The 66337-nt window shown below is 35.3% G+C and overlaps 5 protein-coding genes across 14 annotated transcripts; 3 read left to right on the top strand and 2 right to left on the bottom strand.

Moving 5' to 3' along the window:
• The first annotated feature begins 10330 nt into the window (after positions 1-10330).
• Positions 10331-27942, top strand: LOC132034130 (uncharacterized). 4 transcript variants are annotated; one of them, XM_059424392.1, is made up of 19 exons: positions 10331-11964; positions 16600-16685; positions 16906-17286; positions 17804-17887; positions 18048-18428; positions 19759-19819; positions 21670-21808; positions 21913-21998; positions 22086-22331; positions 22493-22743; positions 22875-23093; positions 23167-23394; positions 23493-23546; positions 23668-23733; positions 23818-23958; positions 24047-24100; positions 26114-26173; positions 26844-27239; positions 27369-27473. In XM_059424392.1, exons 1-19 carry the CDS (start codon positions 10674-10676, stop codon positions 27378-27380), a joined length of 4236 nt encoding a protein of 1411 aa, XP_059280375.1. In that variant the 5' UTR covers positions 10331-10673; the 3' UTR covers positions 27381-27473. The 4 variants fall into 4 exon arrangements, with proteins under 4 accessions (XP_059280375.1, XP_059280372.1, XP_059280374.1 ...); XM_059424389.1 differs by having other exon boundaries at positions 10333-11964; positions 27385-27942; XM_059424391.1 differs by having other exon boundaries at positions 10334-11964; positions 21670-21775; positions 27385-27942.
• Positions 27943-37431: 9489 nt separating this feature from the next.
• On the top strand, positions 37432-42711 carry LOC132034129 (uncharacterized). The gene is made up of 4 exons (XM_059424388.1): positions 37432-37705; positions 38305-38392; positions 42109-42261; positions 42449-42711. Exons 1-4 carry the CDS (start codon positions 37573-37575, stop codon positions 42483-42485), a joined length of 411 nt encoding a protein of 136 aa, XP_059280371.1. The 5' UTR covers positions 37432-37572; the 3' UTR covers positions 42486-42711.
• A 9095-nt stretch (positions 42712-51806) lies between these two features.
• LOC132034128 (pentatricopeptide repeat-containing protein At1g79540) lies at positions 51807-57739 on the top strand. 7 transcript variants are annotated; one of them, XM_059424386.1, is made up of 6 exons: positions 51807-54265; positions 54343-54457; positions 55515-55763; positions 56200-56248; positions 56452-56569; positions 57284-57739. In XM_059424386.1, exon 1 carries the CDS (start codon positions 51898-51900, stop codon positions 54262-54264), a length of 2367 nt encoding a protein of 788 aa, XP_059280369.1. In that variant the 5' UTR covers positions 51807-51897; the 3' UTR covers position 54265; positions 54343-54457; positions 55515-55763; positions 56200-56248; positions 56452-56569; positions 57284-57739. The 7 variants fall into 7 exon arrangements, with proteins under 7 accessions (XP_059280369.1, XP_059280363.1, XP_059280368.1 ...); XM_059424380.1 differs by having other exon boundaries at positions 54343-54464; XM_059424385.1 differs by having other exon boundaries at positions 51807-54457.
• Positions 57740-59160: 1421 nt separating this feature from the next.
• On the bottom strand, positions 59161-59871 carry LOC132034973 (probable transcription factor At5g61620). Its single transcript, XM_059425296.1, has one exon. It carries the CDS (start codon positions 59869-59871, stop codon positions 59161-59163), a length of 711 nt encoding a protein of 236 aa, XP_059281279.1.
• Positions 59872-61234: 1363 nt separating this feature from the next.
• On the bottom strand, positions 61235-61945 carry LOC132034972 (probable transcription factor At5g61620). Its single transcript, XM_059425294.1, has one exon. The coding sequence runs from the start codon at positions 61943-61945 to the stop codon at positions 61235-61237; it is 711 nt and encodes a 236-aa protein (XP_059281277.1).
• Positions 61946-66337: the final 4392 nt, after the last annotated feature.

Below are 66337 nucleotides of genomic sequence, written 5' to 3'. Positions count from 1 at the left end.
GTACCCGTTTTCCAAAGGGAAAAAAACTGAAAATTGCTACTCAAATTTGTTCGGGAAGAAGCCCCCGGAATATAATGGGATTTAAGTTTTTTAAGATTTTTTATTTGTTTTTATATCCCAAAAGGGGGTATACGTACGTAAGGAACACATGAGGGTAGGGTGCTATAGTTATTATTTTTTTTCTTTATTTTTCGTCTTCTCCTTTTTTTCTAGCCTTGTTTTTATTACTTTTAATAATGAGTTATTAAAATATGTATTTCTTGATAGTAGTCATATAAGTATATAAGAACACAAGAACTTTTACTGTGGAAATCTCCTTGCTTAAGAGAGTGAAAATCACGACCTATCTCAGTAGAATTTGCCCCAAAAAACTTTACTAACTCATGCAGCTTAGGTTACAAACCAATAACCACATAGACTATAAACTTAATACCTCCTTAGTACCTCCCACCCCTACAATTCACCTAATTGTAGCTACCTGTTTCAAGACTAATCCCCTATTCTAGAAAGCTTTAAACAACTTTAGCAATGAACATATATTACTATGCTTCTAGTAAACCAAACATGTTACAACTTAAGAACACAAGACTCAAACCTAACGATTCAAGAACTAAGCACCAACTTCCTCTGGAGTAAGTTCTCTCATTGAATAGTTTGAATCACTCAGACCACTCCTCACAATGACTGCTATCTACCAAGAATATTTAATTGAGAATGACTTAATTAATTGAACAATATAATTAATAATATTAATTTCTCAACCACAATAAGCAGAATTGCATATTTGAGAATGACTTAATTAATTGAAATATACCAAAACAAAAAAAGATTAGAAAGGATATATGAAATAGGAAAATTAAACTTTATAAGAAGTTATATCTATATATTTGTACGAATAGAGTAAGTGACAATAGCATCAATGTGGTGCTTTATATATGAATAGTGATGGCCGGATTTTCCTCAACTTCGTTCTCCACTTCCCAAAGGAATTTGATTAAGGAATTCAACCCTACTAGGACTTGGCTTTCTTATTTGTTTCGACCTCCATATGGTTTACTCCTAATTCTAAAGCTTTTTCCGTACATGCAAGTGTATCAATATTTTCATGTTGAAAATTGTATTTATTGATCCACACGTTTAACTCATAAACCCAATTCCTCAAGGAATCGTTCTTGCACTTGAAATCTGCTTCGCAACTTCTGATCAGCAGTCGTCTCCCATCGTCTGCTAAGGACTTGATTCTTCAATGCATGCATAATGCTTCTATAACCCAATTGTCAGCATAACTCAGTTCGTGTAAGACACCTGCTAAGAACTTGATTCTTTTGTAATTGTTTGTTAATCATCAAAACTAATTTCATCTCTCGACTTAGCTTATCACTAATAAAAAAAATTAATAAGAAATTTGACATTTCATATACAATAATCATGATTTTGCTTGATTAAAAGTTATAAAGGTGATGAAGTTGCCAAGTGGGTGCAACATTTTTTTAATCAACTTTAGAGTAGTTCCTTTGTTAAATAAGAAAAATATCAGTTTACTCATTAAATGTTGTAAGATTTTTCAAATTACACAGAACACAAACATGACCATAAAGACCATATCTCTATTCACTTATTAAAAGATGAAAACATGCATTGTTCCAATCTATGGAATATATATTCAACTAGAACGGGATGGCACAGGCCCATCATAACATTGTGATGAATATTGTTTTTCAAATTTGTGAAGGAAATTCATTAAGCTATGCACATGATAGAATTACAGAGAATCAGATGATAATAATGTCACATAACTACTGGAACTAGGGGTGGGCATGGTACTGTATATACATATTACCATATCGAAATCAAAATTTTTGATACATTAGTTTCGATTATGGTATTTGGTATCTTTTTGAAAAGTTTGGTATTTGGTCTTGCTGTATTCAGTGATGATAAAAAAATATAAATATAGAAACCATACCGAAGTATTCCATATAGTTACATATACAATTCACACACACACACATATACATATATAATACTAACATATATATAATTAGTATTAGTACATACTAATTGTTTACACGTCGGAATTGCTTGTAGTTTCTTTTAAATATATCGCGTTAATGTAAGATGTTAGTACTTGATATAATTTTTCGTATGCCAAAGTATATATCTTGATTGGAATGCCCTTTTTGTGTAATTGATTAATTAAAAGTGTTTTGTAATTTCTTTTGAATATTTTGGCACGCGTAAGGTATTAGTATAATATAATTGAAGACGTTTCTTGAATAGTAGAAGTCTTAATTCTTTATTATATGTATATATGGTAAATGATCAAACGAACTATGATCACCAAATTGCCGCATAATCTAAATACCGAAACCGAACTTAAAAATACCGAACCATACCGAATTAATTTAATATGATAATGGTATAGTATTTTTAAATACCGAAAATCGAAAATACCGAATCGAAGTTTGAACATCTGTACTACGTGCAACTTTTTGGACATTTAACTGAGCTTTGTGGAATATAGACAATTTAATGTTTTGCAGAAAGATTTGTCTACTCAATCAAAAGCATATTCAAACTAAATACAATCTCTAACAACAAAAGGAAGGCATAAAATCTGGCAAATCTCAATAGTAATAGGAACCATTCCTGCAAAAAGAATTGCATCAAGGAGTAAAGAATCAACAGAATCTTTGTCATTAATTGTCAAAGGAAAGTCATATAATGAATTAATTTAAGGAGGGAAGAAGTTGTTAGAGTTTTCTTTTCGATTTTGCTTATCATATTTGAGTTTTATTTTTCTTGCGATTTTCTTATCATATTCGAGTTTTACTTTTGTTGAAGGATAATGCAAATATTATCATAATTCTTTTACTTTTTTCAAAAGAAATATAATTCTCATCATATTTGGTTATTCCTTGTCCGGGAGAAATTTTGCATCGAAATTGTAGGCGCCTTCCCACAACTAATACAAGAAAGATCCACAATGTAGGCCACGAGATTAAAGAAGTTTCGTAGAATTGATATTATTCTACTTAGTTTTATACTTTTTTTAATATCAGTTTTCTCATATGTAGGCCAATTAATCAAACCATATTAAGATATTATGCCTTTTTAGTATAGTTTTCTTTGTCATCTTACTTATCCTCGTTCAAGATTTGCAATTGTTGTACGATGTCTCGATTATTTCGATCCCAACAAGCCAGGTAACAAGATTGGCATCAATGATTAGGCGAGATTCAAGACAAAGTAGCGGGTCAAAATCAAGCAAAATAGCTTCATTAATGAAGATTTTATCCGGACTACTACGTGTGTAGATGAATTTTCAATCATATTTTCAACATTCTTGTTGCCGCGTCTTTAAAAATAAAGCAAAATGTTTATTTAAAACCAATTTTTAACCCATAATATATTTAATTTTATTTTTAACCATGACAAGCAGCAGTGATGAAGATTATGTGAAGAAGGAGGATCAAAATTATCTTGCCAGAAAATTCAGGCCAAGGAGAGACTTGTTAGGGGTTTTGCCCTGATTTTCTTACTATATTTGAGTTTTACTTTTCTGCTGAATGAAAGTCAAAATATTACCATAATTGCTTTTGCTTTTCCTAAAGAAAAATATAATTCTTTTTATATTTGGTTAAATCCAGAAAATCAATTGAATGTTGAGAAAAATTCACAAAATGAAACTCATGTTAAAAACTAGTGACACAAAACAAGGTGAAAAGGTGAAAATTCGTAATACTTGAAAAACAACGCGAAACCCATAAAAAGAAAGAAAAAGGTGGCAAACATACTGAAAACTCATATTACATGAAACGAGTATAAAAATATAACACACATATTTTGAAGAAGAACAGTAAGAGGAAAAAGAGAGAGAGTAAAACATGAACGTAGAATTCTGAAGTATAGAAAGCCTACTATCTTTCAAGAAGATCGAAACAAGTATATAATGACTTTAAAAGACAAACAAATATATAATGACTTCAATATCAAAAAATGAGCTTGCCTTTAAAAGTAGCCCATCTCCTTGTCATTGACGTCCATATTTGGTGGAAGAGACTTGACATTCTCCAATGCAGCAAGATTTTGAGAATGAATTTAGGTATTTTGCAGCAAAAGTTAGATTGACCTGATTTGTCTGAGAGAAGAGCAAGTAGCCTTTTAGAGATATGGTGTATGTGAGACGTGAAGAAGGTGTCAAATCCTTTTATAACAATTCACCTAGATAGCTATAGGCTATAAGGTATAGGTTAGTATAGGCTATAAGAGCATAGTCGCAGGCAAACCTCAATGGACAACGACTCATTAATTTTTATTAAATCAGTTTAATATTAACCAAATGTTGTTTGAAAAATAATTCATGGACACATGGCTCATTAATTTTTACTTAAAATTTGAATTCATTTCAAGTGCAAATTTAAGTTTTAAATATAAAATCCTTTTGGAACATCTATAGATCGAAGAAATCATTCCCACAACTAGAATTCCAAAGCATCCACAATATAGTCTGTTACGGTTAAAGAGTCTTATTTAGGAGGAGATTATTCTCCCATAGTTTATATACTTTTTTTATATTAGTTTTCTCATATGTAGGGCAATAGGCCAAACCATATTAAAATATTATGCCTTTTTAGTATAGTATTTTTTGTCGTCTTTTTTTATACTTGCATCATATTATTTGATCTACGTATCAGAAGTGAAAAAATTCGAAATTATGCGGGATTAGACATAACTTTTACTTCTTTATGCCTAAGATTTGATGAACTTTATCTAACTGCCATTATCCTAAACATGGGAAGATAAACATTTCCTAGTCATGTTTTGTTTCTCATTACATATTGAGCTACACATAGTGAAACAAGCAATACATATTTTGTTACGTTGAAGCCGCACACGCCTGAAAATAAGTTGAAATACACTTTCGTTTTCCTAACTATTATGTGCAAGCAGTTATTCAGGGTATTGTACATCTTGTTAAGAAAACCTTCACTCTCTTAACAACTAAATTTCACTATATAAACTGCTAATATACACTTGTACACATTATTCAAATCAGTAATCAAGCTTGATGATAATGCAAAATAGTATAGGGAGAGAATGACGTCAGACCATTAATGCTTCTATCATAAGGAAGTCATCTTGGATTGCTCATTAAACAAGGACTTCATAAAAGAATATTTGCATAAATTAGGAAAGCAAGGGAAGAACAAATCTCAATATACCATTATTCTTATGACCCTATATAAATAGTTTTGTGAAAGTCAAGTAGAAAAAGAGACACATGTATGTCAAGCCAGAATGAGTGGTCAATTGCATATCAGCTGTTGATACCCAGAAGTGAATAAACCTGTTGAAACCAACAAATTCCATCAAGATATAGAAAATTGGACCAAGAGCTTCAACAACCAATTAAAAAGTGATGATAGGCGCTAGAGTTCATTCCAAACCTCCCAATATGAGGTACCAACATATCAGTAGAGCAATCAGTTTCTTTGCATTCCCTGCTCGTTCATTCCACTAAGCTCCAAAAAGCCCAAAGTGCATTTGGAGATGAATCAAACTCCACCATTAATGGTAATCCTTGACATCATTATATAGTTTCTGTTTAAGCACAAATGAAGTTGAATAAAGAGGAAGAACATGCATATGAAGAAGCCATTACAAGGGCAGTAAAACAAAGCAACAAGAAATGAAAATCACTGGAACTAAATTATACCTCAAACTCACAATTATAACAAAAGACGGATACTTAAAACCAATCAAAACAAAATTAGCTAGCAATTATTAAAAAAAAAAAATTAACCTACCTGTCAAAAATGCTTGAAGGCATGTGCCAGGGGCAGTCCTTCTTTTAAGGAATTTGCAACTAATAGTCACGTTTGTTTCTCGAAACCCCTACCTTTTTCTTCCATAATTTTGGCTTCTACCAAATATTTCTTCCTCTAGGTCTCTAAGTGCATTATGACTCAACAATAATTATATACGTGTAAAATTAATCCTGCAAAAAAGAAGTACAAGAAGAAATCAAGATATAAAGATGATTGATTGGTTCAAAAACAATAAAAATAAGTTCAAATTTGTACCAAGGCTCTAAACCGACCTCTTTCAGAAGTAGCCCCAAATTCCATAAGAAAGAAAAAAAAAATAAACAACCAAAGAGAACAAGAACGCATAATAGGCATAGAAAAATTGACTGTTAATGACACAAATTCAAGAAGCAGGGGAAATGGAAGTGAAGCGGAAGCCATATGTTCTAGACAAATAAAGAGGAAAGGACGTGTCAGCTAAAAGAGGACAATTGAAAAATAACAATTGAAAGGAAAATATAGGCCCAAGTTTATGGTACAACTTATATTAATTTTGGTACAATTATTTATCGCGGTGTTCGTCCCACCCAACTCTCACTTCTCATATTGACATTTTAAGATAAAATTAAGAAGATATACAAAGTAGGTATTACAACTTTGATTAATTGAGTAAATTTGTCCATTAGGAACATTCAATAGAAACAATCGAGTTAATTCATTAGATTTTTTCAAATTTTCAAATTCATTTTTATTGATTTTTTCTATTTCTTTTACCTTGCCTTAGTTAGATCTCAAATTTAGTTAATGAGTTATACTAGAGATTTCATTAAATTGAACATTTAAAAATACGTTACACTATACATTTATTTAAGAATTAAGTAAGTTTTTAATTTACGTATGTGTAATGAGCTTTTGACTTTACTCAAGATGTCAGATGCTTGTAATAGTTGACTATTAAGCAGGCGTTTGAACGGCGAGTTAAAATACAAAGCGCATCCGAGGTATATTAGCAAATACCTAAACTTCTTCAATAAAGAGTAAAGAAAAAAGAAGGCCAAATACATATGTGAACCCTTAAACTTGTCTGATTTTTTCATTTAGACACTCAAACTTTGACTAACACAATTTGCTGAGACAAAAAATATAAAGCGTGTGTGTTTCACACACGACTGACATGGCAAAAAAAATCCAATGGGACTGTGACATGTGGATTCTGGAGTGGTTCTATTTATGGCAACAACCGACTCTCCAAACATCTTCCTTGCTTTTCATTGCTTAAAATTTTCAGTGTTTATAATCTGTATTACATGTGTAGTTTCTCGATTTTATGTTGTTTTGCATAATTATGATATAAATGTGATTGACTTTCTTGATCTTTTTCTTTTTTATCCTTTCAACACCAAGTTTTGGTAGAGTAGAAGATCAAGAATGTTGATGAGAAGTTTTCTCAAGGACATCACTAATTCAAAATAAGAGTTAATGGAGGTTGAACGCTGAATTCACAACGTATGTTTGGAACAAGAAAATTATTTGTCGCGAATGATTTGAATTATTCATAGTGTTGATAGTTTGTAAGTTTGGTGAATGCTTGATTTGGATACAAAAGTTTATACTTCCTCTATCACAATTTATGTATACTTTTCGCTTCCCAACATTCAAACTGCATGAATTTTGATCATCATCTTGAGATATATTTTTTTTTACCAAATTGATATGGTAAAAGTTATAGCTTATTTTTCATGTAGTTTTCAAATAAAATATTAATTTTCAAAAATTGAGTTAATTTATTTCAATTTAGTTTCAGAGTTTAATCAAATTGATTCTCGAAAAGTGAAAAGTATCTCATAAATCACATTTTAATATGATTGATATTCTTTAATTTTGTCCGCGCATCGCGCGGGTATGAATACTAGTATATATAAAAGGAGAGTAGTCTAGCTTAATATTAAGCCAAGTGGCGTAATATGAACAAGCCACTTGGCAACAAATTCTATTTGCATTAATTATAAAAGAAGGTATTAATTGTAGTTTAAAACATTACCTAATTTAATAGGTTCTATTTGTTTTAGAACAATTTAAATATTTCTCTGACAATTTTTATCTTTTTTTTTTCTTAATTTAGGTTACCTTTCGGATCCTATTTTTGGCTTGAATGGGAAAGTTACAACTCGTGTAACTAGGAAGGTTAATATATTTGTTCTTAACATGATGCTTTTATTTGTCTATAAAAATTGGTTCCCAGTTGTATTAAGGAAAAAAAAGTTGATTCAAAGTATGATGTGGTTCGTTGATTTTGCAGGTAGGCCAGGGGAAGTATTATACCTTGTAAATATAAAGAGTTACTTGAACACTAAATTGGCTACCACATAAATCACATTTTAATATGATTAATATTCTTTTAATTTTGTCCGCGCATCGCGCGGATACGTATACTAGTAAGAAAAAAAAGGAATAATATTTATTAGGAAAAAAATGGAAAGTTCTCTTCTCTATCTCTATATAATATCGATTTCAGATTTTCTTCCAATTCTCGCAATAACTTTTTCATTCACATTGTCCTTTTCTTCCTAAATCCTTGTTCTCCATTGAAATCAGATGTTAATCGGGCATGCAAATAATGAGGACTCTTGAGAAAAAATTGGGGAATAGAACTAATATGGAGAAGATATTGATACAATCACCGCAGACCCATATGAAAACTGTTGGGCTACAACTGTCAAAGATACTCTTAACATGATGTGATATTGTCCGCTTTGAGCCAAACCCGCTTGATTTTCTCCAAAAGACCTCATATCATTAAGAGTATCCAACTCCTTATAAATAATTTCTTTTCTTTTGACCAAATGCGATCTTTTGTTAAGACACTCAACAAAAACTCCATGAGCAGCGATGTGAAAGCTCCAAGGACCATCATGACTCTTCCATATTTTCATTCTTTGAAAAAATCACCTTTCTTCATCATTGAATCTGCCATTCTTCTGCCTGGTTCATTTAAAACATCTGACTGAGGGTTCTCGAGACTTTCGACCAACTACTTCGGTTCTCTGCTCAAGTTCGAATTTGGTTTGTCAGTTGCTAACGATCATTCTTGTATATCATATTCGAAAATAACCAGCTAAAACTTATCGTTGGGCGTAAAAATTTATGGCATGTTATTGAAGACTTCAAGTAAAACCAGAGAAAGTTAAAAGGGAATAATGAAAAAACCGAAAGAGAAAAAAAGTAAAAATCAAAATAACCAGTGAACCCGCTCCAAGGGAGTGGAAAGCACACACTTTGCCATATGAGCAAATTGTGCATAATTGATACATTCTTGGAGGAGTTTAGTCGTTAAGTAGGTTTCGTTAGTTTAGTCACCTTTTTATAAAAAAGATTGTATTAATTATGGTTTGACACTATTTGGAATGGCTATCTCATATTGAGAAATTCTTCTAGCGGCATTTGATCACAGAATCCATTGACAGCTGCATAATGACTAGAATTTATTTTTTAGTTGGCAGTGGTGCGATGATTTACTTCACGGGCGAGGTCTATGGTTCAAGTCCAGGATGGCCTAGCTACTTCGGGGAAAAGAATAGGAGAAGCATCTGACTACTTCCAAAATTTAAGCATCTAAATGAAAAAATCGAACAACTTTTTAGGACCACGTATGCATTTGGCCAAAAAAGAAAAGAAAGTAATACTAGTACTAGCATATTAGAAACAAGAAATATAAAAAATGAAATAGCAGGTCGTTTTAAGTAGGGGTGTTCGTGATTTTGTATTAGCCATTTGCTAAAACCATAACCAAACCAATTTAGTCGGTTTTTAAATATCTAAAACCATAACCAAACCAAGTAAAATAATAACCACCGGTTTGGTTATTGTCGGTTTGGGTCGGTTTGGTTCGGTTTTTCAATTTATGACTAGCCGTGATAATTCAAATATTCTCTCTCTACATTTTTCAAATTTCTTATGAAGCTTTTTTTTTTTCCTCACGGCAAAAAGGCGAACTTTATTAAGGAAAGACATCTAATGGCAATGTAAAATGAAAAGAGATAGTAGGGTTTTTACAACTTTTATTAGAGGACCACGGATTGTTGACATATTCTTTTACAGGCCAAAAAATAAGTAAAAAATTAAATTAATAATTAAAAGGTATAAAATATCTTTAATTATTTATGAAAAGTTAATATTATACATATAAATAATTATAAATTTTATGTATATAATTATCGGTTTGGTTCGGTTATTTATCTCGCTATTTTTTACTATAACCATAACCAAACCAAATATTATAAAAAAACCAAACCAAACTAAACCAAATGTCGGTTTTTTTATTCTTGGTTAAATTTTCCAGTTTGGTTTTAAGTCGAAGTCGGTAAAAACTACAGAATCCGATCCGAATTCTCATGCAAAAAGGTCAAAAAGGTATTCGTCTTCTTTATGCCATTTGCCACGTCTTTTTCTTTTTTTAATAAATAGCCTCCTTCTATAGTGCCCCAAGTGTATTACTCGTACATTATTTATTATCGTCACGTACTCACAAAATATATATATAGAAATAAAAGAAAATAAAAACATCATACTTCTCTCTCTCTAACGTTACCCGTTCCCTGTTCTTCCGAAAATCGCGACTCTTCCGAAAAAAGAAAAAAAGAAAAATAAACGGATCCAAAAAAAAACAAAATATTACCTTTACCCCAAAAAAATAAACAACAAACAAACCCTAACCCTAGCTTTCCTATTTCCCTACCACAACAACAACAACAACAACATCTTTCTCTTTATTTCTCCTATACCAAATAATAATACAAATCTCATATCGTTATTTATCTATCTTTTGTCGGTGTAGATTTGTAGGTTTCCGGTTGTCGGTGATGTATGGTGGCGGCGGCGGAGATGAGCGGTGGTAACGGCGGCGGTGGGAGATGTCTGCGGCGAAGGAAGATAATGGAAAAGGAATGCCCAATATCTGTTTCTAGGGTTTCGGAAAATAATGAAATTACAGAAAGGCCCTTGAAGTTTGATGAAATTACGGAATTGCCCCAACAAATAGATTTTTACACACAGGCAAGAAAAGCTTTGTGTTTACGTTGTCCTTTTGATTCTTCTGAGGATGCTGCTAATGCTACTACTACTACTACTTCTACTCAGCATACTGCGCACCTTACTTTACCTAATAATTTAGCTCAGTTGTTAAATAAACATTCTGATAGTAGAAAAAGGCATAAGAAGTCGAATGTAGGTACCGAAACGAAGAAGAAGTCGTCGTCGAGACAAAAGGGAGGTCGTAATACTGGATTTTGGGATCATGTTGAGGAATACTTTCGTCAATTAAATGTGGATGATATTGATAGATTGTATAAACTTGGGTCTTTCGAGTTTTCGGGTAATGATAATCGGAATTTATTGTATGTTCCTACACTTGACAATGTGGGTAGTGTGGTTAATGGTAGTGGGGTAAATGATAGTGGGGCGACGGTTAAAGAAGAGAAGGATAATGAGCAATTTATGGATGTGGATAGTGAAGGAGGAAAGGAAAAGGAAACCGAATTGCCTAAAGAAGAAAATGATGGAAACGTGAAGCCCTGTTCGTCGTCTCAGTCTTTGCCTTTTAGTGGGTTAGAATGGCTATTAGGTTCTAGGAATAAGATATATATTGCCTCTGAACGACCCTCGAAGAAAAGGAAGCTTTTGGGTGGAGATGCAGGGTTGGAGAAGCTTCTAGTTGCTCGTCCTGTAGAAGGGTCCGTTTCGTTTTGTCACTATTGTAGTTTAGGCGACCATGGTGATGTGTTGAACAGACTGATCGTTTGTAGTTCTTGTAATGTCGCTGTTCATCAGAGATGCTATGGTGTGCAGGATGATATTGAGGGTTCTTGGTTGTGTTCTTGGTGCAAGCAAAAGAACGAGATGGTAAGTAATGACAAGCCATGTGTGCTTTGCCCAAAAAGCGGCGGTGCTTTGAAACCATGTAGGGAAAGAGGTCAAGAATCTTCTGGACTGGAGTTTGCTCACTTGTTTTGTTCTCAGTGGATGCCTGAGGTATTTGTTGAGAATACTAGGATCATGGAGCCAATAATGAATGTCGATGGTATAAAGGATACACGGAAGAAGTTAATTTGTTATCTGTGCAAGGTGAAACATGGGGCGTGTGTTCGGTGCAGTAATGGTATGTGTTGTTGCTTCATTAATTTACCATTCCCGCATTTCTTCGTTAATGGCTTTCTCGAAGATGTTTGGTTTGGTTAATCGGGAGCTAATGATATATTTAGAAGTCTTTCTATTTTCTAGTCAGTGGCTCCATTGGCATGCACCAAGTCCGTGTCAATTCGTGCTGTAGTCTTTTACAGAAAAATTATTTGCGTGTTTGACATATCTCGTGTATACTTACTCAGTTTTTTGGGGCTTTCATCTTGTTTTATCAATCATCTGTAATTGAGCAAGAATTAAGAAGAAATAAATCTCATTTGGTTGCAGTGTTCATTCTTATTTGATTGTGTTCATTCTCCTCTCTTTTTACAACTCATGAAAAAGGGTGTAGATCTTTCCTTATACTTCTTGAAACACGGCTTTGGAATTTAATGTAGGATTGCTGGATACAGCGACATCGACTCGATTCAGTACAATAGGAACTTGATTTATCTGCTATTTTCTGATATGTACTTGGGGCTATTGACTTCAGTGGGTTAAGAGAACTTGGAAAGTTTCTGCAAACTCTTTCTTTTATGTTTCCCATTTTTTGTGGCTGGGGGGAGTTGGGGGTGCCTTTCTCTTGTATTTGTGCTTTCACTTCTCTGTCTCGTTATTGACTGGTGTTGACCTAGCGTTTTGCTCAAATATTTGGGTCAGTAGGATATGAGAAGGTCATTGGAGCAGAGAGTTTGACCAGTAAGTCTGAAGGTATGAGAAGGTCACTGGATCAGAGAGTTTGATCAGTAAGTCTACAGGTTACAGCTCAGAGTTGAAGCAAAAATTGCTGATAAACTTCAAAGCAGTCCCTCGAATAGCTTTACTGGTTACGTCTTTATATAAAGAGAACTTTCTTTTCAGTGATGATAATATGCTTGGTGTCAACCACAGAAAGGCTTTTTGCAATTTCAAGGGGATCTGCAGTAATTTTTTTTTTTTTTTGGAGAAGAAATGCTGAAACTTAGTGCCAAGTTGGCAGTACAAGAGTGAGTAATCATTCTGTACAATTAAAAAAGCCATATTATCTTCATCTTTTACATCCGATAAATTACACCAAAAAGCCAAAAGCCATTATCATTTGTATTTAAGCTGCTGTACACTGACTTTCTTCCCTTCTGAGCATCTCGCATTTCATTCCTTCCATATATTTCAGCATATATATGCAGGGATGGTGCACCAGGTCTTCTTTAATGGTTTACTAATACCCCTGGAGGTTTCCTAGCTCTTTGGCTGTGTATGTAATAAGCAGCGGTAATATTAAAAAAACAGAAAAATAATGTCCAAATCTGTCCAACCCCCAAGCTATGTAGAAACGGATGGCTGCCATTTTCCACTTCTCTGTTGCACGTGACACACCTAGAGTCCTTGTCCTCTGTAGATTATTGTGTCTAAGGCATGCATCATGCGCCACCAACCACATGAAACAATTATCAACTTTATAAGGAGCTTTAGATTTCCAGAGTTGCTTCCACGACAAACTGTTAAAGCTATAACTCCCCACCATTGAGAGTCTTGTATCATGCCTTTTTTAATTGTGAACTTCTTATTTTGCTGTCTATTCCATACAATACAATCCTCCACTTGATCATTGAGGGATACAATCTCTAAATATGTAAATAAGAGAGCAATTCTGGGGATTTCCCAGTCAAAACAATTTCTTCTAAGTGAAATGTACTTAGTTTTGCCCTTCCAAAACTCTGAGACAAGATCACCGAATGTGTCGGTGAAGGTATAAGTATGATAGTTCTTAGAGACTTTACGCCGTGAGAGGATAGTACATGACCTATGTGCCAATGGCGTTGGTCAGCATACCTTCTCCATAAATGTCCTTCTTTGTCATATCTCCACAACCACTTCAAAAGCAAGCTGTGTGATTTGAAGTTCCTAATGCCGAGTCCACCCCTACTTTTCTCCAGCATAACCTTGAGTTGTATGTTTGTTTTCTTTCACTTTTACAGTCATTGAATTGATGGTTTCTTACACATTCTCAACCTCTAGCGAGTCCCATAGAATACATATGGGAAACTTTCGTCATTTTTTCTCTGTTTTTAAAAAGTTGATTATGATTTGAAAGGGGAGCTAATGCTAATTGCTTTGGGTATTAAATTGGAGAAGCTTACATTAATTGGGCTGAAATTTCCAGCTTTGGGAAATGAGGATTTGAGTCTTTATTAGGAGTCTAAGATGCAATTCAGCATCATGAAGAGAACTGGAGATAACAGCTAGGTATTCTTCACAGCTTGGTCAAAACTAGGTGATTGTGTTTAAACTCGAAGCTTGCAGATGAACATATATTTGCAAACAAAGAACTCATTGGAATTTGTCTTTGTTCTTATTTATTCTTTTGTTGTAAAAGAAAATACACACAGGAATATAGACCATTGGGATAGTTTGGTTATGATTGTGGTTAACCTAACCTCACACCATGTATTTAGTTGTTTGACACCTAGTTAGTGTAATATATATAATTTATTTGGTCAAATAATGTAATTTATCTGATCTATTCCCTATAAAGGACAAAGGGCTCACCCCAGGGATTTGGTCTAGTGGTAAGAATGCAACTTGTGACCGCGGGGACAGACACACGCTACAGGTTCGAACCCAGCCACGAAAATAAATCTGGTATTTAAATGGATAACGGTAGAGGGGTGAGCCCATTATCTCCGAATTTTGAATTGTATGCCACTAGTCATCGAGGATACTCGGGAAACTCGATACTCGTTGTAATTGTGAATTTCAAGCTATTAACTTGAGAGAATTGTTTATTATCACAGTATATGAGTTGCGCTCGAGCTCTACTTTGATCTAGAATAGTAACGACCTGAGATTATATAACTTGAGCTTGGTTGGTTTATGGTCATGATCATATTAGTATTGGATACATCTACCCACTATCTTATTTCTAGGGAAAATGTCCTAATTTGCCTCTGAACTATGTGAAATGGTCTAAGCATGCCCTCCGTTAATAGTTAGGGTTAATGTGTTCTTGCCGTCACAAAAATGGCACACATATGCCATTTTTTCAAATGGAGTATTAGTTGGATCTAATTAGCATCTAATCACTTTGATTAGCAACTGGGGCTGCCACATGTCCCTCACTTCGTTAACTACTAACAGAGTATATCTAGACCATTTCGCAAAGATTAGGGGCACATTTGAGCCTTTTCCCTTTCACTTTATGTCTTTCATTCTTCCAAAAAGTGAAAACCACCTCATACAACTACAAACACCTTCTTAGTCAAGAACCCTTCTCCACCGCAAAACCAACACCTCAAAACAACATCCCCTTTTTTCACCCGTGTCTTAACTGGAGTTCTTTCTCGAGCCATCTCTTACTTATGTATTTGAAAGTGGTGCTTCTAGTATCGTTTTTGGTGGGTCTAGTTGATGAAGGTTATTTTGGTGGTGAAAGTTTCTTTTGGTGGGTTTTACGGTGGTGAGAACGCAGTTGGTGAATTTTGCCTTTTTGGAAAAGGCTACGTGGTGGGAAGGGTGGTGATATGTTGTGCTTGGTGGCTGAGAAGTGGTGGTTTTTTTGTGGGGTGAGGGACCGCAGAAAAAAATAATAAAAAAAGCTTCAGTTTATTAACTTTATCGATCCAAGCTCGAGATTTATTATTGTATATGAGTCACGCTGAAGGTTGTTTTTCTATGGATAAGGTAAATTATTTTTTAGCTGAAGTCTGTGTAGTGTTGGAATTGTGCTCAAGATTGGTTCCTACAATGCTTGAGTGAGCTCAGACAACCAGAGAATGGCTGGAATATGAATCCAAGTTCTTACAAAGACACTACTTATTTGAAAGCAATGATATAGGAATTAGGGGAATCGCTATGTATTCTTTTTGTTTTCCACCTTTTTTTGTTTGTTTTGTTGATATATTATTTAGATCTGTTTTGGTTGCTATCCATAATTGATTCTAACTAAGAATTGAATGTAGTGAAGACAGAATGGGAGAATAGCTTCTATTCATCAATATGGTCATCTTGTTTTGCTAATGTGCATCTTTTGCTTTCTGTCACAAGTACACCTGTATTCCCACTTTCCTTTTCCTTCTTTTTGGGGAGAGGAGCCTGATCTGCTCAATGGTCTAAGATTTGTGTCCATTTGAGTACCACATTTGCAGATGGAGTTTTACGCATCTTTTCTATAAAAATGCTCTCATGATTAGTTATTTTATAAGAGCTTTGATCAACGATGTTATGTAGTTTCTAACTGCTGGGCAAACTATTTATGCAGCAATGCAATTTCAACAAGTGAGGCAGTTATTAATTTCTATCAGTCCTAGTCGGATTTTGAATCTGTGTTCTGTCGGTGATTAAATTGATCCTGTTTGTAGGTGATCATCTGACATTGCTAAATGTTTTGTTAGTGAGTCTTGTAGAGGTGGAATATTTTTTTTCAGTAATTTGTTGCTATAAGTTTGCACCCCACCCCCACAATAACTTTTTTTTTTTTTTTTTTGCATGACGGGTATACATAGGCCTCTCTATTTAAACCACCTATTACGTACATTGAAAGAAACTGAAAGATCCTGTTTGATGAAATCATTATACATTTCTGTAGACTTTTGGGGCAGTTTTTTGTTTTGTTAATTTCTTCTCTTAATGATTGTAGGGGCTTGTAGGACTTCTTTCCATCCTATATGTGCCAGGGAAGCAAGGCACAAAATGGAGATATGGGGGAAACTTGGATGTGATGATGTGAGCATTCTTCTTGTCTTCTGCTTTCAAAATTGTTATTCTTCCTCTCATGCCTCTTTTTACATGTAATGTTGAACTGATAGTCTTTTTCTGATTTCGGGTTTTAACTGAAATCTTTTTGTACTACATGTGCTTTGATCCTTTTCATTTTGTAACATCATATTGATTAAAATGCCTTCCTTGTTACTTTTTACCTACTTGTTGTTTCCAATGCTTTTAGGTTGAATTACGCGCATTCTGCGTGAAGCATTCAGATCTCCAGATCAATAGTAGCAGTCAACAAGGTAGAGGAACTGCAGTAGACATTTCTTGTGTCACAGGTAACAGTCAGTTGGCAGCGTCAGTTACAGCCAAACCACACAAGCTAAAGCTTGGCTTAAGAAATGGAGACAAAACAGTGTTGCACACCGACAATTCTATCTCGGGTTTAGATAAGTTGAATGGTGATGCATTACATCAGGATGGACTGCTAGAGAAGGGCTTGAGTGTTAAACGTCAAACAGAATGCGGTGTTTCACAGCAGCCTGTTGATTGGGGGTTTTGTGAAAATAAAGATGGCGATGTGGCTGATCCTGTATATTTCACCTTGATATTAAAAAAGGTACTGTTAAGTAGCAACTGTACATTCAATTCTCCTAATCATGTTGGCAAATTTTGAAAACTGTGATGAGATGATACACAAAGTCCATCAGCAAACTCCTTCTCTTTCTTTCCATTTCTGGGCTTGATTGAAGGAAGGGACAAGATAATCAAGTAGTTAATTTTCCTTTTAATAAAAAAAGAAATCCTATTTATTCTTTCAAAAACTTTTGATTAGGCAACCAAGAAAAACCAGTGAGCAGCAGAAAACAGTGAAGCAGAATCCCGTTAATGCCCATTAGATTTGTAGAAGTGTCCAAGTAGATATTAGATTGCCTTAATACGAAAATTTAATAAGATATAATGGTCTGTCGACCTTGTGTCACTGATCGTGTTCTGGGAATTAAGTATGACTTGGATATACCACATAAGTTTTGGCATCTGTACTTTTGATCTGGAGAATCTTTTGATGTTCTCATTTCCAGTTTTATATGCCATTTAAATTTATAAAATACTTAATATATTCATTGCATTTGTAGTTAATAGAGCAGAAAAAAGTTGATGTGAAAGATGTTGCTGTGGAGATTGGCGTACCTTCAGACTTGTTGGCCTCAATGCTCAACGTAATACCTTTGTTTTACTATTTTCTCCTCTTAACTTTCATGTATTATGCACATGATAAGAAACTCAAGAATTTTGTCTCTCTTGGAGTTTCTGAATGAGCTGATTCCTTTTTGACAACACACTGATACTTTTCTTGATCTACAATTTTGCTAATTGCAGGATGATAAAATGGTTCCTGACATACAGTTCAAGGTAGCTAAGTGGTTGAAGAATCATGCTTATATTGGAAGTTTACAGAAAACTCTAAAAGTTAAAATTAAATCCACGATAGTGCCAAAAGTTGAGGCTGGTGTGGTGGATGATTTGGATTCCATTAGAGTTACAGAACCCGAGATTACAGACTTCGTACCCGTCAAGTCTGTACCACCTCGAAGAAGAACCAAAAACAATATCAGGGTTGTGAAAGATGGTGAATCACTTTATTCACCTAAGGAGACACTCAACATTGACGGAGTAGCTGCAGAAGAAGCTAAAACTAGTGTGAATGGAAGGGAAGATTCAAGTTGTCCAAGAGAGCTTCCTTCTGCTGGTGTGCGGAAGGTATGATAAATGTTTCATGAATTTTGTAGATTTTGATTATTTAATTATATTTCATTGAGGTCAGCCGAATCACATGTGATATCGGATCAGTTTTGCTGAGTTTGTTTATGAGCTATTTTTTATCTGGTTTTCCTTCTGCTGTCCTGCTAAGTAAAAAAAGATAGCTTGATCTCTATCTTCCGTGCGAGTCTTCACATGTGAGACCAATTTATCATAGCTCTCACCCTGTTCTGTAATTATCATCAGTAAGGAAGGCTTATTCTGCACATTTGAGACCAATTCACCTTAACTCTCACCCTGTTCCTATAATTATCATCAGTAAGGAAGGGATTTCTTGCTGCTCACCAGGAGAAGAAGCAATTTTTTGGCGCCTTGGTACTCCAAATTGCCTTCCACACTTCTCTCAAGTTGCTCCCTTTAGTTAATCCCACATAATAGGGCTTCATTGTGAAGCATCCTCCCCTTAATCGTCTCCAAACTGTCCCGGTCCTCTGTCCTAAATTGCAGCTGTTTTTTTTTTGAAGAAACTGTTGAAATTCCTCCAATTCCTAGTCCTATATGTTCTTCTTGAACCTTGTATCCCGCTAAATGCCTTGAAAGTTACTCCTCATATGGTTGAGTCCTATCATGTCACTATCAGTGGGAGCGGTACACACGTAGGGATGCCTCATTCAGTGTACTTCCGTTCACTATTAATCATACCAAAGATGTATTGTATTGCCATTGTCAACTATACAGTCCACAAACCTTGAAACTCTTTTCTTTCTTTCATAATTCCTTTCAATGGGTTCACACGTGCCTTCCCGAGAAACTTCTGTCCTCTGATCTTCCCTAGTTTCCATAATAAATGTGTTCTCGACATACCACAACCATTTTCTGTGTAGCACCCTCGTGATTCTTGCTTTGGACTAACATGATAAGATAACTTTTGAGATCATGTACCTCCACAGCAAATGCTCCTGATGGGTGTTCTTGTTTTTGCTATTGTAATCTTCTTTTTTGTCTTAAGGTATCTGTAATGTTGGTATTTGGCTTTTAAACTACTTGAGAAATTATTCCATTTGGACCTTACTAAAAAGAAATTACTCCATTTGGAAAAGATCTTGGTCAAGTCTTATATTCCTTTTCAAGAGTTGTTTGGTATTCTATCTTGCCGACCACTTCTTTGTTGCTCTTTTTGGTGATTTGAATCTTCGCCATGTAAGGGACACCTAGATATTGTGACCTTTTGAACTGATTTAGTCAGTGATTGATTATTTATTCTTGTTAAGCTGTGTAGCTTTTTAAGTAGTTAGAGGTAATGTTCTTTCCTATCTTGTCTCCTGCACAGGTTATGGTTGAGACTATTCCCTCAAAAGCAACTCTAGCGGGTGATCCCAACAGTGATGAAGGTATGCATTGTATATTTCTGATTTGCTTATGCATGTGAGGAGTGTGTACTTTCTTATTGTATATTATATCTTTTGTGTATGTTACGTGCATCTCCTTGATGCCTATCTAATATAACACCTTATTTCATCAAAAAGTATGTACTTTCATAGGAATATTATTGTTCTTTTCATTTATTATCTTGCTGAATTGTGATATCAGTTGTCAAGATTCTATGATGAATAAATGTCTCTTTATGTACTTGTATTTTTTGTGCAAATAGAGAATACCTGTTGTATAGATAGTCGACAAACTAGATACCTATGGATGATTATGGTGTCATAAGCAACTTGTATACACTTTTGACACTGGTTTGGTGTCTAGTAATGAAAGTTTTGAATTAAAAATAACGAAAATGATGTCTATAGTTTATTCCATTCTGGGTACGGCATTGTTTAATTTTCATTTATGGGTCTTTCAATTTATTTGATCAAGTGACAAATTTAGAGAGAAGCTGGAGACTGTAATAGCTGTATTAGTCGCAGATATGGTCAAGAAGAAAGAGGAAGCATCAAGGGAAAAAGTATGGAGGAAGAGTGATTTGGCAATAAGGGAGGTTTCCATGCTAATCCTGTAGCCCCAATTGTAGTACCTTGTTGACTTCTACCTAGAGTTCAAGAGAAAAAAGGGTGAACGAGTTATTATATTTGACTATTAATGATTAATTGGTGAACTTAGCTATCTTTTAAAACTTTTTTAGGTCAATATATATGGACATATCATTGTTGGAAGATGTGAAAAGCCTAAAAGAGGCAACATTAATTAAAATGATCTGAAGTATTACTTCCTTTTCATTAAACTTGATTTAGTTAAAATTTAAGAAAAAAGGAAACAGGCTATTGTTCTGGGACGAATTAAAGGGGACCTCCATAGATTTATTATTCTATGATTAGGATACTCGTATAAAAATCATAAAAATTTAAAGAGAAACACCAGAGAGATTAAGCTTATTGACACTTGGAACCCTGGTGATTAAAAATTGAAATGCCAAAGTAAGGTAAACCACCATCGGTTAAACCAGATGATAGTCAAATATGTTTGTTGCTAGCTGGTTGCTTTTGTCCAGAGGTTGCGATAACAAAAATATTTAACTGCATACTGAAAATTCTTTTGAGACCCCCATAGTGTGAAATAATATAAGCCTAGTAACAGCAATTGTCAAACCAAATGGATACAAATCACTCCAAGCAAGATAACTGAAGTTGCCTAGTTTATTCTCTAGTTCTAGCTGCTGTATTTGAAAGATTGGTCCACGCTCCTGTATTCTATCAGCTCATTACCACAACCATATAGATCATATTTTTGTCGTCTTCAGAGGACAATCTCCCTTTCTTCTGAAGCATTCAATCCATGTGATGGATGAGTTTTCTTGCTCCAAGTGGTGGATGAGTTTCCTTGCTCCAAACTCCTACTTGTCTGTCTTTCAATCTAAACATTTTGCTTGTCTGATGCTATTACATTTCATCCTTACCCCTGGGGTTGGTTTTCTTTTCCTCTGAGCCTATTTTTGTATTTTAATGCCGTTTCGGTTGCTTGTTTATAGTATATATGTTACCTTCTCAAAAAAAAAAAAAAAAAAAAAAAAAAATGGAAAGGTGAAACTGTCTTTGCGTTATGTTTTACAGTCTCGGTTAATATCTATGTCATTGGATAACTAGTTTTAAGCACTCTATGCTTCGTTCTTGTTTATGTCTGTGCTGTTTGCGATGTAAGAAAGATTTCTCTCGAGTGAAGCTAATATAGTAATGAGCTTGCATATTTACTTCTCTTTTTCCATTCTCAGAAAGTTAATCTGTGAATAATTTGGCTGCAGAGCCATCAAAGGTTTCAATCCATTGCCCTGGCAATGGTCAAGTGGAGCAGGGTGCTTTATCTGATCAGAATCTTGCGACTTTTGCTGATATGAGCAGCACGATTTCGTCGGTTTCTTTCGATCACTTACCAGATGTCCTGTGAGCATTCTATATTCTATATCTTTTAGCTGCGACTTGTGGCTACTTTTGGGCTCCGAGTGTGTTAACTAATGAACTTTACTCGCATTTATATTTTCATGCAGTAAACGGGAAGCATTCCATAACTCTTACATTCACCCTTTTATTCAGAATAGATTAAGGCAAATGGAGAGCGGGGTTCCTTTGGACGGTAATGTTTGTGATTTTTATGGTAAAAGTAAAACCTTAAGGACGTAACTTGTATATTAAAAATTCATGTTATTTGTTATGCTTACAGATTTGAGACAGGGTGAGGTTTCTCAGATTGAAGCATCTTCCAGTTCAGGAATCTGCTGCAGCCAACATTCGCAACAATCAGCTTCTGGCAACCTCCTCAAATTGAATGGTGCATGCCCTGAACAGTTGGTGAAAGCGAGTGCTATGGGCCTGCTGGAGCTTTCACCAGCAGATGAGGTGGAAGGAGAGCTAGTTTATTACCAACACAGACTGCTTTGTAATGCTGCTGGAAGAAAACGTTTTAGTGGTCTCTGCTATAATCCTCCTCTTCTTATCTCGTGCATGTTAGCATCACCGTGTCCTTATATTGTCTGAGGATCGCAGACAATAACATGCATCTATTGTTGTGCTTTTACCTGAGGATACTGTTGTTGAATTAACTGATGTTCATTTTTTTTTTTTTTGTAGATGATTTAATTGTTAAGGTTGTGAATAGTCTCCAACAGGAGACTGATGCTGCTAGACAACGAGAATGGGATACAGTGTTAGTTAGCCAATATCTTTATGAGCTTAGGGAAGCCAAAAAGCAAGGAAGGAAAGAAAAACGACATCAGGAGGCTCAGACTGTACTGGCTGCTGCAACTGCGGCAGCTGCCGCATCGTCTAGGATTTCATCATTGAGGAAAGACAATGTAGAAGAATCCACGCACCAGGAGGTTGTAAGTCTGTTTGAACTTTGTTTGAACTTAGGAGTCATTGAAGCAGTATTAATAACTATTTCAAAATTCAGTTTAGTTTTCATCGTACTAAATGTATTTGTTTTCCCCCCTCTGTGCTGGATGTTTTGAAGATGAATGCTACCAATGAAAGGCTTAGGCTTTCTTCCCAACAGCATCCTCGGGTCAAGGAGACGCTTTCAAGGCCAACCGGTGTGCGGATATTACCAGAAACTAACTCTGATCTTGTCCAGCTAGGTTCAGATATTTCAAAAGACCATGCCAGAACTTGTGATGTCTGTAGACGGTCCGAGACCATTTTGAATCCTATTCTAGTTTGTACGAGCTGCAAGGTTGGAAGCACTACACTCCTATTCTTTGTCCCCTTTAAATGTTTTCCTGTGTTCAAATTATCCTTGTTCATAGGTTGCTGTTCACTTGGATTGCTATCGAAGTGTAAGAAACTCAACAGGCCCTTGGTATTGTGAACTATGCGAGGAGTTATTGTCATCTGGGGGCTCTGGAGCTCAAGCTTCTTATCTTTGGGAGAAGGAGAAACCATGTTTTGTTGCTGAATGTGGGTTATGTGGCGGTACTGCTGGTGCTTTTAGAAAGTCAAATGATGGTCAATGGGTTCACGCCTTCTGTGCTGAAGTAAATTACAATCTTCATGTTTGCCTATTCATCATCCTGCACTAGCTTTATGTACTATGTTGCATTGATAATTGCACTAATATCTTTTTGTTCTGTAGTGGACCTTTGAATCAACATTCAGAAGAGGACAAGTACATCCAATTGAGGGACTGGTATGCGCTTAGCAGAATTAAGAATATGTCTTTTGCTCATTTCGATTGTGTTAAGGTCTGGAAAGCTGGACCAGCATAGTCTCTGTAATAGTTACTGTATCACTTATTGTGATAATGACAGGCAACTGTCCCCAAGGGCAATGATGTCTGCCTCGTTTGCCAGCGGAGAAAAGGTGTATGCGCTAAGGTAAAAGATGTGGAAGGGTTTTTTTTCCCTTTTGATGTGTTAAACTTAGTCTGTTTATTTAAATTCAACTTTTGTTATTTGCAGTGTAGTTATGGTCACTGTCAGAGTACATTCCATCCCTCGTGTGCCAGAAGTGCTGGCTTGTTTTTAAGCATGAGAACTAATGGTGGCAAGTTGCAGCACAAAGCTTATTGTGATAAACATAGTTTGGAACAGAGACTTAAGGTTGGTCTTGTCGTTGTTCATGCAATGGTTGCAAGTTTTTTTAATGACTACTTGTGTCATATACTCATTTTGTACAAAATGTGATCAGTCTGAGACTCAGAGACATGGGGTAGAAGAATTGAAGAGTCTGAAGCAAGTCAGGGTAAGTGATGATATTTCACCTGATTATTTATCATGTTTCAATTTGCAGCAGTTGTCTTGCTGTCAAGTTCGTTTTTTCTTTGGCTTTCATATGATATTTGTTCTTGTTCCTTTTTCCGGTTTCTCATCTCCATGGTTAATTGATTATGCCAACAATATAGAGTTTATTAATTTTATGGTTGAGATGGTACGTAGATATCCGCTGCATTTAAATAGGAGAATTGAGACTTAATTGCACCAGTTCAATATAATTTTTGTATGTTCACTTAACAAATAGGATACTCTTAAGAGGGTATCAAAACAGACTAGCTGATGGATCTAGAAAGTGGGGCTGCTTGGGTTGTAATAGATGCATTGACCCCAATCTTGACTTTTAGAATTGCAGTCCTCCTTAGTTAGTGCACTTGTTGTTTTGTCATTATAACCGTGACTACTCATTATTTTTGCTACTGCATTTGGTTTCTGCTAAAGCCTTATCAAATAGTGGTTTGAAAGTATCTTGTAACTTTGCATCTCCTTGATGCTTTTTTTAATGAAACAATTACTTCATAATATAAAAAAACGTGAAGACACTTTTGAAGTGTGTTCAATACACAGACATGCATGAGTAAATAAGCTACTGGAAAAAAACTAGTACTTTCGAAGTAGAGAATCTACAAAAGTTCTGCTGGACCAAAGAATATGAAACACACAGGCAATTAGGCACTCTTTAATGCCAAAGAAGAAATTGTGTTTCTTAAATTTTGTGAGCCATTTAGTTAATTCTGCAAAGCATTTCGAACAGCGTTCAGGGATCACTTGGCCTCTTCCTCTACATCTTAGTGACAAGAACTGGTCCTGCATAATCCGGTGCCTAAAAGGACAGTAGAACAAGTTACTATACTACCTAGGTTGCAGATGCTTCTTTTAGTTGCCTGAAAATCCCTATTTTCACCATCTGGTCTGCAAGATGTTGGAGCAAGAGAACTGGACCTGACAAAGAAAATGACTGTTTTTTCCTTGAATGATTTCTCTTTCTTGTTTTGGGAGTTGGGAGGACACCCTATGACCATGGGTACGGCCTAGCATCCTGTGGTGTTAAAGGGAAGCTTATGAAATTGTAGAAAAAATGGTCCGACTTGTCCGAATGATGGAGAAAATGCCCTCTATTGGGTCCTTTCTTAGAAATAAGTGAGGACTAAACGTAGTTGTTAAACTAGAGACTAAGATATTTTGTCATGTAGTTGCCGACTGACTCCTTATTTCTTTAGTCCCTATTAGTCTGGCCTGTACAGTTGATGATGTTCATAAATCCAATATATCAACAAACAACAGTGGTGGATTTGCTTTTAACAATTTAATGTTATTTGACCATCTGCTCCTTCCTTTTACCGGGGTCTCTGTGAACAAGTTACCTTTGTGTGATGTAAGGTTGGCTCAGTTGGCATGATGGAGTTTTGTATTCAGTATGATTTACTGAATTATATTTGAACCTGAAGCAGGTTGTAATTTTCCAATTGGTGTTTAAGTAGTTGATTAGGTCCTAGAAACCTTAATCTTAGTCTCTTTTGTGCTTTTGCTGAAACCGGGCCGTTCAACTAAATTCCTCTTTGAGACCTGGAAGGTGAATCAACTCTCATCTACTTCCTGCACCTGGGCTTGTTTTAGAACATGGTGGAAATCAAAGGAACATGTGTACTAATTGCTTTCCTGTTGTTTTTCCCCCTTTTTTCCCCTTAGGACAACTTGTAATAAGATTGTATTCAGGGTTAGACGCCGCTCTGAAATGGAAATTTTAAGCGTTGGTTTTGTAAATCTCTTGTCGTATGTTATCTGTCTCAAAAAAAAAAAAAAAAAAAAAAAAAAATTGTGACTGTTCCCATTCTAAGAAGTTCCTTTTCATTTTAAGCTGCAGTTATGTGCTACTGTCCACAATATGATATTGAAGCATTCTGTTTTTCTCTATTACCAGCATGAAATACTTGCTCATCCTAGAATGATGGAGATGCTAATACTGTCAAATCCTCTTGTGCAGGTTGAATTTGAGCGATTACGGCTATTATGCGAAAGGATCGTTAAGCGGGAGAAGCTGAAGGTAGCACTTCCTTTCTTTTCCATGCTCTTTGCAGATTAATGGCATACATAGCCGTGAATACTATTCCTGCTGTTTTATTTCTGTTTGATATCACTCTTAGCCGCTGCATTGTTGAGCTGATCACTTTTGTTACATTGCTGCTACAATCTATTTTACTTGTTCTGTTTATTAGACGTTGTTTGTATGGTTTCTTGCACTATTTCAATCTTATGATTGTGCACTTACTTCCGTTTGATGTGAATCAATTCTTTCCATGTTAAGAAGAAACATTTTAGTTGAGAAAAGGTAAGTATTATATATATTGCACGAAGTGTGCATGATGAGTATTCACAAACGTAATCCAGGCTTCACGTCTGTGTTTTGAATCACTAGCTAATTTCTCTTTACACCAAAAAGAACCACGGTAAGAAGAAGCATAGTGAGAAATGTCAATGTGAAATAGCTTCAAAGTGGATTTATATAGTCTATTACAGGATCCTTGTTATTCCATCCTTAAATTGGAGGGGACATTAGCAGGTAAATGTCTTATCTGCTATTCGGTTATGTGTTGCCTGGTAAATAAATGGTGATAGGTTATCAATGCTTGAGAAGGGGGAGGTGGTCGGCTTCTCTTTCTTTTATGCTGTGTTCTTCTGGTGTCATGACTGATGGACTGTTCTTTGATTTGCAGCGTGAAGTAATCCTTTGCTCACATGATATTCTGGCTTCAAGTAGAGACAACGCTGTTTTATCTGCTCTAACTCGACACCCTTACTTCCAACCTGATGTTAGTTCAGATTCAGCTACTACGACATCTATTAAAGGCTACACGGATGGCTGTAAATCAGGCAGTGAAACAATACAAAGATCAGATGACATAACGGTAGACAGTGCTATAGCAGGAAAACGGCATATTAAGTTTCCTGTGAATATGGATTGTGATCGGAAGACTGATGATAGTTCTACATCACCCAACCCTGTTACACAGAACCCGGCACAACGGGTGTCTTTTTCTGGGAAGCAAATCCCATATAGAGCTTCTTCCAATTCTACAGATCATGGTGACAAGCGATTGAGATACAGAAAGGTAAGAGTTATGTTCTCTCTGATTTATTAGGATGACGTACTTCGTAACAGGAAACAGCCATACGTTTAGTTGGATGTATTGGTAGATATTTGATATGCGTGTTTTTAGCTGGAATTTAAATCCTAACAGTTTGTTGCATAAACAGCATATGGAAACTTTTGAGAAAGAGCTGTTAATGACTTCAAATCAAGCCTCAGTGAAGAACCAGCGATTACCTAAAGGGTACGTCTATGTCCCAATCCGGTGCCTTCCTAAGGAGGAGGAAGCTGCTCCAGATGAGTGTTCTGGAGAACCACTGGATCCTGATGGATAGATGTTAGCTCAGTCATTGTAGGATTTTGGTTCCAACGAGCAACCCATATCTGGCATTTTGCTGCTCGTACACCATTTTTATCTGAACCTCCAGGGAGGATGGCTTAATTAAAGATAATATGTTGACAACAAGCGCGCTTCCAGGACCCATCGAGATTAGGTTGAGGACGGTATTTGATTGTTGTATATTCATTCAGAGCTTACTGTACAGTGGATCTTGGACTGGTTTGAATGGCTCCGTCACGATGGTTTTTTTTTTCTGAGCTGGGTGGTGACAATAGCTCTGCTTCTTGTAATTGTATACAGTAGTTAGAAGATATCACCTACTACGCAAGCCTTGTAAAGTTATTGTAAATACTCTTAAAATGTTAATTGAAAGCAATTAGCGCAATGGGTTTTTTAATTTATCATCATAGTTCCAGATTCTTTTGTGTTTTCTTATACCGGTTTTAGGTTCCAGGTTTCAGATAGCAGTTTCACTAGCTGTTGTGTATATCAACGACTTTCTTCATTGTCCTCATTTAATGAATTTTGGTATTGCCACACCTTCCTGCCCAGTCCGAGGTCGTAGTTCTTTGCTCAAGTTTGTGATGTTGCATCTTTGGGGCCTTTGCATCATATCCTTATTTCCTCAACAGCTATTATGGAAGCTACTCTGTTTGATGTCTATTCTTTTTCAACAGTGATATATATCGGTGTTTTCTTTTTCTGCTTCTCGTGTCGGTTGTGTCTATTAAAAAGAATGTGCGAGTGTATTCTATTCATTGTTTCAGTTTGGCTAGCAAGAATTTGCAGGTGAGATGATCTACCATTGTTTCGCGTGGATGGTGTTTAGACTCTTGACAAATATGTGCTTAGCTCTTTTCTGCTGTTGGAATATTTAGTTCTTTGTTTTATACTGATTAACGGAACTACTAACCGTTCTATTCTTTTGTTCCTTTTTCTGTCTTCGTGATCTAATGGCCTGGAACTATGATTGGTACAAGTTGATCTGTCTTATTGACACAGATAAAGGTCAGTTTTACTATTTATTTTCTCGTCTTTGATGGTACTTGTTACTTACTTGATGATGGTTATGTGTTTCTAGTTGACATCTCTGTCCCGGTAATTCTCATAATGCCTGTCTTTTTTATTTTATTTTTATTTTTTAACTCTTCTAAATGTTAGGTCTATTACTTGCATGTGCAAAATTAAGGATTATTTGCATGCACTTTTTCTACCGATTCAGCTCTTCCATGATTTCCTTCATGTGAGTAGCAGTAGAAGTTTGAATTATCAAAAGTTTTGATCCCACCTATTGCGATTTTCGTAAGTACGATGTTCATGTTTTACAGTTACAAGACAAGCGGGAATTTCTGTCTATGTAAAAAGCGCTTGTGACACATTTTTAAGTATGGAACATGCTGATTATCTTGTTGGGTAATTGTCTAATGCTATTGATTAGTCATAAGAATGAGAATTGTAAGGTTTTATCTTTCACTTTATTGGGTGATGCGGGTACGGGGGGAAGGAAAAGGACATGGATAAATGAACAGGGTTTGCATGTTTGTTCAAACATTTCTAATTGAGTAGAGTGAATGAGGAAGAAAAACATTGGAACCGCGAAGGATTTGAACGCTCGCAATTTTTAAAGTCCATTGATTTTTTTTTTTTTTTTTTTTTTGCCGATATTGATATGTACCTGGGGACTCTTTATCTTTATTCTCATCTGATTAATTGATTCTTCAAATTTATTGAGAGAGTGATCTTTAATTTGATAAATAACATCGCGATGAACCCAACATTTCCTGTGAAATTTCTACATCTGTTTATTATCATCGCTTCCATTTTATGTCTTTTGCATTCAATATGAAAATTATTTTATGAAATGAGATTATGCACCTAAAGAGTAACTATAAAAGGTTTGCTTTTTAACCAAAAAAATGATATTATCTCTCACAATCTTCTTTTTTCATCCAGGTACCTCTGTAATGTTAAGCAAAGGGTAGTTATCTGAGGGTCATTTACTAAAAGGTTCTCATGGTTTAGGTTTATGAACAAAAGAAGACATGAACAATTTCGAATGTTCATGAAATACGAATTCATAAACAGTCTTGAGATGGGATAAAAGAAGTCTGCCATGTTCAACCAAAGCATATATTGAGTAATCAGAAGGGTTGCAGCCTTGCGGGGTAGATGTTAAACTAAAACTGGATAGATAGTTTCATTTCATTAGAATAATTTTTATATTTGAATGTAAAAGACATAAAATGGAAGTGATGATAATATAGTTAAAATACTGATACTAATGATTGCCAAAAAGTTTGGGTGTTTGATATCTTTCTTCAAAAGTTGTCACCGTTTATAGATATTGAAATGCTGTCTTAATTTTAATTCATTAAAATGGTTAAAATGCTTGTTAAAAGAATGTCCAGTCTTTTTTATTTTTATTTTGTTAAATGCATCAACTTAATGAGGCGCAAAATCCTTTGCCTTTAAAAATTTGAAGTCCAATGCCAATGTCTTGTAGATAAATGTCAATCATCTAAATATGCATTTAGGGATAAATCAATGTTTGGTCCTACATGATGTTTGATATCTTTCTTCAAAAGTTGGGGTGCTGTCTTAATTTTAATTCATTAAAATGGTTAAAATGCTTGTTAAAAGAATTAAACTTAAGCCTTTAAAATTTGAAGCAGATAAATGTCAATCATCTAAATATGCATTTAGGGATAGTTTGACATGATCTAATAGACAAAATAGTCATGATTAGCTCTTTTCATTTCCGGCATAGCTAATAGATATATAATTAATAAAATAATTGTTTTATTATTTTATACTTAGTTTAGCATGAAATAACAATACATGGATTAGCTATATTTGTATCAATCAACTAAAGACTAAAAATATCCTTGATGTTTTATTGTTATCCTCCTTCAATTCTTCACAAAACTTGAGACAAATAACAAGGAGATCCACTCAATATATCTTCAACTGTTTACCGAAGCAAAAGTTATTAAATTTAATTAAAATTCCATAAGAACGAGCTAGCTATTCCCTTGGTGCTAGTATATAATGTATTATTTGCTCCTTTCAAATTTCGTTATGGCAAATGATTTGATCACAACTAGACAAAAGTAGCATTGACATGTATGATAAATATTAATCCAAATTTCTTGCAATATTAGTGCATGCCTCTATTGTAGGTCATCAATCATCGTATATCACAGTAATATAAATCGGGAAATTTTCATCCACTTAATTGTACAAGATTAATCCTTTGAGGGTTTAGATATAAAATTCATTCGCATATAGATTTTTAGAGGTTTCACTTCTGAATGTTACTTCGTTACCAGTAAAGGAACATCCACTAATATTATTTATAAAATACTTAATAAATATCACTACAAGTTTGGCTTAATTATTAAGGGACCATTTGGTTCATGTGTCTACTATGGAGGTACTATATTGCATACGTTGATTTATTTATGCAGTGAATAATAATATTAAAAAATAATAATACATAAGAATGTTATGCAAGGATTACTTATTTATAGGCATTTTTTTCTTTTAAGTTTATTATCTCCATCTTATTAATATAGATGATCTTATTCTAATTATTTATATAAAATACACATAATTTGTTTTGCATAAGGTATAAAATTGTTACTATTCAACCAAAAAAAAAAAAAAATGGTTACTAGGTTTTTTGGTTACAATGAATGAAATACCCTTAAACAATCAAATTTTGGTCAAATCAGGATCACTTTTCGTATTACCAAACTAGCAGAAAGTGTTTGCCGATGCCACCAATAAAACAAATTTCATTAAGCTTAGTACATAGCCACCCCTTTAAAGATGCCAAAATATTTTATTTAGAAACTCAAACTAAGCACTGTTTTAATTGAACACCTGATCTCCTTCATTTACACACACCATCGGTTCAAATTTTAAAATTTCATTTACATATGTTTTTATTTGTTTATTAGATAGTTACGTTAACAACAAAAAATATGTCATTTCTTTTTGCGAGAATTGTTCTTTTTTGGGAAAAACAAAATTATGCAAGTGTTATAAATACACCGTATTGTGGATGTCCATTCAAATATATGGTCAACTGGATAAGCTTACAATTAAGCGGATAGCTTGCAAGTAGCTCAAGTAGATAGCTTACAAGTAGCTCAAGTAGGCAGCTTGCCAGCAACTTCCTCAGGCTTGCAATCAAGCAGGCAGGTTACAAGTAGCTCAAGCGAGGCCGCTTTGCAACGAACTTTCTAAAAAGCCTCACAACATTTTCTTCCTAAAAGCCTCGCAAAGATCTTCTTTCCTCTATAAATAGGAAGTTAATTCAGTTCATTTGTATATCAATTAAAAGTTGAATACTATATCAGTCTCTCTCTATATACTTGTCACTGGTGTATTTACTTTATAGTCATTATTTTAAGAACACGTTATTAGCACGAAACTCTGCCACCTTGAGCAAATAATTTAAAAGCTTTGAAGGTATAGTTTTTCTCTTTCTTAATTAATGGAAAATCTTTCTAAACGTGAATTTGTTGCCATGGATATATTGGGCAAAAGCTACATGTCTTGGGTACTTGATGCTAAAATTCATCTTGATGCGATGGGTCTGGCAGACATAATCCAAAATAAAAATCAAGCATCAAACCAAGACCGTGCCAAGGCAATGATATTCCTCCGCCATCACCTTGATGAGGGCTTGAAATTGGAATATCTCACCATTAAAGATCCTCTTATGCTGTGAAATAATTTAAAAGATAGATATGACCACATGAAGATGGTCATTCTTCCACAAGCACGTTTTGATTGGATCCATTTGAGGCCACAAGATTTTAAATCTATCTGTGAGTATAATTCCTCAATGTTTAGACTTATATCTTAGTTGAAATTATGTGGTGAAAATATCACTGTTAATGATATGCTGGAGAAAACTTTCACCACTTTCCACGCCTCGAATATGTTCCTGCAGCAAAGAATATCAAGAGATGGGGTTCAAAAAGTATTCTGAACTAATTTCACATCTTCTTGTAGCCGAAAAAACTAAAGGGTACTAATGAAAAATTATGAAAGCCGACCTACTGGTTCTAGTCCATTCCCAGAAGTGAATGAGACTAAGTTTCACCAAGCTAAGCATGGAAAAGGTCGTGGCCCCAATCCTCGTCGTGGCCCTAGCAAAGGGTCATGACCGTGGTCGAGGAAAAAGCTATAATCATGATGATCGCCTTGCACCAAATAAATCCCTTCAAAAGAAGGATGAAAAGCGTGAAGCAGTGCAAAGGAGAAACCCAGAAGATAAAAACCACAGATGTGGTAGTAAAGGGCATTGAGCACATGCTTGCCGTACGCCAAGGCACTTGGTTGAGCTTTATCAAGCCTTCTTAAAAAGGACAGAAAAGAATGTTGAAGCAAATTTTGTTTCTGAAGATAATGATGACTTCATGCATTTGGATGTAGCTGATTACTTTGCACTCCCAGAAATAGATCTTGTAATAAGAGATGAATCTGTAGAAATTTAAATGTTTTAATTCATGTTGTTTGTATTATCTAGTATAATTATGTCAATACTTAAAGATAAGTGATGTTTTGTTTTAATAATCGGGTTTGTACGGTTATGAGATAAGTCATGTTTTGTTTTAGTAATCTGGTTTGTACGGGTTATGAGTCTTGTAAATAAATTGTAAATCATGTTTTGATAATAATATTTACTACAATGTTCACTTTATGTATATTTTCTCATTTTGAAGAAAATATGGACGTTCCTGAAATATTGTTTGGATCAATGATCGAAGATATTTGTGTGATTGATAGTGGAACAACTCATGCCATATTCAAAGATGAGAAATATTTTTGCTTACTTGCTTAGAAAAAGGCGAATGTTACTACAATTTCTGGTAATTCAAAATTGATTGAAGGCTCTGGAAGAGCATTATATTTCTGCCTAAGGGGACGAAACTTGTTATAGAAGATGCATTGTTCTCTTCTAAATCCCCAAGAAACTTGTTGCGTTTCAAAGAAATCCGTCGGAATGGGCATCATGTTGAGACATTAAATGAAATGAATGTTGAATATCTTGGTATTACCAAGAATGTCTCCGGCCAGAAATATGTTTTGGAGAAATTACCAACTTTGTCTTCGGGCCTGTATTATGCAGAAATTAGTACAGTTGAAACACACTCTATCGTAAACGAGAAGTTTATTGATTCAAGTACTTTTTTGCTTTGGCATGATCGAATGGGTCATCCTGGATCAATAATGATGAGGCGAATCATTGAAAATTCAAATGGGCATCCACTTAAGAACCTGAAGATTCTTGAAAGTGATGAATTTTCATGTGCGACTTGTTGTCAAGGCAAATTGATAACAAGACCATCACCAATGAAAGTTGGTATTGAATCTCCTGCCTTTCTAGAACACATACATGGAGATATATGTGGACCTATTCACCCACCTTTTGGGTCATTCAGATATTTTATGGTCCTAATAGACGTATCTTCAAGATGGTCTCATGTGTGCCTCTTATCATCTCGCAACCTGGCATTTATGAAATTATTGGCACAAATAATACTCTTAAGGGCACAGTTCCCAGATTATCCCATTAAGGCTATACGCCTCGGTAATGCTGGAGAATTTACATTCCAAGCTTTTGATGATTATTGTTTATCGGTTGGGATAAAATGGAAGATCCTGTGGCTCATGTTCATAATCAAAATGGCCTTGCTAAGTCATTTATTAAGCGCCTGCAATTAATAGCAAGACCACTACTTACGAAAACACGGTTGCCCACTACCGTTTGGGGTCATGCTATCTTACATGCAACATTGCTTATTCGTCTCAGACCGACTCATTATAATAAGTGCTCTGATTAGTATTTGCTCATCTCCGAATTTCTGATTGTGCTGTATATGTGCCGGTTGCACCACCACAACGCACTAAGACGGGCCCCCAAAGAAGGTAAGGAATATATATTGGGTTTGAATCACCCTCTATTATTCGCTACCTTGAACCTTTGATGGGAAATTTATTCACTGCTCGATTCGCAGATTGTCGGTTTGATGAAACGAATTTCCCAAAATTAGAGGGAGAGAAAGGGAAATCAAAAGAGAAATTGCGTGGAAAGTTTCATCGCTCTCTCATTTTGATCCACATTCCCCTGTTTGTGAAATGGAGGTCTAGAAGATCGTCCATTTGCAGAAAATAGCAAATCAGATGCCGGATGCATTTACTGATTTGAAAAGAATAACTAAGTCGCATATTCCTGCAGAGAATGCCCTATCCGAATTGATGTCCTAAAAGGACAGTCTTCTAGTGCTATAGCTTCTGAATCCCATACACGTCTGAAGCGTGGAAGACCATTGGGTTCCAAGGACAAAAATCCTAGAAAAAGAAGCATGAAAAATGATCAAAATGACACTAGAAAAGGATCTCACGGTGAGATTCAAGATCTGATTAATCCTGATATTCCTTAAGATATCAATGAAGCCGAGACTCAAGTGAATAAAGAACTATCATTAAGTTCTACTGGTGATGAGATAGACTTGAATTGATTAAAAATTATGTGGATAATGTTTTTGCATATAATGTTGCATTGAACATTAAGAAAGACAATGAGAATTAGGAACCTCAATCTTTTAAAGAATGTCAACGAAGATGTGACTTGACCAAAATGGTAAGAGGTAGTTCAATCAGAATTTAGGTAGTTCAATCAGAATTGAACTCACTTGCTAAATGAGAGGTTTTTGGACCGGCAGTCCAAACGCCCGGTGATGTAAAACTAGTTAACCACAAATGGATCTTTGTGCAAAAAAAGAAATGAAATTGTGAGATACAAGGCACGCCTTGTTGCACAAGGATTCTCTCAAAGACGCGGTGTCAATTATGAAGAAACATATTCACCCGTTATGGATGACATAACATTTCGATATCTCATCAGTTTAGTTGGACATGAAAATCTTGAAATACATCTAATGGATGTGGTTACAGCTTATCTTTATGGCTCACTTGATAATGAAATTTATATAAAAATTCCGAAAGGATTTAAAATGCCTAAAGCATTTAGTTCAAAGTCTCGGGACATGTATACAATCAGATTCCAAAGTTCATTATATGGTTTAAAACAATCAGGACGCATGTGGTACAATCGCCTTAGTGAGTACTTGATAAATGAAGGTTATATAAATGATGCCACTTGTCCATTTGTTTTTATTAAGAAAACAAAATCAGAGTTTGTTATACTTGCTATTTATGTTGATGACATAAATCTCATTGGAACTCCAAAAGGCAATTGAATAGTTAAAGAAAGAATTTGAGATGAAAGATCTTGGAAAGACAAAACTTTGTCTTGGTCTGCAAATTGAACATTGAGCAGACGGAGTCTGTATCCATCAGTCTGCCTATACTGAGAAAGTTTTAAAACGATTTTACATGGACAATGCGCATCCATTAAGTACTCCTATAGTTGTTCGCTCACTTGAAGTGAGTAAAGATCCATTTCGACCTCAAGAAGAGAATGAAAAGCTACTTGGTCCTAAAGTACCATATCTTAGTGGCATTGGTGCAATTATGTATCTTTCTAACTCTACAAGACTTGATATAGCGTTTTCTATTAATTTGCTAGCAAGATATATCTCTTCTCCTACACGGAGACATTGGAACAGAATTAAGCATATACAGCGATATCTAAAAGGTACTATTGGTCTAGGTGTGTTTTATGCTAACAAAGGTAGTACAGATCTTGTTGGTTATGCAGATGCAGGTTATTTATCTGATCCATATAAAGCTCGATCTCAAACAGGCTATTTGTTTACATGCGGAGGTACTGCTATTTCATGACGATCTACAAAGCAGTCCATTGTTGCTACTTCTTCAAATCATGCTGAGATAATAGCTATTCATGAAGCAAGTAGAGAATGTGTGTGGTTGAGATCGTGATACATTTCATCGAGAAGAAGATGTGGCTCGAAGTGTGACAAAAAATACCCACAGTCTTATATGAAGACAATGCTGCATGCATAGCCCAATTAAAGGAGGATTCATAAAAGGAGACAGAACGAAATATATTTCACCAAAGTTATTTTTCACACACGATCTCCAAAAGAATGGTGATATTGATGTACAAAAAATTCGTTCAGGTGATAATCCTGCAGATTTGTTCACTAAATCTTTGCCGACTTCAACTTTTGAGAAGATGGTAAACAAGATTGGAATACGAAGACTTAGACATCTGAATTGTGGTCTTCAGCGGGAGTAAACTATGCGCTGTACTCTTTCCCCTTAACCAAGATTTTGTCCCATTGGGTTTACCTGGTAAGATTTTTAAGGAGACAGCTTGTAATGCACATTACTAGATGTGTACTCTTTTTCCTTCACTTGGATTTTTTCCATTAGGTTTTTTCTATTAAGGTTTTAACGAGGCACAAATCTATTAATGACATCCAAGTATGAGTGTTATAAATAGACCGTATTATGGATGTTCATTCAAATATACAGTTAACTGGATAAGCTTACAATTACGCGAGACGACTTACAAGTAAGCAGCATAATTTGCAAGTAGCTCAGCGAGGCGACTTGCCGGCAACTTCTCGAAAAGCCCCGCAAAGAAGCTTCCCAGCACCGCAATCAAGCAGGCAGCTTGCAAGTAGGTCAAGCAGATAGCTTGCAAGTAGCTCAAGCAGGCTGCTTGCCAGAAGCTTCTGAAAAGCCTCGCAACAGCTTTCTGGAAAACCTTGCAACAACTTCTTTTCCTCTATAAATCGAAAGTTAATTTAGTTCATTTGTATATCAGTTAAAAGTTGAATAATATATCAGTCTCTTTATATACTTATCTGTGGTATATTTACTTTATAGTTTTTATTTTATAAAAGCAAGAATTAATTATTAATCTTAAAAAAAGAAAGAAAAGTGGAGTGGGAAGCATTAAGAAAAGAGAGAAAGAGAAGATACAACTACTGGAACAGTGACAGCACATAATCACACGAATCTGAAGAAACGTCTTCTCAATCAATTTACAATCAGTTAATCAAAAATGGATATATCAGAGCTGTGGGCAATATTTGGACCTGGTGTTGCCGGAGCAGTGTTCGGTGCCGGTTGGTGGTTCTGGGTTGACGCCGTTGTTTGTAGCTCCGTCAAGATCTCTTTCCTTCATTATCTCCCTGGTATCAACCTCTTTTCTTCATTTTCTTGTGGTTTTAATATATGGGGTTTTCCTAAGATTGTTGAGTGTTTGTTGGTTCCTGAACCTATGGGTTTTGCATAATATTGTTGAATTTTACTTGGTTCTTGATATATGGGGTTTTCCTAAAATTGCTGATTTTTCTTGGTTCTTTAAGTATGGTTTTTATGTAAAATTGTTGAATTTTACTTGGTTATTGACATCTAGGTTTTTTGCATATGATTCTTGATAGGCGTAATACATAGATAGACATCCTAATTTGGCCTCAATTGGCAAATAAACACTTCCAACTTTGAGAATGCACATCTAGACACCTCTACTGGTCTCCATTGTGTCTCCTGGACACCTGATGCTGATGTGGCACATGAATTTTTGGAGGTGTGAAGATAATTATTTTGTAAGTTGGAGTGTTTGACTGCCACAGTGGAGACGAATTGAGGTGTCTAGATGTGCATTCTCAAAGCTGGAGTGTTTAGTTGTCAGTTGAGGCCAAGTTAACGTGTCTATCGATCGATGTATTATTATGGGTTTTGCTTAAGGTTCTTGTCTTCTTCACCTTCTTTATTATGTGGATAATTGTAGGTATATTTGCATCTTTGGCTGCTTTGATGTTTAATTGCGTCAGGAAAGAGGACATTGACTACTCCCCTTATGATGAAGGCGAGTGGAGGTATGTATAATGCACTCTATGATCTTTTTATGTGAATAAACTCGTTTGTTTGCTGCGAATTAGCCTAAATTTTGTTCAAAGTTCGACCCTCTTTATCTGGGAGTTGATGTTTCATTGGCTTGAACATCAACCCTTCTAGCTTCTTGAGTAGCAATTTGTATGTCTTGTTCTGATTGTTTCGCCTGAGATAGAGATTGCAGAAAGTAATTTGCTATTCAGGATTACCAATTGTGTCCCTGTAGTTTAATTACACAACAGTTATGTAATTAACTCAATCAAGTGCAACTAAAAGATGAAAAAGATTGTGTTTTTATTGGTAATTTTTTAATATGTTCAACACACTACAGTTACTTCGACTATACTAGTCCACCTCAATCTTCTGATTTGCACCTGCAATCAAGGTGAACAGTTTCGGTGTGAGAGTGAGATGCTAAGGAAGAGAGAGGGAGAGAGAGAGATAGGTAGAGAGAGAGAGAGAGAGAGAGGAGTAACATAGGTGCAAGAAACTGTTAATTGACCTACTCTTTTTTCCTTGCAATGGATTACTAACTAACGGCTTAGAGTTAGTTTCCTCCATCCATCACTTCAGATGCCCTTTGTTTGGCGAGCCATTGCAACTCGCCTCTTGGATAAAATATTGTCTGCATTGAAACTTTTTTTGAGAAAATGATGGGTTAGTGCAGTAGAATTTGACAATCACAACTGCGAGCAAAGGCAATCAAGGTTAATTTGGATAGGTTGCATACTCCACCAACATCCCCTATGGCAATTCAGGTCGTGGACAAGGTTCTAGTAGTCATGCTGGAATACCATGACCATAGTACTCTGCTCAAGATAGACTGGGGGATGGCGTAGATTAGCCACTATAGAAATTGCACTGTCCAAGGAGATAACATAGAGAATGCAGATGATGAGCAGATTCAAGAAATACTATCTAATAGGGCTATTGAGGCAGACACTAAGACGGTAACCACATCACTACAGATTGAGTAGGATGTGATTGTCGACATTCAATCTTTCAGCACTGTAAATTGAAGTTGGGGAAAAATATACCTCAGTGAAGGAGTCGATTGCAGAAAACACATCATGCTCAGTGTGTTCTGATACGTTTACCATCTGAATGTCTCCATCTATAGTATCTCCTGAATCTGCGCATCCGGTGTAATTTTCATAGCAGGTTGATCTCCTTAAACTGCACAATTGTTATATCATAAGTCCGGAGGACTTTATCCCAAGGAACATTAATCTCATTAAGTGCTTTCGACAAGAAAACTCATGAGGCTAGAGTCCTCACCTCTTCCAATGTATTGGTGAATGGTGTAATTATTATTCTTAGAATAAAGGCAGCTAATTACATAAAGGGAAGTTTACTAGATTAATGACCACAAGACAAACTAAGGAACTTGGATAATCATTTCACCATTTAACAAAAAACAGTAGATGCCAAACATAAAAATACTACCAAACTTTCACTGGAGGAATAGGGTTAGATGATGAAGATGCTTTAGGTGGTGACTTCACAGGTGGCCTTTTTTGTCCACTAGGCTTCTACATCAACAAAAAAAAACAACACAATCAGTTCCATAACACACACAAAAAAAAGAAAGTAGAAAAAAAAAATCCAATGAATATGAGACTCACAATTTTCTTTCTGACTGAAATATTAGATGAAGATGGTGATAAAGGTGCTGCTGGTGATAAAAATAATTCTAATACTCAACATTTGAGCCCCCAAAAGGAATAAAATTGCATTTCACCTATTCCCATCCTTCTATCTGATGATAGTTGGAAGGAAAGCATACTTGGATGACATTAGTATAGTGACAAAGACTGCAGAAAGCAGAGCAGGACAAAGAAACATATGGAAAAATGTAAGGGCATGGATCATGGTTCCCTACTAACAACACTGATTTCCCAAATTGAAGGGAAGCCAGCTTATAGCCTGTTTGGCCAAGCTTTTGGGAGGCCAAAAGTGTTTATTTTTTTCCAAAAATCGCTTATTTTAAAAATGTGAGGTGTTTGGCCAAGCTTTTAGGAGAAAATAAGTGCTTTTGGGAGTAGCATAAGTTGTTTTTCAGAAGCTAAAAAAGTAGCTTTTCCACAAGAGTGCTTTTTTGAAAAGCACTTCTTAAAAGTTATGCACTTAGAAGCACTTCTTAAAAGTTATGCAAAACACTAATTGCTGCTCAGCAGTGCTTTTCAAATTGATTAGCCAAACACAAACTGCTTTTTACCAAAAGTACTTTTGAAAAAGCACTTTTCAAAATAAGTTGATTTTAGAAGCTTGGTCTGACAGGCTATTAATCAAATTGGTTATGGAACATCGTTTTTAACATGGCAGGAAACTCATTAAGTACTTGCGACAAGACAACTCATGAGGCTAGAGTCTCACCTCTTCCAAGACAACTATTGAGTTGACACTATTGCTTCCAAGAAAAATAAACACTTCTAATGATGGTATGTTTAATTTTTCTTGGAAGCAATAGTGGCAATTCTATAGTTGTCTTGGAAGAGGTGAAGACTCTAGCCTGATGAGTTGTGTCTTGTCAACAACAACAACATACCCAGTGTAATCCCACAGGGGGGTCTGGAGAGGGTAGGATGTACACAGACCTTACACCTGCCTTTATGAGTTGTCTTGTCGAAAGCACCTAATGAGTTACCCGCCATGTTAAAAAAGATGTTCCATAACAATACTACCAAACAATAGACTTTATCTCAAGGACTTTAACTCCATGCTCCTCCCCCCCTTCCTCATTTCAACTGATCACTTTTCTCAACGTATCAAATGTTGGCATAGAACTCTTTATCAGTATGGCATTCACATCCCCTGGCCTTTTGAGCAAATGTTCCATTTTATTGTGTGCAGCAGATAAGTTTTTCGACAAACTTCTAATCTCAAAGCAGTTTCGGAGATGTTGGACTTCTAAAGTTCCATCTTTGATAAACCTTCTTTTCTTGCTCTTGTTGTTGTAATGCATCTTCTGAATGTGTTGCTTCAAACCAATGTTCATTGTATTTAAGAGTGCAAAAAAATTCAGCGAAGTGGTCCCTTGTTTTCCATCTCCTGATCGAATTCTTTCCTCCTGCGATGCTGTATTAAATACATGAACTAGCCATTTCACAACTCTAAGTCTTAGAGTTACTTTCCTCATTAAATTCCTGCTGTGCTCAGTCCATTCAAACCAAGTTTCTGACCTAGAACTGGACTAAGAAACGTCATAAGATTTAAAACCGGCATGATAATAAATCCTATCTTCCCCCATGTAGAAAAGCTGTGATTCTGTGAACTGAAAGAGATGAAAAGAAGGAAAAGATTTGAAAGCTAACACAGAAGGTGATAGCTTGGGTTGAGAAGACGGAAGGAAGAATTTTCCGGTTGAAAGAGTTGCCGGAAAAGGTGATCTACCCTCCTAGGAAGTAGGAGAGAGAAGGTTTCTTGGGAAAAGGGCCTGGGATGTAGTGAAGTTCCCAAATCCTGTTTTTCTTCCCTGTCTGAAGCATAATGATAGTTATTACTGGTTAGGTATTGTCATTTATCTTTGATCCTTCCTTGCACCTGTTATTTCTTGTAATAGATTTATGATTTTTAGTTTATCAGAAAGTTATGGATTTATACTTACCAAAAAAAAAATAAAAAAATTATGGATATATCATTCTATTTGCTTCCCCTTTTCACATTAAATTGCTCAACTGGTTCAACATTGACAATGCAGGTTGAAGCTTTGGCTATTTATTGCATATGTTGTATCATTTGTGTCTTTGGCAGCATCAGTTGGCCTATTGATACAAGATGCACTAGGAAAATCTGGTCCTTCAGCTTGGGCAGGAGTCGCAGGTGTTCTGCAATGTGTGTTTGTCTTAATCAGGTAATATGCTTAATATTTATTAGGTTTTGCTGCCCTCTAGAACCTTAGATATCATGGGGGAAATGGTGATTGTTTGCATGAAGGCGTTTGCTTCTCGAAGGTTATTTTGTATGCACTTTTTAGTCCTTCTTAAGCTAACTGTGGTTTGGATTTCAACTTTAATTTTTCCCCTTTTCACATATTTCAGCGGGCTGATCTATTGGACATCACATTCAGAATCTTGAGAGGGTAGAAAAATGTACCATGCGGAAGAGCACATAAGTCACTTGATGGGGTCTTACTCGATCCATTTGGTCGAGGAAGAGTTGCAATTACTTGTATAAATGTGTGTTAGTTGTGCAGTGAGGCTAAGCACCAAATATTGGACGCTCGTCGCTTCTTTCTACATATGATTATTACTAACTTGAAGTTTCATTGGAAAGCTTAAGGAAATATGTCTTGAAATGATTTGTTTCAAAAGATTTCGATTATTGTAGCTTTTATGTTAAGCATACCATGCACTGTTTCATTGTCGGCACTTCAAGGCTGCAACAAAAGGGCAGTTTGTGTTTTATGACTTAAGATTTATCTTCCATTCACGTTCTAATCGTCTTTCAAGATATCCCAATGGGTTTTGTCCTTTCCAGAAAGGAAAAGATTTCACTTCACTGGAATTTCAATATGCAGTTGAAGACTTGAAGTATAATGTTGCAGTAAATTGCATACGTATAATATTATACTGTTGCAGAATCATGAGCAAAAATGATTGGCATTAATGAAGAGAAAGGTATACAAAATATGATATAAATAGGTCGAATCATATTGCAGTATTCTTCATCATCCCATTTTTCTAAACAGAATCTTGACACGCTAAACTAATGAATATTTCCTTTAGTTATTTTTTCTTGTTAAAACAATTTTTTACTCGAAATTTAATGAAACCACTTGTTATTACCAAACAAGCATTGAGTAGGCGTTTGACTATGCGATATTTTGATTTCAAATTAGTGTTTATTTATGTAATTTGTACAAAATTTTAACTTCATATCACAATTTAATCTTCTAAAAAAAAGGTTCATATCATGATTTTAAATTCCAAATTCTCCAAAAAGGTATGATTGGGATTCCAATCATAATTTTAAATTTTTTTAAATGTAAAACTTGACACATAAATTTATATTTTGTAAAAAAAGATTCATAAGTTGATAGATATATTTAACAATTATTTATATCAAATATTAAAAAAGATTTGCAAGTTGGTAGTATATTTATAACAAATTTTCTCTTACCAGCCATTTACTAATCATGTGGAAGGATTATATTAAAGAGTAATTACACTACAACTTATGTTCAACTTTCTTTTTGATTGAACTAAAGTTCGATCAAATGATGTTGTATTTTTTAAAAAGGTCTTCTACTACCGTATTAATTTTTTTATGAACTATAATTTGCTCATTTGGTAAGATATATAAAAATTGAGAGAGTTTTGATGGTTTTTCACAACTTATGAGGTTTTATGTCTCTAAGAAAATATATAACTTAAGAAATTCAAATTGCATATCCAAACAAAACTTCAACTTCAAATCATTCTGATTTCAACTTACTGGTTTTATATCGTGATTTCAAATCATGTCCAAATGGCTCCCAAGTATGAGCTTGGAGGCTTGTGAGCCAGACTCACATACAAGTTTAATTTGTATTATTTTAAATAGGAACACTACACAAATATCGTACATTATTCAATAACAATTGTCTAATGTCAATCTAAAGACTCCAGCATATTATAAGTAGAAATGAATTTAGGATTTAAAGTTTATAAATTTCTATAGTGATCACTAGTTATTAAAAATAATAACTAGGTACAATAAATTTCTATAATTATTTAGTAGATTTTTTATCGAAAAAAAGTGTAAATATATCCCTCAACTTTGCGATTTAGAGCAGATATACCCCTCGTTAAGTGATGCATATATATCCTTATCATTACCCAAATGGTGCAAATATACTATAATAAGTCTCCTCATTATTTTTAAACGGACCAGACCCAAGCCAAGAGTACCATTTCCACTTTATAGTGTCTAGAGAGATAATAGTCAAAATACCCCCAACGTTTGACCAAAATGCCAACTACACACCTAACCTTTGCGTTGGACCTATTACCCCCCTGATATTTTTTTTTCAGTATTAAAATGCCCCTTTTCTTGATGTGGCGGTCAATGCCCCAATTATGAAATGGCGCTTGTCCACACGCGCGCAGGCCACGTGTCACATATTTAATTTGACCCATTTTTTGACCCGAAAGCCGACCCGTAGCCCTAAATTAAATCAGCCCCAATTCTCTTATTCACAAAAACCTAGGTCCCAAATTTCACGATAAACACCATTTTCAACCCCAATCTTTGTTTTCATTTTTCTCGCGTACATATTTTCGTTCTTTGTTCTCGTTCTTTTTCATTGTTGTTCATCTAGGAAAGGTTAGTTTCCTTACATTTTTTTTTTTTTTCTTTCAAAAAATGATACTAGGATTTTGTGCATATTGTTTGAAATCTGACTATAAAAAACAAATTTTCATAGTTCCCTAATCGTAATCGAGACATTTATTATCATATTGTGCATATTGTTTGATTTTTTTTTCAAAAAACGATGTAGTCTAGGGTTTTCGATTCTTGTGCATATTATTATCATTTTTTTGATTCCGTTTGACATTAAGTTGAATTACTTGGTATTCTTTGTTTTTTTATTTTGTATTTAGGTAGTACATTCCTTAAGATGGTACCATGGAGGTGTGTTATACTTAAATAATGGGGAGCCAATATATGAAGGTGGGGAAGTTAACATATATTCAATGTCGATGTTGAGATGTTGTCTTTTTTGAGTTGAGAGACTTTATTAAAGAATTAGGATACACAACTACTTGCACATTCGGTATTAAGCCACCTCATTGTGGCATTTTGGTAGATGTTGATAGTGATGAGGTTATTTTAAATATGACCGGGTTTGAATGATGGTGACCTTTGGAGGTTTTTGTCAAGCACACGGTAGTTGATGAAGCGAGTTGACCCACCTTTATTAGAATATATAGGGAGGAATCTTGTTCCTTTTAATAAAGGGGTCATGACATAGGGCGTGTGTGTAGTAATGAAAGGGTTGTTGAAGAGCCCTTAAATTGTCCTAATGCACCTTTGTCCTTTTCTCTCAAACTTGTGGAAAAAACACCTCCTCCTACCTCCTATACACCTTTCACTCGTCGAAAACACACCACCCCATTCCTTTTACTTCAAATTTTTTCATCCTACCTCCACACTCTTTGTTGCTCTGAAGAAACAACACCCCATTCCTCTTTTCCTTGTCGATACTACTAAAAATACGGCAGGACCTTCCTCTTCTACACCGGTTCATCTTAAAGATGTAGGTCCGATTGATTTCCTAGATGAGGGTTCGATTTCTCAACCGAAATCATGTAGATGACATAGAAGGGAAGGTGAGGATGAATATGCATGATGAGGGCTGAGGTAAGAGAGTTGAGGGGCTGAAAGGAGGATTGAATTTCGAGAGAGAAAAAGAAGTGAAGAGGGCAAAACCTGAAAAGAGGTTCCGGCGAGTCAAGTTTGGATCTAGGATTTGATGAAACTAGAATAGGTAAGGTTAGTCTTGAGGGTAGGTTGGAGGTGATGAACCTTACATTGATAGTTATTGATGATAGCTAGATGAGGATGAGGGTTGGGATGATGAAGAGGACATTGAATGCCAAATGCAAGAAGACAAAGGTTTACAAGAAGGAAGAATGATAAGAACAAAATCATTCATGACCCCACCGAAAGTTGTATGGCGATTAGGTATGGTCTTTAAAGATGTTGATGAGTTTAGGAGAGCGAAAACAAAATATCTTGTTAGGAAAAGGGTTAAAGTAGAAAAGTGGGTGAATGAGCCTACAAGGGTTAGGGTGAGGTGCAAGGATGGTTGTCCACGTTATTGTATGCAGGCTTGATAAAACCACGGATGATTTCCAAATTAAAACTTACATTCCAAAGCATACTTGCCTCCAAAGTAGCGAAACTACTTGTGTAATGCCAAGTTTATTGTCGAGACTTATAGAAAGAGAATAAGTCGAGCCAAACATTAAAGTTGTTCGGTTGCAAGAGCTAATTAGGACAAAGTTTAATCTTCTTTGGTAAGACCATTTAGAAGAGCAAGAGCAAAAAATGCGAAAGAAATCATGGGAGATCACGTTCGGGTTTGGAAAAATCCTTGACTACGGGGATGAATTGTTAAGGACTAATCCTTTCCACTTGTGTAGTTAAACTTGTAACCAAATGATAGTAGGCACATTTTTTCAGCTTTTTATACATGCTTTGAAGAAAGCATTTCTTATCTATCAGATGGTTGTTTTACGAAAGGGTTTTTGTGAAGATGATTGTTGGTAGGCTGTGTGTAAAGATGGTAATAACCAAATGTTGCCTCTGGCATGTTTTGGAGTATGAAAACAAGAGCACTTGGACTTGGTTTATCGAATTTTGAAGGAAGATTTGGCACTTGGAGATGGGACACGTTTAACATTGATAACGGATATGCAGAGATTTGTTGCAATTTTTTTTCATGAAAAGTCATGTGTTTTCATCTATACTAATTATTTCGACTATTTGTTGCTATTCAGATCTTTTACTGTTGTTGAACACGAGAAAGTGTGCTAGGCACATCTTAGCTAACTACAAAATAGAGGGCTGATATAGAATTGCCAAAAGCACCTTTAGTCTCAACTAAGGAATATTGAGCATGATTGCCAGAAAATGATGGACAAGGCGATGTATTACAACATAAATTATTGGTGTAAGGTCTACTTCAACACTAATGTAAAAGTAGATTCTAAATAACAATATGAGTGTTTTAATGCTTGATCACCCGCTAACCTTCTTGTTGCTCTGTTTTGACAAACTGTAATATATATCTTGTTTGTTTATTGGCTTATAATAACAATGCTTTGGGTGAAAATGATGGCAAGGATTGGAACATTAAGGGAGTTTGTAAACAACTTGAAAATGTAACTACTCTCCAACGAAGGTGTTAGAGGAAAATGCTACACTTTCAATGCAATGTAACATTGAGTTTAATGGAGTTCAAATTAGGGAAGGACTATATCAACACACAAAGGATATAGCATTTGGATATTTCTACATGAATATCGGTGCGATATTTGTAGGGTGTGGCGGCTAAAAAAAGGCATCCCACGTGCAAAAGGTATGATCCACTTGGCTACATTGACCATTGCTATAGCAAAGACTTACTTAAGCTAAACATATGAGCATATTCTTCGAGTTTTAAAAAAGCATAAGCCTCAAAAGACCCCGGAAAAGGAAGGAGCGAAATTCCAAAGTTGCCAAGCCGGAATGGCCATGACTTTGTCAAAAAAAGACTTGGACGGAGCCATCACAACCACCATCTTCAAGCAAGGTCATGGGAGACCAAAGAAACCACCAACAAAACTAGTACTGTTGAAAAGAGGCGAGAGAGGAAACCTAGGGAAAGCGCCGAAGCGGTAGGAATAATCTGTTTCATGTTAAAAAGAGGAAGAGGAAGTGGCACTTCACCATATAAAAGGCCTAGAGTAATGGGAATGGGTGTTTTCACAGAAAATGGGTTAATGTGAGTGCCTATTATTGTTGATGTTCTTTTATGTGTTGTTTCCAACTAAGTGTTATTTTATGTGTTGTTTCCATTACTAACTCCTTGGTATAATTTGCGTGAACAGCCTGCATTAAATTGTGTCAACTAGTAAAGCAAGGTGACCGGATCGGCGGTTACCAGCAGGTGACATTGGCTACAATAGTAAGGGAAATTGAAGAAGCAATCACAACCAGAAACTACAAGAGATACAGAAAATGACAAAAGGTAGAGGTAAATCAGCAAACCCAAGAAAGCACACATTCCTGCAGTCAAATGAATGGAAAATATAATTATGATGAAAATGTCCTGCCAATGTACACATTTATGGATTGACATTTTAGTATTTTGTCTTGTTCGTTTAATCAAAACAACATATTAGTATTTTGTCTTGTTCGTTTAATCAAAACAACATTTTAGTATTTTGTCTTGTTCGTTTAATCAAAACAACACTTCGATGCACATAGCCGTTTAACGTGTTCCAATTCCATTTCGGCTTAGGTTAAACGTGTACAAAGGGCATGAATTTAATATGGTCAACAAAGACGATTAAAGGCACTAAATACGACATGGTCGAGGACCATTAAATGGCACTAAATCCAACAAAGACCGTTAAATAGTTCGGTTGAAACCGGGACGGTCGCGAAATTGCCTTTTTTCGGGTGGTCTTTAAATTTTGCCCTCTTCATATTTGAAATCTTTAAATTTTGCCCTTCGCTAAATCCCATAGGTTTCGGGTTCAAACCCCACACGAGTCAAAATTTTAAAAAAAAAAATTCGCAAGGCAAAGTTTAAATTTCGCTCAATATTAGCAAAGTTATGCGGACAGATTATGACTTATGGGCGGACTTGACATAAGTATGCGTTCAAACTTTGATAATTCCTTCATAAGTTTATCCCGGATCCCATATAAGTTTGCCCATTAAAGTATGCCCCCGTATTTACCAAAACTTATGCGATGTTATGCCTTATGGGCAAACTTTGCCTTTGCATATATACCAAAGTTACATGGAAAAGTATTATGCTACAACCAAATGTCCATCCCGGATACAAATTCACACTTTGGTGAATTTTATGGCAATTCTTGAAATATTTTCCCATCTTCTAGTGGGGACAATCTTTATTTTGAATGCTCATCACAAAAGGATTGTGGTACAGGATTGTTGGTAGACACTAGAAGAATAGGGGCGGCAAGATGAAATCACATGATCTCACCATAGACAAATTTGCCACCGCTACTCCATTTTTTTTTTGGTATGCTAGTGGCATTGGTTTGGAGAGAAAGGAACTACATTTCAAAATACTCGGTTTCTTCATAGACTGCATTAGCACAACATATTCACATCCAAGGGAACAATTTCAAATGGCGAGAGAGCTCTTCTGAATTGCTATCCCTAGCTAAGTGTAGTTGATTAAAAACCGCATTGTAATAGTTGCTCCTAGTTTGACTTATACAAGTTAGTGAGTAGGAATTTTACCATGTACGACAAGGTCGAACTTCAACTTTGTCTTTACAAGTTTTTTGGATGGAATAAAATAGACTTTCGACCAAAAAAAAGTTTGCCTTATAAGGCAAAGTTTAAATTTTATATGCCCCTCCGTAGTTATGTTTAACTAAAATACGCGGCATTTTTAACTTAATTTTTTATTATGCTTTATCCGGCATAACTTTAACTTTTTTCTTAAAGATTGTATGCTTTGGATCACACTCCCCTAGTCTGCCTTGCGAAATTATTTTTTTATTTTATGCTTGAGCGGGGGTTCGAACCCGAAATTTCATGTATTCGCTCATCTTTCCAAAAAGGGCAAAATTTAAAGACCACAAATATGAAGGGCAAATTTAAAGACCACAAATTTGAGTGGCAAAATTTAAAGACCACCCCAAACGAAGGGCAATCCGTGCAAAAAATGTTGAAACCAATATAACACAACACACACACACATATCACACATTCACCAAAACTACAACAACAACATCAACGTGCGACCGATGGCAAGCACAACAAACACAACAACTAGTGCACCGACGTGAGCACAACAAACACAACAACATATAACATCTACATCATACCAAAAGAAGATGCTAGCTTTCTTTGTGAAAAAGTTAACCCGTTCTTACGTGCAACAGATGATTTTGTAAGTTTTTTTATATTTGTTATTATTATTTGATTTACGTGAAAACCGACGATGTAAACTTTCTTTTTTGTTCATTGAAGATACTTCCACATGAACATCATGACATTTTCCAACGACAACAACGCGCACGTGTTAAAGTATCAAGATGACACCGTTCAATACGTTAAATTGGGAAAAAAGCTCGTTTATGCCAAGGGTGGAAGGCATTTATAGATTCAAAAGGTTTGAAAAGGGGACACACTAGAGATTTGGGTGTGTAAATGTGAGTGTGGAGATGGCATAGGATTTCATGTATTTAAAAAAGAGATAGAGATCATAAATATTGATTAGTAGATCTCATTATTCAATTGTCTATGTTTAACATGTCCATGTATGCTACTATTTTGATTAAGACAATGATTAATGTTATGTGGATGTGATTTTGATTTTAATTTTAATTTCGATAAATACTTCCAAACACCTTAACATCAAACTTCTTCATTCATACATGATAAAATAGATGTATATGTTAGAAAATTTGCCATAACAAAAGGCAAACAAAACATAACATGTGACACTACCACCACTACCACTATCTATGGCAATTTGATTTTTCCATTGTTTGAATTGCCATACAAAACTTATGAACACAACAACAACACAAACAACAAAACAAAAAATGAAATTCCTATGGAACCTACCCTTTAGTCTTCCTTTTGTGTCTTAACGGTCCATCAACCTCGACCAAACCCGTAACACTAACCGAATTATTATCGTTAGTAGTGATCTCGTCCAATTCCGTCTTCAAACTCCGATATTGCACCAATTCCTTAAATCTCTAATTTTGTTAACCAATTTTGGGAGGATAAATTTTGATCTTGGATCAACTTCAAATTTTGAGCACGAAAAATAGCAAAACGAGCATAATTTTACAAATTTAATTTTTCAATAAATCAAAAAATGGGAGCAAGACCATACACCATAATAGGGACAAGACCGAAGTATCTTCTTCCCGGGTTGTTTTTAGACCAAGAAGGAACAAATTCCCGTGTTGACATTGGACCACGGTTCTAAGCATAGGATCACTCTCGTCCATACACAATCGACCAAGGTCAATTTTTTCCATAACAAACCCTAAGAAATGAAAAATGACTAAATATGAGCAAGAATCACTCAAGAAATTTAAAACAATAAATTTCACATGAACGAAAATTTAAAGAGAAATAAATGAGAAATAAACCCTAGCTAACCAACCTCTTTCCAACGATTGGAGCGATTAAGGTGTTGATTTTAGAGGTATAACGATTGGAGTGGTTGAAGTTATGGAGTGTCACAAAAAAATGGAGATGGGTATTAAATGGGTGAAGAAGAAGATGAAGTATTTGGGTGTAAAAATGGAGGGATTCAAATTAATCTACATGGCATCTACGTGGCGATCCGGTTGGCGCTCAAAACACGTCACATATTTTTTTTTAAAGGCTATAACGCGCCATAAACGGTGTATTCACGCTCTTGTCCACATCGGCAAAAAAGGGGCATTTTAATACCGGGGGGTAATAGGTCGCGAAGGTTAGGTGTGTAGTTGGCATTTTGGTCAAACGTTTATTATCTCAGTGTCTAGACAAAAGTCTTATGCATTAGCATTTCCAAAGGTGGAGAGGGATTTAAATTATAGTTTCTAAACCTGAGGGACATAGTTGCCATTTGGACTCGGAATCCTAATAACCACGCCGCCACCTTAGTGCCACTCCCGGCCACCCTCACAAAATCTCTGAATTAACCCAAACAATAAACATTGCTTCAAAATCTCCTTCCTCATGGCCCAACAATGATTTCCCCACTTAGTAACCTGAAATTCAGCATTATTACCTCTTTATCCAAGCCATGAGACTCCTACATTCTCAAATCTTTCGTTCATTCTCTTCCAAATCACTCACTACCTCTAAGGAAATCTCAATATCCAATGAAGTCATCAACATTATCCAAAAAGTGGATCCACTTGAACCAGCACTAGATAAACTAGTTCATTTCTTATGTCCCAATACTATATCTTCAATTCTTGAACTACAACAACAAAAGAACCCTGAATTGGGTTTTCGTTTTTTCATTTGGGCTGCAAAAAGAAGGAGATTTCGTAGTTGGGTTTCTCAAAATTTAATCATTGATATGCTTTTAAAAGATGGTGGTTTTGATTTATATTGGAATGTGTTCGATAAACTTAATATTGATGGAATACCCATTTCTTCTGATGCTTTTGCAGCATTGATTTGGGGTTATTGGAAGGTAAATAAAGCAGAAAAAGCTGTTGAAGCATTTGGTAAAATGAAAGATTTTGATTGTAAACCTAATTTATTTACTTACAATATGATACTTCATATTACGGTTCGAAAAGACTCGATTTTGTTAGCTTTAGCTGTGTATAATGTGATGTTGAAGGTGAATTCGATGCCTAATTGTTCGACTTTTAGTATTTTGATTGATGGGCTGTGTAAGAGTGGAAGAACTCATGATGCACTTAAACTGTTTGATGAAATGTGTGAAAGAGGTGTATTGCCTAGTAAGATTACGTATACGGTTATTTTATCGGGGTTATGTCAGGCTAAGAGAACTGATGATGCTCATAGGTTGCTTAATGTGATGAAGAGTAGAGGATGTTTGCCGGATTTCGTTACTTATAATGCTTTGCTTAATGGATTTTGTAAATTAGGGAGGATTGATGAAGCACAAGCACTTCTTAGGTCTTTTGAAAATGAAGGTTATTTAGTGGATATAAAGGGATATACGTGTCTGATTGATGGTTTTGTTAGAACTAAGAGAATTGATGAAGCACAATCTGTTTTTAAGAAATTGTTCGAGAATAATACCGTTCCTGATGTTGTGTTGTACACGACTATGATTCGGGGTTTATCTGGAGAAGGTAGGGTGAAAGAGGCATTGAGTTTGTTAAGAGATATGACAGGGAGAGGTGTGCAACCGGATACTCAGTGTTATAATACTCTAATAAAGGGATTTTGTGATATGGGACTCTTAGACCAAGCTCGGTCACTTCAGCTAGAAATATCAGAAAATGATTGTTTTCCGGACACGTGTACTTACTCTATTCTTATTTGTGGTATGTGCAGAAATGGCCTCGTGGAGGAGGCTAGGCATATTTTCAATGAGATGGAGAAGCTAGGATGCTTTCCTTCCGTTGTAACTTTCAATACTCTCATTGATGGACTTTGTAAGGCTGGTGAGCTTGAGGAGGCTCACCTAATGTTTTACAAAATGGAGATAGGTAAAAACCCTTCATTGTTTCTTCGTCTGTCTCAAGGTGCTGATCGAGTCCTTGACAGTGCAAGCCTGCAAAAAATGGTTGAGAAATTGTGTGAATCAGGTAAGATTCTTAAAGCTTACAAGCTTCTTATGCAGTTGGCTGATTGTGGAGTTGTACCAAATATAGTTACATATAATATTTTGATCAATGGACTATGCAAATCGGGAAAAATCAATGGTGCTTTTAAGCTTTTTGAAGAGCTTCAAGTCAAGGGGCATTTCCCCGATTCAATTACTTATGGGACACTTATAGACGGTCTCCAAAGGGTTGACCGGGAAGAGGAAGCTTTTAAACTCCTTGACCAAATGAGCAAGAATGGGTGCATGCCGAAGGCAGAGGTCTACAAATCCCTTATGACTTGGTCCTGCAGGAGGGGACAAATCTCTATTGCATTTAGCCTTTGGTTGAAGTATTTGAGAAACCAAGCTGTTCGAGATGGCAAAGTATTAGGGTTAATTGAGAAACACCTAGAGAAAGGTGATCTGGAAAACGTAGTTCGAGGATTACTTGAGATGGACCTAAAACTGGAAGATTTTGATTCATCACCTTACAACATTTGGTTGATTGGGATGTGTCAGGCACGCAAGCCAGGTGAGGCTTTGAAGATTTTTTCCTTACTTGAGGAGTTTCATGTCATGATTTCAGCACCAAGTTGTGTAATGTTGATTCACAGTCTTTGCGAGGAAGGAAACTTGGATCAGGCGATCGAGGTTTTCCTATATACTGTGGAGAGGGGTGTCCGCTTGATGCCACGAATTTGCAACAAATTGCTTCAGTCCCTTCTCCATTCTCAAGATAAAGCACAGCATGCTGTTGATCTTTTGGAAAGAATGAGGTCTGTGGGCTACAACTTAAATGACTATCTTCATAGTGGTACAAGATCTCTTTTTCAGCGATGGAACAGGAGGGAAACAGAGAATCTATCACCTGGATAAGGTTGCTTCTCAGTTTTATGGTGCACTGATCTTGGCTTTTCCTTCCCGAACTTTCTCAGAATGTTGTAAAGTTTGCAGGTGCTCCACCTTTTACCTTCACCCAGTTTTATCCCTTGTAACCTGGAGTAGAGAGTTAGCATACAGAGTTTGCCGAAGCTGCTCTAACCAGCACCCTAGGGAGGAAGAACCGGAGGTTCATGGTAATTTTGCATTATACTTAACATTCATTGTAATTTCTAATAATTTTGCTTTGTAGAAAAAGATAATGTTTGTGCAATCTTAATAATTTTTTGATAATTTTACTCATTTAGTAAAACTAATATCTGTGCAATCTCAATATATTTTCTTGGAAGAGAGCTCTTATTGTCCCTTACAAGAAAGTTTTCTTTCAAACTTCGTTGACATATCACATAAACATTTTCTGGACAGAATGGTGCAATGTTAGGTTCATTGGAATGGCACAACTTTTTGTCCAAAGTCTAGTTATTGTTCCATTTAGAATGTGAAGAGTCTCTTGCTTGGCCCAGTCTAGTTATTGTTCCATTTAGAAGGTGAAGAGTCTCTTGCTTGACCCCTCCCAATGCAGGTGGTCTTATACCTTTCCTTGACAGTTAGGATGAGCAATAGGAAATACTGCTTAATGTGCTCCAGCAATAGAATTCCTATTTGCTAGGGTCCGATTGTCTTTTCTTGTTAACATGGCGTTTGTTAGTTTCATATCTTAAATTCCAGGTTGCACATGCTCTTAGCTTTCTTTCGGAAAATTTCATGGTCTACTCCCTCATAATTTTTTCCTTTGGTTGCTGTTCGTCAAGTTTAGGTCTCAATATAGTCTGACATCTGTTTCTTCCTCCTGCAATTCCGGTTGCGTTACAAGAATATGATGATCATTCTCTTCCCATTCCGCTAGCCAGCAAACAATGTACTATACACTTGTAGGAGCGTAAGGGCAAAAGGTGAAAAGGCACAGCTGGTTTGGATAGTCAAAAGAAAGCATCAATCTGCATGAAGCTTTGTGAAACCATTTGCATTTAAATTGGTAAAAGGACGTGCAGTTAATTAGAATCTAAAAATGCCCGTGTAATTTTGATCCTTGTTTCAGAAATCTTTTAGTTGAAATTTGTTATTTGGTTGTATTGTTTTTAGCGTTAGCAGCTACAGGTACTACCTAAAACAAAATAAGGGTCGATTTCTTAATTTGATAATTATCTTATGTTCTTTGATGCTACTGTAACATGAATATTCTGCAGGTTTTGGATAAATATCTTCGTGCAATCTCTGGATTTAAGGGAACTGAAGATCTTTCGAGTGATATATCACTTGATAGCTCCTTTACATCTGACTTTGTCAAATTAAAAACAATCTCGTCGGCTTCATCTTATGGGCCACATGATTGTGCAGTAGCTAGTGATGGAGCTGAAAAGCTGTCAGGAAGTGAGCAATGGCTGGAAACGATAGTTAGGCATTTGCCTCTTATCCTTCAGCCTTCTTCTCCAATGGTTAGTTCGTAGATACATTTTCCATATTCTCTAGATTTTATTACTTGTACCATATAATAAGAAGTTAGTGAAGTAGAGAAAAGAAGAACATAAGTTGCACATTTGAAAGGTTTATTTAAATTGTGATTTCTGCAAAAGTAGCCTCTGAAGTACGTGCACTGCCTACTCAAGTACTTATAGAATTCATGTATAAGTTCAAGACAACAATCTTTTTACGATGTTTAACATTCAAGTGACTCATTATTAGTATTGTTGCCTTGTTATTGTAGAACCCGATAAAATCTGCTGGATAACTGTTATGAATTAATGGAGCTGTTGACTCATTACAAGGTTTATTTGGATTGTGATTTCTGCAAAAGTAGCCTCTATGAAGCATAAATGCATAATTGGTTTCTGGCCAATTTAGACCCCTAAAATTATGCTGTCACTTTTACAGCTGAATTCATTCAGCAATCCTCGTTGGCATTGGCAGAGATGTTTTGGAGGTAGGTGGTGCTTAGTGGGCGTAGCTGATGTACTTTCAGTCACAAGCTTTATTTCACATCAATGACGAGTTAATACTTTTGGTCATGACATTGGTCAGCTTGAAGTATATCAAAATCCCCATTCTGTTTTGTTAGCTGTTGCTCAATATTTTTCCTTATTTTTTTCTGTGGTTCCTGAATGCCTTGTGTTTATGTGGTTTTAGCAAAAGACTCGTCGGTGCTGTCAAAGGTTCACGTTTAAGCCCTGAAGCTAGGTGCAAAACAAGTTGATGAGTTCTCGTCACTTAGGCAGTGCTCCAATGCAGGCACCAAGACACCAAGGTGTGTACTCTCCTTGCCATGAGCTTTGTCTTGAATTTGACGGCACTAAACAATAACTATTTCACTTAGGGTGTGTTTGGTACAAAGGAAAATCTTTTCCTAGAAGATATTTCTTGGAAAATAAGTTGGTTTCTTGTCTATTTTCCAGTGTTTGGTAAGTAAGCAAAAAATATTACCCCAAGAACATTTATATGTAATCTAGCAAAACACTGTGGGAGTGGGATGGGGTGGGAGTGGGGGTTCCGGGGTGGCAGGGGATGATGGTCAAGGGGTGGGGGTTGGGGGGCATTGGGTGGGTGGGAAGGAGACAATGATCTTGGAATGTTATTTACGAAACTTGTTTTCCCTTCTTCCATCAGGAAAGTCATTTTCCTCATTTTAAGGAACTTGTTTCCATAGAGAAAACGTTTTCCACAACATTTTGACCAACCAAACATGGAAAAATTGGAAAACATTTCCGGAAAATGTTATCTTCCATACCAAACACACCCTTAATTGCAAGTTTTTCAATTCCTTTGTCCATATAATTGTTGTTTGTGTTCGTAGTTCGTATTCTTGAACTACATATAGACTCATATATTGTTTCATCGTTTATGTGTTTCTTCGTTACAGCCCGCATTTATATTTCGCCTTGTGTCTAAAGCCCTACAGTTCGGGGCTGTTTTTCTCTTTTCGCGTTTTTATAACACTGCTCCTGGTCTTCACTCTTCACAGTTTGTGCAATTGATGGATTTATTACTCGGTTGAAGCCTCCAACTGATAACAAATCACTTAGCAATTGATCTCCACTTCAGAACCTTGTTGAATAATGCAGCAGAGGTAGATGCACCACTTTGCTTTCGGTGTTCTGTCAAACAATTCAACATACAATAACACCATGTCATACAGTGCAAACTAAGGGGGGTTATCACTTAATAGGTAGCCATGGCGCTTCAGTGAAGTGTGTGTGTGAAAGTGATTCGAACGTTAGGTGGCCGGGTCTCTGAATCTCAACTTAGAGGAGTTGGATTGATATCAGCGTTATTGTATATCGGATGTTGGAATTAGTTATTTTAATGCAGATGGTTATCATAGTAAATTCATGTATATGTTTAGTATTTTTTTAATTTTTTATTTGTGCGTTGTGCGTCACCTCTCTCCTTTCCCTTCAATTTTCAAGGACCTTGTTTATTTTCTTTTCTTTTTAATTTATGCTTTTCACTGTTAAAACACTGTTAAAAACATTTGCCAGCGTAGTTTTCAACCTTAACAGTGAAGAAAGAAGTTCTTTTTGGGATGGATGGGGTCGGGGGATGGGGACGGTGGTAGAGTACCTGTCTGAAGAACATTATTAGATAATTGTTGAGAAAGAAATGGTAGTTTACAAGTAGAGCTACTACCTTGACAAGGTAAGAAATGGTAGTATACAAGTAGAGCTAATACCTTGAAAAGGCTTGGCTTCTTTATGTGTGTACATCAAATTCGAATTTATGAATGAAGGTGGTCATGTATTATTACATAAACTTTTTACTCAACTATAATAAATCGTAAGTCTCATTTTTTTTAATTTGTAACTCTTAGGGGTTGTTTGATAGCTAGTAAAGAGACAACTTATTCATGTATTAATTTTTGTATAGGTTATACCACGTCTAGTTAAGACGTAAGTTATTTGTGTATAAGACTAATACGATGTTTGGTTTGCAATTTAGAAACTCGCATAATTAATACGTGTATAAGTTATGAGGGAATTTGTATATGATTTTATGCGGGGCAGAAGATGGAATAATTGATGCCAGCATAACTAATACCTGCATAATTCTAACTAGCTACGAAACGACCCTTAAGTTTAAGTTTTTTATTTCGACGTAAATTCTTTATATTGAGTGTTGAGAAAAATTTCCCCCTTCAGTCGTTCAAATATAAAGATTCTCACTAAATCCTTAATTCCTTTGCTTTCTCCTACCATGGACTTCTGAGACCTCAATTTCTTTCGTAATTAGTATCTAATTATTCCACGATTTATCCTTGTCTTAGATTGATTATTACTAATTAGGATAATTATGCTCCCTTTCAACAGATCCGATTAGTTTATTGGATAATTAACCTCTCATTTGCGTATGTGTGCGGGGGGGTCAACGACTCCCTAGAATCATATTAGTGAATGTCACTCGTTGCATAACCTCGTAATTTATTTATTTTCAGTTTGAGTCATAGTGTGTGTTATTTCGTCATATTAACTTAAATTAGTTAACTACTGCGTGTCAGAAAACCTTAATTAAGCAATATACTTCTTGAATTTTAGTTAATTGCAACTCTTGAACTATGGAATACAGGTAAATGTGGAAACCGACAACACAAAACATGGAAAGAATCGAGAACGACGGTTTAATTCCATAATAGAATCCTTGATCAAAAAAATTTCATCTGTCCGAAATTAACTACTACAACAACATGAGTTGATTTCTTAGATGCTCATTCAACTAATAGATAATTGTTAATTAGTTGAGTGACCATCTGAAATATCAACCCACAACAAACATATCTCCATACAAAAAATCAACGAATTGGCTAAAAATAAACATGAATAAGTAGTCTTCTGTATATCTTCTTGACTATAAACTTAACTCCAAATTATCCTTAGATGAAGAAGCAGAAGAAACCCCAGAAAGTGGCTTGTCGAATGTAGTAGCACTGGCTGATGTAGAAGCATAATGAACATTATGATGATGATATTGTCCATATGGATACATGTAAACCCAAGTAAGAGGCAAAACTTTGTGTGTTGGGACTTTCATCATGTAATTGGGAAGATAATTTGGTACTTGACTCGTTGAAAATGCAGCAATAGGAGTTTCGTTGTCACGTTCTTGATTATTTTCCACTGGAACAATAGCATGTTCAGAAACAGTATTAGCAGTAGTGTCTTGTGAAATTTCTTCAAGATTCATACTTTTTTCAAGATGAATGTCGAAAACACTTGGTTTCTTACGATTTTTTCTCTCATTAGAAGCATCTAATCTCATGAAGTACTTCTGAGCATGACTAGCAATTTGTGTTGATGTTCTATTAGGCAAGAAATCTTTACCAATTTTAGCCCAATTGCCTTTACCATGTAATTCCAATCCTTTCAAGAATGCTCTCTGTTCATCCTCTGTCCATTTAATTCCTTTCTTGATTTTTCTTCCATAATCTTTTTTAGACACTGCAGTATTACTAGTAGTAGTACTGATATTCACACCAAATAATTTGATGCACTTGCCTTTCTCACTGCACGTTCTATGATTATGCCCATTGCGACCACACAATGTGCAGTTCCTAGCCATTGCTAATTTTTCTCTTAGTTTGCCACAATACTATCAAGAACAATAACAGACCACTGTAGGATAATCAAGCAGAGAAACAGAGTATTGTAGAATATGGTCTGTATATATGGTATATATATATGGGGAGATACGGAGGATACTGTAACAAAAGTTTCCTTTTTCATGCAGTGTAAAAACTACTACGTGTTTATTAGAACCGGGTGAAATTAAGGAAAGTGTCTTTTTTACCTTTCCTATGTAAGACTAAGGATTATGATTCTCAATACAAGAACTTGCCTTTCTCCAAGCTTAAGTATTTATCTCTTGAAGTTAATAGTACTAATGTACTCCCTCCGTCTCAAATTATTTGTCCTGATTATTAAAAATAGTTGTCTCAAATTATTTTTTATTTTAGAACTTTAGGCACAAATAATTTGGCTATTGAGGATCTTAGTAGCTCAGATGGTTGGCTATTGAATTTCACCTTGATAGTGAAGTTTGATTCCCCACCTTGTAATTCCCTCTCTCATTTCCCCCTCCCCTATGTAATAAAAATAAAATAAAAAATGTTTACATCAAACTTAAACTCATGCATTATTACATAAACTTTTCACGTAACTATAATTAAGTGATATGCATTTTTTATTAATTTGTAACTCCTAAGGTCAAATTTTTTTATTTCGACGTAAATTCTTTATATTGGGTGTTAAGAAATATTTCCCCCCTCAATTGTACAAATATAATGTCGATTCTACTAAATCCTTACTTCCTTGATTCCTTCCCTTTCTCCTACCATGGACTTCTGAGACCTCAACTTCTTTCGTAATTAGTATCTAAGTATTCCACGATTTATCCTTGCATTACATTGATTAATTTGGGTAATTATGCTCCCTTAAAGATATCCGATTTGTTTATTGGATAATTAACCTCTTTGTTTTTGTTTTTGTTTTTGTTTTTGTTGTTGGTGGTGGGGGGGCGGGGGTTGGTCAATGAGTCCCTAGAATCAGATTAGTGGACAGTGTATGTTATTCGCCTTAGTTACTTAAATTAGTTAACTACTGCATGTCAGAAAACCTTAATTAAGCAATATACTTCTTGAATTTTAATTAATTGCAACTCTTGAACTATGGAATAGGGTAAATGTGGAAACTGACAACACAAAACATGGAAAGAATCAAGAAATACGGTTTAATTTCCATCTATCAGAAATTAACTACTACAACAAAATGTGTTGATTTCTTTGATGGCCATTCAACTAACAGATTACTGTTAGTTGAGTGACCATCTAAGAAATCAACCCACAACAAACATATCTCCATACAAAAAATCAACGAATTGGCTAAAAATAAAACATGAATAAGTGATCTTCTGTGTATCTTCTTGACTATAAGGTTAACTCCAAATTATCCTTAGAAGAAGAAGAAGATATCCCAGAAAGTGGCTTGTCGAATGTAGTAGCACTGGCTGATGTAGAAGCATAATGAACATTATGATGATGATATTGTCCATATGGATACATGTAAACCCAAGTAAGAGGCAAAACGTTGTGTGTTGGGACTTTCATCATGTAATTTGGAAGATAACTTGGTACTTGACTCGTTGAAATTGCAGCAATAGGAGTTTCTTTGTCACGTTCTTGATTATTTTCCCCTGGAGCAATAGCATGTTCAGAAACAACAGTATTAGCAGTAGTGTCTTGTGTAATTTCTTCAAGGTTCATACTTTTTTCAAGATGAACATCGAAAACACTTGGTTTCTTACGATTTTTTCTCTCATTGGAAGCATCCAATCTCATGAAATACTTCTGAGCATGACTTGCAATTTGTGTTGATGTTCTATTAGGCAAGAAATCTTTACAAATTTTAGCCCAATTGCCTTTACCATGTAACTCCAATCCTTTCAAGAATGCTCTCTGTTCATCCTCTGTCCACTTAATTCCTTTCTTGATTTTTCTTCCATAATCTTTTTTAGACATTGCAGTATTACTAGCAGTAGTACTGATTTTCACACCAAACAATTTGATGCACTTGCCTTTCTCACTGCACGTTCTGTGATTATGCCCATTGCGACCACACAATGTGCAGTTCCTCCCCATTGCTAATTTTTCTCTTAATTTGCCACAATAACAGAGCACTATAAAATAATCAAGAAGAAAAATAGAGAATTGTAGAATAAGGTCCGTATATTAGGGTATATATATAAGGAAGATATGGAGGATACTGTAACAAAAGTTTCCTTTTTTATGCAGTGTAAAAACTACTTTGCGTTTATTAAAACCGAGTGAAATTAAGGGAAAGTGTGTGTTTTTCATCTTTCCTATCATCCCATGTAAGACTAAGGATTATGATTTTTAGTACAAGAACTTGCCTTATTTGCCGACCTTATTTATTTTATTTTATCTCTATTGGATTGAAGTTATAGGAGTAGTACATACTAGTAATAATGTAATAAATTTTTATTTTATTATTACTTTTTTGTAGCGGGTTACTTACTATTTATTTTAGGTTACTAATAAATGTTTTTAGATAAATTTATTTGTGATTACCTTTTAAATGATCTGATTGTATGAATAATTTTTATATTGTCAATGCATAGAAATTAAACTAATAAGTACTCCTATTGAGATAGAAATAAGAGAAAGAATATTTAATATTATTTTATCACAGTACGATTAAGGCTTTGTTCCATCCGATATTTTTATTTGAATATTAAACTAAATTGAAACTAGACAGGTTATGTTTACATGTGACAAATATATATGTACTATTAAAAGTTGTGGTGCGATGAATATGATCCTCCAACTTTTCCTAAGATATGTTCTGAACGTAGCTCCGGCAGAATTGATCAATAGAAATTTTTCCTTATTAACAACTGATCATTAATGGTTGACCGAACTTATATTTATCTTTATAGGATTTAAGTTATATATACTAATAATGTAATAATTTTTTACTAATCCTCCAACCTTAACCAGGAGTCAGGAATTCAAGCTCTGGGAATGAAAACAAGTTCTAATATGGAACGTTTTTGCCTTTATTGAATCTTACGCAGTGCAGAATCCTATTAGTTGAACCCAAAGCAAGGTTGCGGACACCGTGGAAAATAGAAAAACAAAATATCTAGGTATGTATTATAATTTTAAAGAACTATATATTTCTTCGGGTTAATTGCTCCAAGATAATCTCTTCAATTAATCAACTAACTTTCCAACACAAATTAATAATGTATATTTAGATATTAACAATAAGATAGTTTGTGTTTATTGCATGGATTGCTTGAAAATTTTGCATTAATTATTCATAACCACTATCTAAAAAGCTGCTAAAATTCTCGTTAATTTTTAATTCTCTTAAGATGTCCATATGTCTATAATTGGTGCTTGAATATTTGAACTACAAAAAAGTTTAATAACATAATTAAATCTTATTGATTATTTCTCTACGTACACGAAATACAGAAAGATATTATTGATATTCCTATTACTTCTGGTCATACTCTTATATATATATATATATATATATATATATATATATATATATATATATATATACCTTTTAATATTTATATTGAGCGGTTATATATGTAAAACATAGTTGTTAGGTGAAGGTCAATGTGGAAATTTCATACGTACAACAAATATGATATTGTGAAAGCTAGAAGTTTGTGCATTAATCGTGGTGAATCTAGATATCATTGTGATACAAAAATTTGCAATAATCTGTATATATTATGCAGGCCCACTACTGGAAATTAGGGCTATGGCAACGTTTTCACTCTGCAACGGTTATACAACCGTTGTCAGAAATCTACTGCAACGGTTATACCCGTTGCACAAAGGACAGTAATGCTATAGCTACACTTTAGCGTCTAAACCGTTGCAATTGTATCTAAACCGTCACCATACATGTCCCTAATGGGACGATTTTCTTTAACCGTTGCAATAGTTGTAATATGGCAACTTGTTTTGTTTCTATTGCAACGGTTTTAAATTCCCTCCCAAATTTTCCTTATTTTCACCGTAGCCCGCCTAATAGAGAGACCACATTATTTTTCCTTTTAGCCAAAAATCGTAAAATACGTATTGAACCAAATTAAACACCGAACTCTCTCTCTCTCTCTAAATTCATCACCCACCTCACTCTTCTCTCTCTCTACAAATTTCTACTTCACTTTGCACCCTAATTATCAATGCTCTCTTCGAATCTCGTAGCCGTTACTCAATTCCAAGTTATCTTCTCTATTCTCTCATCTCTTTTTTTGGATTTATTTTGCATGTTCTTCCAATTCTAAAATAAAATCATTTGTGGTATGGGTTTTGATTTTTTTTTTTTTTTTTGAATAAGTATGGGCTCTGATTTCTTGATATTCCTTTTTTTTTTGTCTCAATATTTTTACAATATCTGCTTGCTTATTTTGTTGTTGTAAGAATTGGGTGGAATTACTTCGATTTAGTAAATATCTAGCGGAAAGGTGTGAGCTTTACGTTTTCAAAGTTAATCTTTCCGTGTCTAATGTTGGATTGTTCGATTTTGTTGTATAAAATGAGCTTGTGAGACACGATTATTTCTCTCAAGAATCTAACGAAATTAGGTTTTCTTTGCTCTTGGAATTTCCTTTCTTTTGCTTCTCATTTGTGTTTGTTTATTCTTGTTCTAAACTCGTTGTCCATGGTGAAAGCTTGAAGCATTGTCAACTCTCAAACGCCTCAATTCGTTGCTCATCGAAAGGTAATTTCAATAATATTTTGTAGCTCTTACAATTCGTTTGATATTGAATTTTATATTGGTTTCGTTGGTAATTGAATTTTATACTCGGTTGTTATTTAAAGTCCCATTTTCATCTTCTTAGTTTTCGTTGGCAAGTTCGTTTTCCAATAACCTTCGACTTTTTAGCTAGTTCTCATTTATGGGATGAGGAAATATAGATGGAGGCCCTATATGGCTAGGCATGCTTGAATTATGAGGAATTAATTTTGTGAATTTGAGAGAGGCTGTGGATCACTAGAATGCACTCGACTTTTGACTAAAAAAGCATTTTCGCTATAATGAAAAGCTTGTTTATAAATACTCTAAAATCGATTAAAATTGGAATTTAAGGATGGTAGCCCTAAGTTTTGATTCAGCTTTCGGCTTTCCCTTCCCGTTTGGTAAATGATAAAAATTTTGCCCCATAAGGCAAAACTAAATTATGCCTTGAGGAAAAGTTATGCCCCTCCGGCATAACTTTAGTTTTTCCTTAAGGAAGTTATCTTGGGGGGCGACTTTGCCTTGAGACTTTTTTTTTTTTTTTTTTTAACTTTTCAAGGCACACTTTTAGTTAAGGCATACTTTTGGTTATACCTTAATTAAAAGTACGCCCCATAAGGCATAATTCCTTAAGGAAAAGTTTTGCCCAATAAGGCAAAACTAAATTATGCCTTGAGGAAAAGTTATGCCCCCTCCGGCATAACTTTAGTTTTTCCTTAAGGAAGTTATGCCGGAGAGGGCAGACTTTGCCTTGAGACAAAGTCTTTTATTTTTGAGGCATGCTTCCTTGTCTACCAACCATGGAAAACAAGCAACTGAAAATGAACTTCCTTTGCGGCATATCCGAATCAATTCTTACCGAATCGCATTTTTGTTCTTGAAATAAACATTTGACTTCCTTGATGATACTTAATATAATTATAGATCTTAAAGGGTAAGTGCAATATTATTCAAGTAGATTTGGAGTTCCTTCCAAATTTAAGGGACAAAGATGCGATTCGATCGATTATTACTAGGGTGGAGGAAAAGTTATGCCCCTCCGCATAACTTTAGTTTTCCTTAAGGAAGTTATGCCGAGGGGCAGACTTTGCCTTGAGACTTTTTTTTTTTTTTTTTTTAAATTTTCAAGGCACACTTTTAGTTAAGGCATACTTTTGGTTATACCTTAATTAAAAGTATGCCCCATAAGGCATAATTCCTTAAGGAAAAGTTTTGCCCAATAAGGCAAAACTAAATTATGCCTTGAGGAAAAGTTATGCCCCCTCCGGCATAACTTTAGTTTTCCTTAAGGAAGTTATGCCGGAGGGGCGTACTTTGCCTTGAGATGAAAGCTAGTCAAATTTAACTCAAGTAAATTGATATCGATTTTGAAGTTTGATGGAATTTGGACACACTACATGCCGATTAATGTCTTCCAAATGCAACCTTGGGAAGTAGCCATGGAGTCGAATCTGAAAACACAAGTTCATTTTCGTTGCTTGTTTTCCATGGTTGGTAGACAAGGAAGCATGCCTCGGACAAGACAAACTTGGTAGAAGGGGCCTTGCTATTTGTAGCCATTGCTATTTCTATTGAAATGAAATAGAAGGTAAAAATCATCTATTTTTCTCTTGTGATGTGACCGGCCAATCCCAAATAGTTTTTCCATTAACGTAATAGCCCTTGAATAATTGGAATGCCGTAGTAGTAGCTTAATTATATAAAAGTAGATCACGTGTTATTTGCTTGTGCTTTCACTCTAT

The sequence above is a fragment of the Lycium ferocissimum genome, chromosome 10, assembly GCF_029784015.1.
Source record: "Lycium ferocissimum isolate CSIRO_LF1 chromosome 10, AGI_CSIRO_Lferr_CH_V1, whole genome shotgun sequence".
Taxonomy (NCBI): Eukaryota; Viridiplantae; Streptophyta; class Magnoliopsida; order Solanales; family Solanaceae; genus Lycium; species Lycium ferocissimum.
This window is presented reverse-complemented; position numbering and strand designations above follow the sequence as displayed.

What these genes read in the sequence shown, in the direction of transcription:
- LOC132034130 (XM_059424389.1), top strand. Translation starts at nt 10,674, where the DNA reads ATGGTGGCGGCGGCGGAGATGAGCGGTGGTAACGGCGGCGGTGGGAGA. An exon ending in CTTCTGCTGGTGTGCGGAAG is followed by an intron (nt 18,429 to 19,758) that starts GTATGATAAATG and finishes TCTCCTGCACAG; the next exon opens with GTTATGGTTGAGACTATTCC. An exon ending in GATCACTTACCAGATGTCCT is followed by an intron (nt 21,809 to 21,912) that starts GTGAGCATTCTA and finishes ATTTTCATGCAG; the next exon opens with TAAACGGGAAGCATTCCATA.
- LOC132034129 (XM_059424388.1), top strand. Translation starts at nt 37,573, where the DNA reads ATGGATATATCAGAGCTGTGGGCAATATTTGGACCTGGTGTTGCCGGA. An exon ending in TATGATGAAGGCGAGTGGAG is followed by an intron (nt 38,393 to 42,108) that starts GTATGTATAATG and finishes TTGACAATGCAG; the next exon opens with GTTGAAGCTTTGGCTATTTA. An exon ending in TGTGTGTTTGTCTTAATCAG is followed by an intron (nt 42,262 to 42,448) that starts GTAATATGCTTA and finishes CACATATTTCAG; the next exon opens with CGGGCTGATCTATTGGACAT.
- LOC132034128 (XM_059424386.1), top strand. Translation starts at nt 51,898, where the DNA reads ATGAGACTCCTACATTCTCAAATCTTTCGTTCATTCTCTTCCAAATCA.
- LOC132034973 (XM_059425296.1), bottom strand. Translation starts at nt 59,871, where the DNA reads ATGGCTAGGAACTGCACATTGTGTGGTCGCAATGGGCATAATCATAGA.
- LOC132034972 (XM_059425294.1), bottom strand. Translation starts at nt 61,945, where the DNA reads ATGGGGAGGAACTGCACATTGTGTGGTCGCAATGGGCATAATCACAGA.